The following is a 72,089-nucleotide window of genomic DNA, read 5'->3' as shown; positions in this document are numbered from 1 at the left end:
CAGAGTGAGATGCGGCAGAAGTGCCGATTCAACCTCAAGTCATAGAATTAAAGGAGTTGAAGTTTAAGTGTCTACACATGTACATATTGTCACTTCCTTTTAACCTGTTTATACTACTGCATGAGAAATTTCTGCAATTTGATTGGCTTATAGCAGTGGTATTTCAGCTTAATTTGAAATAACTACATGTGAAAATTACAAACCTTTTGAGGGCAGTAGTACAAACAAATAATAGCATGATTTGTGCGTGATATTTGGCATAAATACCACTTGTGATATTTCAAAATTGTCTCAAAGTTCACTCGCCTAACGGCTCGTGAAATTACGTATAACAATTTCGAAATATCACTCGTGGTATTTATGCCAAATATCACGTACAAATCATGCTATTACCTGTACTAATCATTTTAAGTTTCAAATAATTTATCATTTTACCTTTCAAGTATTTATATTGGGGAATGTTTTCACTAAGGGAATCATATTTATTCAGTCTATGATAAGAGGTAAAATTGGGGGGAAATATTCCAAAAAAAATTTAAAAGTATAAAACACAAAAAACACGTAAACTTAGTATCGTAATGATAGGAATAATAATAATAACAATGATAATAATAGGTTTGGGTTGTGACAAACCAGGAGTCAAAAGGAGCCGCCTCTTACTGAACAGGGGTTGAATGAAAACAACTAATTTGTGAGGTTGAGGTTAGGCAAACAACTTGAACTTCTGTATGATCAATGTTTTCGATTTTTCTTGTTTTAGGAATAGGGTGTTCACATACTAAGTTCAATCAGAGTAGAGGACCGGAAGGAGAAGTAGGCGCTGGTTCCCAGATTAAGGAACTAAAACAAACACTATTGTTCCAAACGTTTTGTCAGAAATTAACACAAGTTGAGTTTCTCAATCTTGCTTCCGGTCCTCAACTCGCTAGTATGGATTCTATTCATTTCGGTGTTGGACATTTTGACTTTATTCAGGGGCAGCCTCCTCCTCAGGCGCTTCGTTTTTTGCATGGCAGAGGCGAGCGCGAAACGAGTGACTGGTGATGACCGACAAGGGACCATGGGAAGGGTACAAACGGCAGGCGAAGCGCCTGCCAGATCTTGTGTCGTTTTCTTGGCAAAAAAGTCGTTTTCTTGGCACGGCCCATTTTTGGTCTTTTTAAGTCTTGGAAGCGAGCAATTTTAGTAGCATATTGTTGTAAACATTGTAAACTTTGAGTAGACAGGTGAATGGCTCAAAATTTCAAAACCTGAGGTAGAAATAACCGACAGGCTGCAAAGGATCGAAAAGTCGGATTCTGCTGGATTCGTACGAATCGAAGACCTCTAACAAAATATTTGATGACTTGACGGTATCGGGTAAGTCTTATATTTTAGTTTTCACTTGTCGTTTATTGCAGAATTCGGATTAGTAAAGTACAGCGCCGGCGACTATGTTTCTATTTTTCGCTCTTTTAGGCCAAATTCACCAAACAACGAGCAAGTAGCTAGATTCTGCAAGGTCAGGAGTTGATTATCAAGACCACATTATGTCCTTACACCAAGATTTAAGTCTGCGACGTTACTGACTACGAAACCAGGGACAGATGGATATATTTCAGTTGATGCTTTGGACAAAATAAATTAAAATGCATAACTTGTTGAAGCTTAAAATTACCTTACGCTGTGGCTATATGGCCAGTAACCGGTTAAGGTTTTCAAAACACTAAATGGCCGGCAGTAAATATCAGTAAATTTTACAAAATCGAAAGATTCTAGCTAATCTCAACTATCATATGCCGATTTAAGCAAGTCAAGCGATCCTGAAATGCTTTATAGATCTCAAGTCTAGTGTTTGGTTTGCGCTGGGCTCAGAAGACGAAACCGTGTTTTGTGACACTTGAAACTTTTTTCAGCTCGACTGCCGGTCAAAGTTTTCAAAACACTAAATGGCCAGCAGTCATATATTCTCAGTAAATTTCGCAGTCCACTCAATGGCAAAGAACGAATACTGAAAACTCAATATTATTTCTATACATCAATGCTAAATTAAGATTACCTTGTACAACAAAGCTTTTTTGTTTCATCATAACGCCGACAAGATAATGTTGGAGTGTATTTCAGCTCCAGAAGGGAACTAACGCGTAGAGACTTTTCCCGCCGGTTTTCCACAGAGGCCGAACGAAAGGTGAAGATGTTATGACGTCAAACGTCGCCTGTCATGCCACGCTTTGGGCAGAAAATGGTAACGAATGTCCAAAGACTCGAGACCAACAAAAACGCGGTAAAAACATGACATAGAAATCCCACAAAACCAGCTGGTTTGATCAGGATCACGACTTATGGTAGTTCAGAACGGCTGAACTTTTTCGATTTGTGAAATTTACTGAGAATATGGGACTGCCGGCCATTTAGCGTTTTGAAAGGCTTGACCGGTTACCGGCCATATAGCCACAGCGATTACCTAACTCTCCGTATATATAAGATCCCTAGATTCTCAAGAGATAAGTAATGAACTTTATTTTCCGATCAGGGAAGGAGTTGAAGAGAAGGAAGGTGCCAGCATTGATCAATCCATCATTTTGGACTACCTCTCTCCATCTTGATGAGGGAAATGAAAATCTCAAGCTATAAAGGCAGACTTTTCTAGCTTAATTTTTTTTTAGTATTTGAAATGCCAGGTTAGCTTTCGTGCGAAAACTTGATATCTTCACATGTGAAAATAACATGTTATCTTCAAATGTGAAAATATGACCTTTGCTATGGCTACATAATAAATCGCCCCTTTCACACCCAAAAACTATTAAAGTGGAATGGTTTGGTATTTCATTGGTGTTTATATCATAAATAGAACATTACATGGCTGCTTGGAGATACGAAATTTTTCTTTTCGTGTTGAAAAAATATTTCACTCATTCGCTGCGCTCACTCATGAAATATTTTTCAACACTTGAAGGGAAATTTTGTATCTCCACGCAGCCATGTAATATCCTCTATATATTGTACAATATTTAATGCTAACATATATTTATCGATTTTCTCTTTTGTAGGAGATTTTGTTATTGCTAACATTAGTTTTAACTTTATTTCATTTTCTTTAGGGGTGTAAAAAAATAAAATATTCATATTCCTTGCGATTTGATTTGATTTTGATTATTGCCTTTCGATTTCGATTATTTCGATTCGATTACATAAATGTTTCGTAATTCTTATAACATAACGCGTAATGTAAACAGCATGCAACCCTAAATCCTCAATATAAGAATAGTAACAGAGACAGGAGGATTCACAGTCGCTTGGTTCGTCGCCATGTTTGAGAACCTGACAAAGAGTGTGTTGCATATGGTTAATTGCCTTATTTGGAAATTCTCAAGGGGAGGTTGAAGGACAGCATTTTTGCTAGGCAACTCAAAATAGCGCACGAACTGCTATCGTCTTTGCTCGTCAATCAAAAACGCACATTAAAGAGTTCTGGATTCTTATTTTAGAATATAATAACTCACTGAGGGCACCCTGGAAAAGGTGTGCAAAAACCGAACCAAAATCGAAATGCGGAAGCAAAGAATCCTGAATTGAACTGAATGGTCATAATCACGATTAATCGAGAATTTGATTAATTGTTACACTACTAATTTTATTTAGCTAGATGTCCGGCATGATGGCACCCCTGTTGCAAGACTAAAAATGTTTGAATAAAGGTTAAATAAAGTATATAGTTCAGTTAAAACACAATGATTCAGTGACCACACCACTACATCTCATTCAAACTCCAGGTCTGTGGTCTTAATGTAACTTTATTGGGACACATAAATGTAAAAGAAGGGGTAAAGGCTTAACCCTTTTTTAACAGAAGTCAGTTCAATGACAACATGCCCGTTCAATAATCTCAGTAGTCCATGTACAGCAATTTTTTGTGAGGGGAATGGGCAACTGTACACATGCTTTTGTTGCAGTATTAGTTAAAAAAAAAAACACACATCAACCCAATTTCCATTGTCAAAAATAAAGGAATTATAGGAGCAAAGTATTTTATTAGTTTGGGCAAGACAGGTAGATTGAGTTTAAGTTGGATTAGGGGTGCAGGTTTTCTCTTTTGCTGACCATAGCTTAATGACCTGACCACATCTCAGTTCAATAATCACAGCAGAAGTTCATAAAACATCAATTCCATGTCCAGTGACACTAATTTAAGGAATACTTATAGGAGCAATATTTTTTATTTCTCTGGGTGAGGTGGAAGCAATGAAAGGGGTGAGGATTTTGCATGGCTGAGCTTCTGGTCCATACTTTAAGCAGCTGGCATTTTTCATTGCTTGACACTGTTAATAGACCTGACATCAGCCTACTAATAGTGTAGTGTAGTGTTTTTTACCGCATATTCTTCCAGTTTGTCCAGGGGCCTGTTTTTACTGTTCTTTCCATTAAATGCTTGTATCTTGATTATAATTTTGTAGTTAAAATTTCTAGGAAGGGGGTTGGGGGTCAGTGGTTATGCAGAACCATCTATACTTATCTTAACATTTTTTGCATTTCAAGGTAATTCTGTGTCCATTGATAATTATTAGATGATCTTGTATTCCTCTGCAACTCCAAAGCAGGTCAAAAACTACCCCTTCAGAAGACTTTTGAGGGGAATTTTATGCTACCACAGGTTTTCCAAGAAAGGAACCATGTATAAGCAATCACAGGAACAGCAATGTTGAATCTGGGTAGAATGATCCCAAGAACTTCATAATACTCAGTCTTTCCTACCACCAGTTGGCATTAGGACAATGCAATCATTATTCTCTAAAATGGCATTCACAGCATCTTGTTTGCCATGAAATTTGAAATATTCAAACACAATTATTTTTTTAAAAAAGTGTCTAGGGCAACGTCTCCTGCCTGGCCAAATGGTAGTTACGATGGTATCTCATCAACTACATCACCCTCTTCAATCAGAGTAACAAAATTGTCTATCAAATTAAAACCAAAGTTACCAATAATTTATTTATTAAGACACAAATGATGTGTTATAAAAGAGCATGACAAAACCAAATTGGTCTACTGTGTAATATCACAAAAACAAATAGAAAACAATACAGACAATAAGTATTTGCTGCACATTCGACACAGCTTCATCATAAAATGAGGTGTATTGATAAAAAGTAAGTAGAATTTATTTACACCGGGCTGTGCATTCAGTGACAAGTCTAGTACCCAGTGAGGTAATCGAACAATAAAAAATACAAGTAAAAAAAACCTGGAGCTAGTTTTGTGGCTGTTTTTCCTGTACATGAGCTTACATTGTCGAGCAAATGATACACAATGCGAAACCCTGAGACAAAAATTTAACAGATTTAAAAAATATTTTATCATCTATTTCATAACATAACTTTGAGGCTAGACTGGTTTGTTGTCTTTTCGAGTACTCAAGACATAACGTGCAGCAAATAGTATTTTACAGCTTTACAAAATAATTGGCTTCATTTGACTGTTGCAACAATTCTCAGCTCGCCATTTTTCACTTCGACTGAAGAGATCGTTTCATCACTGGGGACCTTAACAGAAACGATTACTTACTTACTAACTTTCCTGACCGCCTGTTACCTTGGCGTGCGGCAGTTTCATTAAATTAAAGGCAGTACTGTCCCGTCCTCGGCTAGTAGTTTTTCGATATAAAGTTCGGTGGTAAATATTATGTAGTTCGGTAGTAAATATTATGATGCTTGAGTCCAATGCATGTGTGTGGGGTGAAAACAGCTTCCTCTTCACACACACGACGTGGATAGGCAATGATTTGCTCAAAATTCGCAAATGAAGAGGGCTGAACTTATTTAAAAAAACTGCATACTGGTCCGCCATTACTCTTGCCGCCATCTTGAAAACAAGATCTGCCAGACGTCTCGCCCGTTGTCTCCTTCCCGCCGTCCTTTGCGCGCACATTTTCATCAAAAGAGAGACGTCTGGGTACGAGGCAGATTCAGGGGTATATATCATATAAATAAATTTGTTTTTAGGTCGGTTCAGAAATCAAAAGTTCCACCATATCTCAAATATTTTTTGTTACGGGACAAAGGATGGTGTTTACAAGCTCTCAGAACAGCTGGACACACTTTAGTTTTTACTAGCAAACCTTTGCTGGTCAGTTAAGTCCTTTGCTAAAAGATTTTTGCACCGACCTCTTTGGTGTTGGGATCAATCAAAAATGGAAGCTGGACGCGCGGTAATTGCAGGAAACATCATAAGTGTAGTTTCAGTCTTTTACAACTAAAGGTTTAACTGAGGTTAAGAAACACCTCTTCAAGCTTGCTCAAGAAACACGGAAACAAGTTCAAAAGATAGAAATAGGTAGATGTATTCAGCTGTGGGATAGGAAAACAAGCGTTTCCTGTTGACGAAGTTCGTTTACTTAAACCTGGAGTTGGTTCTCACTTTCGCTTCCAAACTTGAATCATAATCAGATTTCGTATCTCATTAAAATCTAACCTAAGGCCACGCGTCCTAACACCTTTCGAGTTCTTTGTTCTCTGTTGAACCAGTTTTAGCCAAATTTCACTTACTTTTCTGATCTCAAACTACAATTTCTTTCGACACAATCTTAGGAAAATTTAGTTTCTTTCAAACTATCGTTTTTGTTCCCTGTAGAGGAATTTGGGTATAGAGATATTTCTAGTTTTGCAAATTTCTTCCACGCGTAGTGGGAATCAACTCAATTTCAGTTCTTTTTGTTCTCTAAACTCTGTCACTTACTAACACCTTTTCCTTGCATATGAATGCCATGTAAAATTGTAAAAAATCAGTTAACTTAATAGTTCAATATAAATGGAACCTCTTGCAACTAGTTTCACAGTTACGCCTTGAGATCTGAGATACCTAGCTAAGAGGAGTTAATAACCTCAACGGAAAGATTAAAACCATCGTCAACTTCCAAACTCTGGTTGTGTCACCTCTCTTAAAGTAATCCTAAAGTCTGTAGAAGTCCCCCTCAAGACACATATATAGTTCAATTCACCGGTAAAAAGTCTTATCTTGATCCAGGATTTCCCTTCGTAATTTAAATACAAAATATAGATTTAGTGACATAATGACGTCTCTGACTAACTTTTTCCATAACTACCATGTAACACCTTCCTCAAATAAGCGCCGCACCCTCTCAACAATAGTGCGAAGCGCATTCATTGGTATTGTTAGACATTTTTAACGCTGAAAATTATTATTGTTGTTATCATTCATTAATTTATTTCTCAAAAGGGGAAAAGATGTCAAAGCTACTGAGGCTAACTTTTTTCTAAGTTTTTTTTTTTCTTGTTTCGTAATTTCAATGTCATTTTAATCTCTTGTTTAACTACACAAGGAAAGGGAGGCTGCAAACGAATAAAGACAAGATGCATTTTATGTCTTTATTAATATTTGTCTCCGAAGTCTAATAGAGAAGGTCACACGTTGATTTTCGCCTCTAGCGAAGCTAAGGAAACCTGAGATTACTGGCCCCAATTTTACAAGCTGATAATAACAAACATCTTTTTGGAGTGTTGTATTTAAGAGGCAAAATAACAAATAGAGCTCGGGCTAGAGCTGAATCAAATGTCTTCGAGGCGGACCTCTTAAATCAATCAATCAGTCGATCAATCAATCAAACTGTTTAATGGAAAATGCATCGTCTATGATCTTGAGCCAAGAAGCATGTTGGAATGATACGACCTACAGGAAACACATGCAAATTAGCAATTAGTTCATGCGTCAGCGTGCGTATGTCGAGATATTGAGCACGCGAGAAGTTTGGAGAGCACGAAAGAGGCGTAAGAGTTGCACGAGGCGCAGTCGAGTGCAACTCTAGCCTCTTGAGCGCTCTCCAAACTTCCCAAGTAATCAATATCTCGACATACGCACGGCTGCAGCATGAACTAATTGTTTTATAACATTATCAAAGCGATCAATGCAGCAGTTAATTTAAAATTTTATTATTGTAGGGCGCGCTCAAGGCAGTACGCGTCAATGGGCTATTGCATTTAATATCCGCACCCCCCCGGTTGAGGAACCATGGAATTTTCCAGGGGTAAGTTATAAAAATTGAGGATTTCTTTAGGGGTAGAGTAAAAAAATATGGAATTCTTTGGGGATGAAGCCTTAATTTTCACAAAATTCTTCAAGGGTAAACCCATATTCTTCAGGGGTATGACCCAATTCTTCAGGGGTAAACCCATATTTTACAGAAGTCTTCAGGGGTGGATGCAATTTTAGCCAATGTTAAGGGGTAAGAAGAAAAGGTAAGTCCTCAACCGGGGGGTACGGATTTTAAATGCAATAGCCTAATGTTTACGTGACTATGTTTTTTCCCCTCACAGTTAAGCTTATATTTTTATCCTGAAACTGAGAGAAAGTCTACTCTAAAATGATTGTAAAATCCATATTTAGGTGCCGGAAAACTATTAATTCCCCGAAAAATTGTTATTGAGAGAAAACAACTTTGCAAAGAATGAGCTCACGCCATAGTCCGCACAGCTCGCGGAGATGACAACAACAACAATACTCACCTCTTTTCCTTACTATCGGTTAGCAAATTCAAACGTTTCCTCTTAAATTTCCTTATAAAACACATGGCAAACGCTTCATCGTGTACTGCTGAGTTGTGGATGCAATAAGGAGACTCAGGATTGCTAAGCTCACATTAAGTACTCGAGGAATTACGAATAGTTTATTGACGTCATCAGCGTGCTCAATAGGAATATGAAGCACGCTCGCGCTATTGAATTTGATTAGGCGAAATTTCTAGCTATGTTATAAAAAATCTTGATATATATGACGAGATTCATGTTCCAAATTATTAGTGTTGTCTCGTCAATTCAAGTAGAGGCCGTTTCTCTAACTCATTATTTTATTTTTTACGACAAATGACTTTGGTTTCTCCGTCACTTTTATGAAGGCTGTTTCGTCGCTAAAGAACGTTTCCTTAAAATGTGAACATGGAGCTAAATTTTAGCCATTATCTAATATTCTGCACCAAACGTTTTTGACATCAAATCCAGGCCCTACTTTACCGTAAAAAAATTGAATTGTGTCGTGAAATGTTTAAGAAGAAAAATATTTCAGGTATGGAAGGATCGAGTAGCATTCTGTTATTTAACGCTTAAAAAGATAGTAGATTAAACTGAATTTTTAAACTGATCAACTCCAAGAAGGTCAGACAATAGAAGGAAGTGTGACGCCAGGTTACCATGATTGCAAAATTTCTGGATCTCAACAATCTTTCTTGACAGAGGAGCTACCGTTTTATTCTTGAGAGCAATTATGCACTGTCATTTTTTTCATTTGTTTTCTGCCATATTTTCAGGTCCACGGTTTGTTGAGTTCTAGAAATTTTGTTACCATGGTAACGTGGCGTAAGGACTTCCTTCTGTTAACAGTCTACAAAGCGCATAGTTGTTGTTGTTTTTATTTTACATGTCTTTCGTTTGACGGCGGTCAAGACCTGGATACATTAACTACGCAGATGGAAGAATGGGCTACTGTTTCAGTTTTATTCATTTATTTACAATAACGAACAAGAAAAAAAAGTTGTTCTAATACCATTAAAGAAATAATACCTAAATATGTACATCTTTAAAGAAAAGAAAAATCAAAATACCCATCAGAATGATTTGTCACTTGGTCACAAAGATTTTCCTTTTAATGCACCATGTTTACAACCTACAGTTACGAAGGGCTAAACAATGACGAATTTATGAACTGTAGTTCAACAGCGAAGATTACGCCTTAAGTGCGGCCGTTCTCGCCCCGTTGTTAGCAGCTAATCCTCGAGTTTTTCCAGAAATTTTCTTTTTCATGTCCTCCGCCATGCCGGGTAGGCATGAAAAGTAGGATCTTCCCGATAAACATCCGCCCGTATGCCTGATGAAAAGAAATACAAAGTAAGAGTGAGGATAATCGAAGGAAGTGAAGGGAATCACCTCCAACTTGGGGGATGGGGGTGGGGTTGGAAATGGAGGGCGTTTCCTTTACTCCCACCCCAAAAGAGCTTGCTCGTATGGGTAAAACCATTGCTTGCAATATTTGTTCTGTATTCCACGACTTTGTGAAGTAGCGGGGTAGTTATCTCAACATGCAGGGACTAACTATTAATTGTGGCATCAATATCGTACCGGAAGAAGCACCAAACGAGAAAGCAAACATCGGTGAATAATCCTCATTTGCAAGGATCTTAATAGATTCTTATTTTCTGAAGAAAAAAAATACATTATAGCTATGAGTAATTAGTGGTACTCAGCTTATTCCTTTGGTAAAACCTGGATACCGTTACAATTATAGTTGGAGTAATTCGAAAAACACCTTTGTTTTTAAAGAGGATCCTAAATGTTAACTTATCTTATTTGCCCAAGTATACTGATTTATTATTATTATTATTATTATTATTATTATTATTATTATTATAGATTTTTAATAGAACCTAAGAACTTGTTTCAAATTTTGGGCTTCACAGGTTCTGTATAGAGGGGGCCTAACTGGTAAATTTTAGCCTAACAGGTTTTTAAGATACAGGTTCTGTAAGTCGCGGGCTTTTATTGTACTTCAAAAGAAGGTGCAAGATCGTTCGTGGATGACCGAACCTTAACGGCCTAAATTTATGCTAATTAACATTTATGTAAGAACCTGTTAAGACTAACGCGGAAAAAATGCAAGGTCTTAGTCGCGGGGTTTTACTGTATTTGCTGCATCCGATTTGGCCCTATCCCCCATTCCACATCCGACTAAAGGAAGCTCTAAAGCATGAAATGTGGTTAAAAGTAATTTAAGTGAGGTTAAACACAAGACAATGCTGGCCAGCGGTCTCCGTTCTAATCGTATGTGGGGCGGCCTTAGGCTTTTTCAGGGTCCCAGCATTTTTACAGCGCTCCTTTGGTGGTCAAGTCATTTTGCATGCGTTTTCTTTGCTTGTGCTTGTGTCAAAGCCCCTTTGCTCCCAGCCCTCCTCTCCCTCTGGATGGGTGTTGGTAAGTATCTAAAAAAATTTCCACTGAGGTTCTCAGTGTTTCGGTGCCTGGTGGGTGCCACTCACAGGGTTGTCTTGGTTACCTTCACGCTCGCTTGCGGCTTCCTCAGTTTACTCAGGCACCTTTCCCACACCCATCTATTGACGATTGCTTTAAAACAACAATGACAAACGAAGAAAAGGAGCCGTACCTCAGTAACGTTTTCCAGTTTGGCGTGAGCAGATGCCTCCTTCTTTGTGAGTAAAATACAGTTCCACGGAGATCACTCTTCGTACTTATTCCACCGTACAAGAATCAGGTCAAACAGGTCTTCGTGAGCGCTGAGCACGCTCTGGCTGTTCCAAATGTTTTCCACAAGATAGCGTAAATCAGGTTCCTGAAAAAAAGGACCAGATTTAGTCAAAGATCTTTCAGTCTGCACATGACAATTGATGCCTATTTCGTCATGGTTAAAAATTCTCTGGATTAAGTTAATATGAGGCAAATGTCTACGAAAAAAGAAATCTTAAAGCAGAGTTACGTAAAATGTTAGAGAAAAAGCTAGGGCCAACAGGATGTGTAGAGAAGTGTTCTTCCGAGCAGCTGCTACATGACCCAATGTGTAAGTTAGAAAGACAGTTATGAAAAAAAGCACAAAAATTTTCTTAGAGCCTGATTACGTTATCCGGAATGGCCCCATCTGCAAGGCTGGGTTGTTTTGTAAAGTGGCCACGTCGGCTTTGTTCTCATATAATCTTATAAATTTTGATGATTTTTGCTACGTTAAATAGAGTTCTCGTTCTCAAAGCGGCAAACCGCGCCAGTCTGTGTAAAATTCAGGCCTTGAGTGTCTTAAAAATGGCAAAGACCGTTTACGAAGGGAAAATTCGCTCCATTGATCGTTACAGGTAACTGGCCGCCTTACCCAAAATGCTCTTACTGGAGTGAAATTATGATCCAAACCGACTACATAAGCCTCCAATTCAACATTTACTAGCCAGGCTAAAAGGTGAGGCTTACAGTTATACTAGAAAAACAAAAACGCCCGAGAGGAAGGAAGTGATTTGTTTTCACTGCGAAGGACTTGAAAATGCAGATAAGTTTAGTTGTCTCGGTCTCTCTTATACCGAAACATCTTGCAGATTACTGAATCTGCATGTTTACCAACCTGGAGTAGGTAGGCGATTCTAGAACCATCTTCATAGCTTTCTTCTGAACGCCTCAGCTCTTTCAACATTGCTCTGTACTGCAGGAAGTCATGCCGTAATCTACATCTTCCAACAACCCGGTGAGGCCAAAGAAGAAACAAAGGTCATGGTATGTAAATCCTCTTGAATTCATGAATCAAATCAAAAAAAAAAGAAAAAGAAAAGAAAAGAAAAGAAACGTGTTTAACAAAGAAACAACTATAGGAGTCACAACAAGATTGGGAACAAGTCTAACAATGGTACTCCGCAAGGTGCACAGGCTAAGACTGGCGTCACAAGAGAACTTACAAACAGCTCGGCACTGACCTGAATGGGCCTCCCTGCGACCAGACGTTTCTCTCTTGAATGTCTTTTAACATTTACGAAGTCGTTCGCGCCGCTTGTCAGTCGCGACTAGGGACTTTTAGATCTAACGACGCGACAGCAAAGGGAATGTCGCTCCACGTTCTTTCAGTCTTAAGCGCGATTATTCCTACTTACAGTGGAACCCCGTTAATGTGACCACCGTTGGGCCATAAAATCCTGGTCGTAATAACGAGGTGGTCGCATTGACGGGGTCTTCACAATAATAAAATGACTCAATGGTTTTTACGTTTGGTTTGAAAGAATATGGCCGTAATAACGAGGTGGTCTTATAAACGGGGTGGTCGTAAGGCGGGGTTCCATCGTACTTACTTTGTCAAAAGTACGCGAACCCTCCTGAATTTGAATTCCAGGAGACCATATTCGAGTTCAGAAAGCGAAATATAATTTCGTCATTGCCTGTTTACGTTTTCCATAAAACACGAAACTAGGTATTTTCACGTCGTAGTCGCGCAAACACGGCAAAGAAAGGTACAAAAAAGCGTGATGCACGTACAAAGTTGTTGTTTTGGTTACTAAGACGATGTTACACGAGACGATTCGCAACGACGGTTCTTAGCGCAACACAGCGTTGCAACATTGTTGCGACATTGTTTCGAATAGTTATAACATTGCACCGCTGTGTTGCGCTAAAAATCGTCGTTGTGAATTGTCTCAAGTAACATCACCTTTAAACCTATCGTTTTTTTAGATGTTCTAGTTGCTGTCAAAAGCGACGCGAACGACTTCTTATGCTAAAACGCTAAAAGCCATGCAAGAGAGAAACCTCTGCTTGCAGGGTAGAATGGGCCGGTTTTCTGGATGGAGTTTAGTCAGTTTCAATGTGACCATCACTAATTTTTTTGGTACGATAGAGAGATTTGGAATCACGTTAACATCACTACAGCAAACTTCACATTCAGATTGACCATTGCTGAAATTAGGACAAAAGGTAAAAATAAATTCAGCTGGTCGAGCCTTGAAAAGCACTTTTTTGTATTAAAGGGGAACACTAAGCCAAGTGCTTTTGCTGTTTGGCCTAAACGTGACTTTAAATCTCTGATATCCAGAGTGAGGAATGTAAAAAAAAGCGATATATATTAATGAAACATTTCAAAATCGAAACAAATAAACAATAAACTCAGTAGGTAAACAATCAGATTTGACGACATTTATTTGAAATTTCCCGGACGATAACTCTTTATCAACGGTTAACATTTAATGGTTGAAAAAAAAAAAAAAAAAAAAAAAAAAAAACAATATAATAAAATTAATCTTAAGCCTGACTCACCAAGAACTGGATGAAAGTTGGAATTCTGTTGATGGCAATTATGAGTTGCAACTTGGACAGAAGTAGATATTTTTTCGTAACGCTGACGGATCTTGTGGAACCTTAAAACGAGAAAGAAGATAAAAGGTTTAGCTACCATACATCGCAAAAGGGCAGATGAGGATCCAGTTAGGAATTTAACAGATGTAACGACTATTATTTAGGCGTGGTTGAGGTCAAGAAATTCATAACAGTCTCACTAAAGAAAAAAGGCATGTCTTGGCCTGCTCTGCTCAATAAAAGTACATCAAGAAGAAATAGCCTGAAATTCGGTATACCGGCAGATAACAAATGAGCTTATTATTTTACTGAATTCTTAGCAACCTTTTTCACCGAGTGTATGAGCAACTTATTTTACGAGTCAAGCGTTGTAATTTTCTGCTGCATACTGGTTCATGAATTCGCACTTCTTTTCTACCCTCCAGAAACTATACTGCCATCATAGAAAGCAAATAGCCTGTATAACAGTCAATTTCAAATGAATCCCAAATTTCGCTAGCAAACAACATTCTTGTTCTAGACTCCCTTAAAATTTCCATCACGTGATGCGGGGAATAAAACGTTAGTGAGTAATATTACCGCAAGCAGTATTAGTAGTCTGTTTACGGCACATTGTTATGCGAATGAGGTTAGTCGCTATACAAACCCTTCTAATTTTGGAATGATATGACAGCGAAGGGAATGATTATGACAAAGGAGAAGGTGGCGAACCAATTTTGGGCGAATTGTCTTACCCTAATAAGTCGAGTGCAGTGCTTAGGGTTAAATCAGTCGAGTGCAGTGCTTAGGGTTAAATCAGTCAAGTGCAGTGCTTAGGGCTAGATCAGTCGAGTGCAGTGCTTAGGATTAGGTCAGTCGAGTGCAGTGCTTAGGGTTAAATCAGTCGAGCGCAGTGCTTAGGGCTAAATCAGTCGAGTGCAGTGCTTAGGGCTAAATCAGTCGAGGGCAGTGTTTAGGGCTAAATCAGTCGAGGACAGTGCTAACTTATTCTCGCTTGAAGTCACAGTTGAGTGGATATGGTAATGAAACAGGTTAAAGTTCGAGAGACCACAGTGACGTCACCCACCGATTTGCTGATTCAGCAGAAACTGTTTCTATTTTTAGACGATGACGCCATTATTTTGACTAGAACAGGTATAAAAGACGGATATCAACCATGAAAAATCATTTGAGATCATTGTGTTCTTGTGTAAAGATCGATCATGTGCAAAGCAACGTATCCACGAGCTTGTCCTACATGCCGAAAGACAATCAAGAACAGGGGAAATTTCTTTCGTCATAAGAAACGTTGTGGGACTTCAGAGCATCGCGTTCAATGTCTACACTGTCATAAGACATACTCAAGAAAAGACGATTTGAAGAAACATGTTCGTAAGGTCCATTCCGAAGCAGGAAAGCGAAAAGCAGAAGAGTCGGCTGAACTATTACGCCTTGAGTTATTGCATTCAGACAAAGTTCCAACACTAGTCAGTGATGAAAGTCAGCAGGGTGGCGCTGTGAGTACTCGAAGTATGAAAAAAGACCCCGAGAGTGTAAAGGAGGACCTAAAACCTATGAAAGACGAAACACGGGCAGTTAAAAGAAAATTAGAAGACGACATGGACATGTCTTACCAGTTGGATGATGGCAGTGACGACTTTTTGGTAGAGAGAGCCAATCGTTTAGAGCTGTCTGAGAATCCTTTGTTCAAAGCCAATCTCACGTTTCTACCATACAAACGGCAGGGTTTGAAGGGTGCAGTCAAGAAAGAACAATTTTCCGTCACGTTTGATCAGTTACGTAAACCCACAGAAGAGGAATCATTGGGAGAGGGTTTGTCAGAGTCCCTGTTTGAAGCGGTAAGGAACACGATCCTAAACGAAAACCTGCAGGATTCAACAAAAGTTCATCTGACTTTAACCTCAAAGGAACATTCCAACGGCACTGTAAATTCGGGATATTTATCCCACGTAAAATATGGCATCCCAGTCCAAGAGTTTGTGAAACGTGGTGATTATGTACATGCTATGTTCGAGTCACTGGCAAGAAAAATGAATAGCGCTCAAAATATGAATCCAGCCATTGGGTTCAATGCCACTCTCACATTTATCACCTACCCTGACAAAGGAGGCAAAGGTAGAGCTTCTAAAAATCCAAACAGATTACCCTTTGATTTGATGCACAAAAAGAAAGACTGTATGATCAAGATCAAAAACACAGATGACTTATGTTGCGCCCGTGCAATCATAACGATGAAAGAGTACGTGGATGGCGATCCTGACAAGCAATATGATAATCTACGAAGAGGTAGACCTATTCAGTAACGCCTAGCCAAGCAACTTCACCAAGACGCGGGTGTACCAGAAGGCCCGTGTGGTTATGAGGAACTAGAAAAATTTCACGCGTTTCTAGGACCCCAAGGCTAAAAATCATCGTGGTAGATTACGTCTCTTGTGCCTGTATTTTTCAAGGCAAAGTGGATCAGTACGGCAAAGTCATTTATTTGCTTAAACACGAGAATCACTACAATGGTTTAAGAAGCATGATTGCTTTTTTGAATCGGTCGTACTTTTGCCCTGATTGCTGTAAAGGGTACGATGTAGACGACGCAGCCCATCATTCTTGTATGGGCCGTAACTGCGCAAGTTGTTAACGAACACGTTCTCAGCAAAATAAAGGGGCCTGCCCAGATTTTTCCCCAGGCAAGAAACGTACAATTCACTGCAATGACTGTCAGCGTGATTTTTATGGTCCAGATTGTTTCAAAGCCCATAAAGAACCAAAAGGCAAGAAAAAAGTCAGTCTTTGTCAGAAACTCAAAAAGTGTCTAAAATGCTGTAAAGTTTATAAGGTGAATCCAAAGCAGCAACACAAATGCTACCACGACACTTGCCGTCACTGCCATGAATTTGTTGAAATATACAATCACAAATGTTACATCCAACGTGTTGAAGAGGCAGACGATGAGGAACACGATGATGATGATGATAATGATGACGAGGAAAAGAAGCTACCACCTCTCATGGTGTTTGCTGACATCGAATGTTTGATAGAACCCACAGGGCAGGGAAAGCAGTTATTCATAGCAGATTTGATTCGATATGCTACTGAAGAAGATCCATACAATGTTTCTCATGCCTTTAGTGGCGAAACCTGCATTGAACAGTTCATTCAAGCCATGAATCAACTAACAGAAGTGGCAGACAAACAGCGCGATTTATTTATAATTTTTCACAACCTCAAGGGTTTTGATAGCAACTTTATCATCGAGGAACTTTACCGTCAGGGTATTAACGTGGAAAACCAGCTGACGACGGGCACCAAAACCCTGAAGTTCCATTACTGGTATCTGGACGCCATGATTACCTTCAAAGATTCACTTTGTTTTCTCCCAATGCCACTGGCCGAGTTGCCTGAAACATTCAGGGGTCGTCTACCGGCAAGACACTATTTTCAGCCACAAGCAATGAAGCAAAAGAAACGAAAGGAGTTTGACACTTGGTACGCGACTGAATTGGCAAGAAATGAAGAATATGTCCCCTGGGAGGAGTTAAACAAGTACTGCCATTCTGATGTAATGGTCTTGAAAGCTGCCTGTCTAAAGTTTATACAAGAATTTAAAGAGGAAGCAGGGTTTAATCCTATAGAAAAATGTGCCACCATTGCTTCTGCATGCAATTTATTCTGGAGAAGAGATCTTATCCCCAAGGATACCATTGCCATAGAACCATTGAATGGCTGGTGTGGTGCTAATGTGAATCAAAGTACAGCAGCACTAGAATGGTTATGTTTTGAAGATTTTAAACTAGGAGGAAATAAACTACGCCATGTCCTCAACGGGGGAGAGCAAAAGGTGATCACACAAGGCGAGGCTCTCTTTGTCGATGGCTATGACGAAACAACCAAAACGGTCTATGAATTTCATGGTTGCTTTTATCATGGGTGTGTTAAATGTTTCCCAAACCATCGCTACAGGAAACACAATTGTCATCCAGATCGTACCATCTCAGAAATCTATCAAGCCACCTGTAAAAAGACACAGAAGTTACGTCAAGCAGGGTATACGGTGATTGAGAAATGGGAGCATGATTTTGAGATTGACAAGAAGACAAACCCCACTCTCATGGCATTTTTGAAGACCTTTCAGCTGTCTGAGCCATTGAACCCTAGAGATTGCTTCTTTGGTGGTAGAACCAATGGAGTGCGTTTACATTGTGTTGCAGCAGCAGGAGAAGAAATTCGCTATGTAGACATCAATTCGCTTTACCCGTACGTCGAAAAAACAAAAACGTATCCAGTGGGTCACCCCGAGATTTTGGTCAATCCAACAAATCAAGATATTGGCAGCTATTTTGGCATAGTAAAAGTCAAGATTCTCCCACCACCCCATTTGTATCATCCAGTACTCCCCGTCCACATTGGTGGCAAACTCAACAATGGTTGACTCGTACATCGGTTTGCACCCACACTGCGGAGGAACGCTATATAACGGGCACTTGGTGCACACCTGAGTTGCAGAAAGCTGTGGACCATGGTAACAAGATCCTAAAAATTAACGAGGTGTGGCATTTTTCTGAAAATCAGCGCAAAGATGGCTTGTTTGCAGACTATGTAAATAAATGGCTCAAAAATAAGACTGAAGCATCGGGTTGGCCCAAGAATTGTAGCACAGAGGCAGCAAAGTCAGAGTACATCAATGCTTACTATGACCGTGAAGGGGTTCAACTAGAGCCTGCAAATGTGGCCAAAAACGGGGGACGAAAACAAGTGGCAAAACTTATGCTCAACAGGTAATTAGAATTAGAATGAAAAGATAGGAGAAAGATCTTCAAAGAATCATTGTTTGATTTGTTTCCCTCTTTGTATTTTCAGCTTTTGGGGCAAATTCGGCGAGAAACCCAACAAGACTCAAACCTTTACCGTCACAATAGAAGATGCTGGTAACAACATTCACGACATACGAATTTGCACTGATGATATAGTAGAAATTGATGTCAGTAAAGCTGTAGAAGAGGTCATTCCAGGCAATAAAACCAACATTTTTATCGCGAGTTTCACCACGTCATGGGCTCGCTTAGAGTTGTACAAGTATTTGGAACAGTTGAAGGATCAAGTTCTATATTTTGATACAGACAGCATCATTTATCTTTGGCGTAACGGTTTACCTGCAGTGGAGACAGGTACGTTTTTGGGTCAGATGAAAGACGAAACCGCTGGCGTACCCATACAGGATTTTACGACAGGGGGTCCAAAAAATTACACTTACATGCTACAAAATGGTGAAACAGAATGAAAAATACGCGGTTTTACTCAGGGTGAGCAGGGCAGGGCTCTGTTGAATTTTGATTCCATGAAAAGTCACATTTTAGCTGCGATCAAAAACCTTGGGAATGTACCACAACCTATTGCGGTACCTGTAAGCGTGAATATGGACACCAATAGGACCACCAGGAAAATCTGTCTAACCCCTAAAGTCAAGAATTATCGCCTTGTCTTTGAAAAGCGGGTGATTCAAACAAAGGATTGTAGCAGCAAACCTTATGGTTATGATTGGATAGGCCAACACACTTGAACTAGACCTCCTAAGGCTTTTTAAGTTAGCATTTTTGCCTAGAGATTTGTACGCTAGGTTATTGATTTAATAAAACGTGTGCAAGGATTATTTCCGTGTGATTGATTTACCTGACTACTTATGTCTTAAACAGAGCTAGATTGCCCTAACCCCACTCCATTGCCCTAAAAACACTCTCTTCCCCTAGCCCCTCCCCTCCCACTCTAACAGAGATTGCGAGGGTCTGGATCCTAGTGAGATGGAGTTGCTGACTCAGCGTTTTTCAGGCATAAAAAGGCTGAATGATTTTAGCGAACGTGTTAAACAGCAGTCACAATGCAGACAGTATCTATGCAAGATTTGGAACAATTTTCATACTGGCAAGACAAACGTCTGACTAGTTCTCATTGCTATGACCTTTACAACCCAGTGATTTCTGTGGAGTTAACAGAATTAGCGGATCGTGTGGTAGCTAATAACGATTCGGTGGTGGAAATTCAATTGGATTTGTGTATTCAACAACAACGTGTCCCTGCTTGGCATGAAAGTTTGTTGATGTCTACAAGCGATGCTTTATTACGAGCACTTCAACGTTGGATTACACGTCATGGGTACCCTATGAAATCACACTGTTATGTTTCATTGCAAGAAGTCGAACCGTTACCTCTGCCTTTAACAAGATGTCTTGGGGTGTTGACAAATATTTCCATGTTTGCATTCTTTCCTTGGACGTGTAACTTAGCACGCACCATGTTAGCCCTCTTTGATTGGTTAAGCTATAGCTAGTTGATGACACAATTACAAGCACCGTGTATGGAATTTAAATTAGTTATCATACTGATCCACGAGAACAATAGCGAATGACGTCATCATGTATTTAACGGACACAACACTAGATTGACGTCATTCGATTAATCCAGGACAACAACAGCCGTTGACGTCATTGGGTGTAAATACAAAAGACTTGTCCAAACCTGCCCAGTGAACGTGATGGTAATAAACAATACATGACCCAAGTATACAGAAAAGCTCTGGGGATCACTTTTGAGTATAAGTGCGAGGCAGTTTTCCCTTTTCAACTCACTACGTCTTTGTGCTAATAACGACGCTGCAAAAGATAACGTATCCTAGACCTTGTCCTACTTGTAGGAAGAGTTTTAACAAAGGCCAATTCTTTCAACATAAAAAGAGATGCGGTACAACAGAAAATCGAGTGAAATGCCGGGAGTGTTACTTAACTTTTGGATACAAACACGTTATGTTACGACATGTAAGACAGTAACATTCGAACAACCCATTGCATTTTCCATGTATGATTTGCGATAAGGTATTGACATCTGCTCAAAGCTTGACCCTACACATGAAGACCGCTCATGGTGATGAAAAACCTTGCTTTGACTGCTGGTACTGCAATGCCACGTTTACAAGACAAAATGCAAGACAAGATCACATGAGTCGTGTGCATGGACGTACTTGTAGAGAGCGAGAGGTAAATTTGTATCTTCATTTGAAACATTTAAGTCACGAGAAGAAATTCAAGAACGAGTGGCAATTTGCGGAATCCAGACCCATTGAACACGGCGAGCATAACGTCTGCCTTTGTGGTCAAACATACATAGAATCTTACTTCTTTGTAGAAAACAAATGGAACGGGAATCGCACCTTCGTGGGCTCAGATTGTGTAACAAACGTGGATCCCAAAGCAGCAGCTGTGATTTACTATTTCAAGCATATTTTAGAAAACACAGTGTAAGGGACATACAAGGGGCAAGATGAGAGGGGGATTACAGCGATTCGCAGTTCGCACAAACACTACGTTAGTACAGCGCCTGCACGTAGTGGAACATTTACACCCACAAGTAACAAGAAACCCAGGGAGCGAATGGGAAGAAGTGGTTGTCTACCCTGAAGCAGAGACTTTGATTGTAGGTAAAACATATTCTCTGAAGTTGAAGGCCAATTTACTACAAAGTTGGGTATATTTTGACTGCAAGTCTGCGAGCTCTTGCTGGAGTTGAGCCACAGTAGGTTTCTTGGGTTTTTTAGGGACCTTGAGCTGCTGACGATCACCTTCCCGTTGCTTCCTCATAGTTTGATAACTGTCTTGATCTTGAGAGAGTTTCTTCTCTTCTTCTTGAATCATTTGATCCAAAATGACACTTTGCACTTGATCACAGGCAGCATTGACGATAGCTTGAGCTTCGGGGGAACTCATTTTTGGGTATGGTTTTATAGATTTCATTCTTTGCGGAAACGTACCATTCTTGAGATGTTTTTTGAACCCTTTGAGGGTATGCTCTCGATACTTGATTCTAGCTTTGATCGTCATCAGTTTTTGTCGATAACCCTTCAACCTGGTCTTGGCAGGCATGGTTTTTTCGGTGGGTTCATTACCAGTCTTGGTAGAAAGTGCTTCTACAGAACCACCCATAACAGACATGTTACCTCTAGGCAACGTACAACTGATAATGATAGACACAAATCAATTCTATTTATAGCCTGAGGTGAGGTATAAGAGAAAGGGGTGTGCTATTCTATCTATCATTTTTCACAAATCATCATGTGGATAGGAGGGTATGACGATTAGACTCCCGCAGAACAGCGTGAATGGGACAGAGATATAGAAGAAATGCGTGCTGAACGTGAGCAAAGACAGGGCGTAATGAAGACTGAGAACGAGGATAATCTCTCCTGGTTACAAATGGCGATTGACTATCCATTGTTTAAAGCAACCTATACCAAAATTGGAGACACAGATTTGTATGTGGTAGATCTAAAGCGACAGACTACTACAAAACAGGGGGTCCGCAACTTAGTTTTTGAAGTCGTGTATCCCCTGTATCATGGTTTGAATGCAATCATTGAGCAGAGAAAAACACCCAAGACCTCTCTCATCAAAATACAGACCTCCTCCAGAGAACATGTTGAGGTAACCTATACGTGTGAATGCACCCCTGACAAATGGTCTTATAACACCATGGACAAAATCTCAGAAGCCTTAGCTGGCCAGTTAACCATGAAACAAAACTTGGATCGAGAACTAGTGATGAACTTTTCATTCTATGAGGAGTAAAAAGATTGCAGTAAAACTCTGCAAGTTAATTTCGTAACATGTTGAAAAAGTCTGCAAGTTAATTTCGTAACGTGTTGAAAAAGCCTGCAACTTAATTTTGTAACGTGCGGAAAAAGTCCGCAAATAAAATTGGAATGAAATGTGTATTACAGTTGTTTAGTTCTAAGCAATCTGCACTGGAGTCTATGAGTTTTCATCGACCACAGGCACCCCACAGGCAACCACAGGCACCCACAGGCACCCCACACACACTCCACAGGCACCCTATAGGCACCCCACAGGCACCCTACAGGCACCCTCAGGCACCTCACAGGCACCCTACATTTAACTGAATGAATCGAAAAGGTATAAATAGGATGAGACTTTGTGGAAAAGCGACTAGCTGTGATAAGACGCCGAAGAGTCAGCATGCCTTATCGAAACAGACGAAATTGTCCAATCTGTTGTAAGAGTGGTCTACTGTCTTTAAGTCACCACCTAGCCCAAGTCCATCAGTTATCCAGTGAAGAACGAAAACCGTGGCTAAAATCTGCGATCTTTTCCTCAGCAAAATCCACTGGATTACCTTACATGGCTCCTTACCCCTTTTGGGGAATGCCACCTCCTCCTTGGAGCCACACCCCTCAACCATTACAACCCGTTAGACAAGCTCTAAAGACTGAACCGAAACAGCGAAAAGTAACCAAGCCACAAACAACTAACTGTTTAGAGACGAGCCCTTACCCAGACTTTAAGTTTAACCACATGTTTTCGATGCTCGTGGTGGGGCCAAGTCAGTGTGGAAAAACGTCTTTCGTGGAGCAACTGTTAAAAAAAGAATTGTATTAAGTACCCCAGTAAGAAACAGAGACGTATTTTCTGGTTTTACAATCAATGGCAACCACGGTATGCGTCCTTGCAATCTACACTAAGTGATGAGATTGTGTTTACCCAAGGCTTACCTGCACTGAGTGAAGATCTAAGAGAAATCAATCCAAAGTTTCACAATGTGTTGGTGTTTGATGACCTAATGAGCAAGGCAACTGACAGTCCCGTGTTATCAACACTGTTTACACAAGGCCGTCATCGCAATGCTAGCGCGATATTATTACTGCAAAATATGTTTCCGAAAGGTAAATTCAACACAGATATTAGCAGAAACGCACAGTACCTAACACTTTTTAGTAGTCCCAGTGATCGTAAGCAAATCGACATGGTGGCGGAGCGGATTTTTGCGAAAGACAGGTCAAACTTTATGAAAGTCTATGCGAAAGAAACCGAAAAGCCTTATGGGTATCTTTTGGTGGAAAATCAACCCAAGACTCCAACAGAGAAACAAGTTGTGGCCGAGGTGTTTGAAAACTGCCGCTGTTATCCTAACATAACCACTTGTACTAAAACAGTATCGGAGGCAGATAAACCTGAACTGGTATCTCGAAAACGTTCCATAGATCCACCGTTAGTGAAAAACAAACACCGAAAACAATCTGAACAGAAGCAGAAAAAATTAGGGACAATCAAAGCGAATCCTGTGAAAAAAAACGTCAAGAGCAAATGGCGAAAACAACCTCAAAAGAAGACAGTGAAACAGAACATCAATAAACCTACGTCCGTTGTATCACCGACCAGAGAAAATTTCAGGGAGAACCCGATTAACTGCGAGGAGGTCCCGTTTAACTCTGATGAAGAACAGTTTAGCTCTGATGAGGAACAGTTTACTTTTAATGCAAACCAACTAAACACCAGGGCTAGACGACATGTCTATGCTAGAGGATGTAGCTTTGGACCAAAGATTGTTTATGAATAAAAAACATTCGCACTTTTTTGCCTGTTACATTAGACAGAGAAACGTTTTATAGCTTTCAAAAGCAACTTTTCACTGAAGCTGTACTACAATCCGTAGGTTAGAAAAGTAACTGTCAATGACTTGTGTAATAAAAAGATTTTCAAAAATACCTACGTTTTCTAGTACGCTATAGTCTTTACGATTTAAACACACGGCATTTATTAGCGGTCTATTTCTAGCTTTTTGAAATACACACTTCATTTACAATGTTACATTGCTAGCGGCTATTTCCACGGCTACGTTCTCGTGGACAAAACCTTTCATATGACTATAGACAGCGAAAAATGGACTGTGGAATTACAACAGGTAATTTACAATCCAGCGAACGTGACTGCGGTCTCCTACAGTTTAGACTTCACAGAGTGTAAAGCTCCGCTAGTCTTTGTGAATTAAAACACAGCAGTAGATTTATTTCTTTCTTTCCATGGTCAGCTTCTAAATAGACGCTTTTTTACTACATTGCTAGCGACTCTTTCCATAGCTATGTCTAAGTACTCTGAACAAGCAACAATTATTTTTCATTATAGCTATAGACAGTGTTCACGGACTATTGAATTTGAGCTTGTAGTTTTACAGCTCATTGGCCTACACATTGAAACGGCAGAGACGAACAGTTAAACAGCAAAATCGTTTAGCGGACTAGTCAATTTCTATGAAATCCATTTGCTAGAAACAGCAAACAGTCACCACAATACAGCGATCGAAAATAAATCATTCTAAGACAATTCTTTTCGTTTAGCCGTAGAGCTGATTAGTATTCAACTTTAGACTTGTAATTAACGGATTACCAGTGCGTGAAACTCTGTGATTTTAAATAGAACCTCCAACCGTACAACACAACAATGCGATGGACAAACAAGTGATAAATATAAGCCGTGGAAAAACAAGCGAAATGAAAAACAATTCTTACATTAAATCTCAGCAGCATTGGGGGGCACTTGGGTCACCATTGTTAAGTAAATGCATAACAATGACGTCATCAGAAGAGGTCGGAGACCTCCGACCACTTCCGCTGTCTAGGCCTCAGACCCCCAATGCTGTTGAGATTTAATGTATTCTACCTCTAATCGTTTTTAGTCGTGTTTCTCTCGTATGGTGGTCGTATTTAGTCGTTTTTCTTCGTATTACTTCGTCATTTCGCAATGCTTAGAAACATAGCGGTCACGTAGCGTTTGCAATGAAAATAATTCAGCGAATAGTTTGTGTCGATTTTTAACAATTGTTTTTTGAAAAACAAGGTATTTTTGAAAATCTTTTTATTACACAAGTCATTGACAGTTACTTTTCTAACCTACGGATTGTAGTACAGCTTCAGTGAAAAAGTTGCTTTTGAAAGCTATAGAACGTTTCTCTGTCTAATGTAACAGGCAAAAAAGTGCGAATGTTTTTTATTCATAAACAATCTTTGGTCCAAAGCTACTTCCTCTAGCATAGACATGTCGTCTAGCCCTGGTGTTTAGTTGGTTTGCATTAAAAGTAAACTGTTCCTCATCAGAGCTAAACTGTTCTTCATCAGAGTTAAACGGGACCTCCTCGCAGTTAATCGGGTTCTCCCTGAAATTTTCTCTGGTCGGTGATACAACGGACGTAGGTTTATTGATGTTCTGTTTCACTGTCTTCTTTTGAGGTTGTTTTCGCCATTTGCTCTTGACGTTTTTTTTCACAGGATTCGCTTTGATTGTCCCTAATTTTTTCTGCTTCTGTTCAGATTGTTTTCGGTGTTTGTTTTTCACTAACGGTGGATCTATGGAACGTTTTCGAGATACCAGTTCAGGTTTATCTGCCTCCGATACTGTTTTAGTACAAGTGGTTATGTTAGGATAACAGCGGCAGTTTTCAAACACCTCGGCCACAACTTGTTTCTCTGTTGGAGTCTTGGGTTGATTTTCCACCAAAAGATACCCATAAGGCTTTTCGGTTTCTTTCGCATAGACTTTCATAAAGTTTGACCTGTCTTTCGCAAAAATCCGCTCCGCCACCATGTCGATTTGCTTACGATCACTGGGACTACTAAAAAGTGTTAGGTACTGTGCGTTTCTGCTAATATCTGTGTTAAATTTACCTTTCGGAAACATATTTTGCAGTAATAATATCACGCTAGCATTGCGATGACGGCCTTGTGTAAACAGTGTTGATAACACGGGACTGTCAGTTGCCTTGCTCATTAGGTCATCAAACACCAACACATTGTGAAACTTTGGATTGATTTCTCTTAGATCTTCACTCAGTGCAGGTAAGCCTTGGGTAAACACAATCTCATCACTTAGTGTAGATTGCAAGGACGCATACCGTGGTTGCCATTGATTGTAAAACCAGAAAATACGTCTCTGTTTCTTACTGGGGTACTTAATACAATTCTTTTTTTAACAGTTGCTCCACGAAAGACGTTTTTCCACACTGACTTGGCCCCACCACGAGCATCGAAAACATGTGGTTAAACTTAAAGTCTGGGTAAGGGCTCGTCTCTAAACAGTTAGTTGTTTGTGGCTTGGTTACTTTTCGCTGTTTCGGTTCAGTCTTTAGAGCTTGTCTAACGGGTTGTAATGGTTGAGGGGTGTGGCTCCAAGGAGGAGGTGGCATTCCCCAAAAGGGGTAAGGAGCCATGTAAGGTAATCCAGTGGATTTTGCTGAGGAAAAGATCGCAGATTTTAGCCACGGTTTTCGTTCTTCACTGGATAACTGATGGACTTGGGCTAGGTGGTGACTTAAAGACAGTAGACCACTCTTACAACAGATTGGACAATTTCGTCTGTTTCGATAAGGCATGCTGACTCTTCGGCGTCTTATCACAGCTAGTCGCTTTTCCACAAAGTCTCATCCTATTTATACCTTTTCGATTCATTCAGTTAAATGTAGGGTGCCTGTGAGGTGCCTGAGGGTGCCTGTAGGGTGCCTGTGGGGTGCCTATAGGGTGCCTGTGGAGTGTGTGTGGGGTGCCTGTGGGTGCCTGTGGTTGCCTGTGGGGTGCCTGTGGTCGATGAAAACTCATAGACTCCAGTGCAGATTGCTTAGAACTAAACAACTGTAATACACATTTCATTCCAATTTTATTTGCGGACTTTTTCCGCACGTTACAAAATTAAGTTGCAGGCTTTTTCAACACGTTACGAAATTAACTTGCAGACTTTTTCAACATGTTACGAAATTAACTTGCAGAGTTTTACTGCAATCTTTTTACTCCTCATAGAATGAAAAGTTCATCACTAGTTCTCGATCCAAGTTTTGTTTCATGGTTAACTGGCCAGCTAAGGCTTCTGAGATTTTGTCCATGGTGTTATAAGACCATTTGTCAGGGGTGCATTCACACGTATAGGTTACCTCAACATGTTCTCTGGAGGAGGTCTGTATTTTGATGAGAGAGGTCTTGGGTGTTTTTCTCTGCTCAATGATTGCATTCAAACCATGATACAGGGGATACACGACTTCAAAAACTAAGTTGCGGACCCCCTGTTTTGTAGTAGTCTGTCGCTTTAGATCTACCACATACAAATCTGTGTCTCCAATTTTGGTATAGGTTGCTTTAAACAATGGATAGTCAATCGCCATTTGTAACCAGGAGAGATTATCCTCGTTCTCAGTCTTCATTACGCCCTGTCTTTGCTCACGTTCAGCACGCATTTCTTCTATATCTCTGTCCCATTCACGCTGTTCTGCGGGAGTCTAATCGTCATACCCTCCTATCCACATGATGATTTGTGAAAAATGATAGATAGAATAGCACACCCCTTTCTCTTATACCTCACCTCAGGCTATAAATAGAATTGATTTGTGTCTATCATTATCAGTTGTACGTTGCCTAGAGGTAACATGTCTGTTATGGGTGGTTCTGTAGAAGCACTTTCTACCAAGACTGGTAATGAACCCACCGAAAAAACCATGCCTGCCAAGACCAGGTTGAAGGGTTATCGACAAAAACTGATGACGATCAAAGCTAGAATCAAGTATCGAGAGCATACCCTCAAAGGGTTCAAAAAACATCTCAAGAATGGTACGTTTCCGCAAAGAATGAAATCTATAAAACCATACCCAAAAATGAGTTCCCCCGAAGCTCAAGCTATCGTCAATGCTGCCTGTGATCAAGTGCAAAGTGTCATTTTGGATCAAATGATTCAAGAAGAAGAGAAGAAACTCTCTCAAGATCAAGACAGTTATCAAACTATGAGGAAGCAACGGGAAGGTGATCGTCAGCAGCTCAAGGTCCCTAAAAAACCCAAGAAACCTACTGTGGCTCAACTCCAGCAAGAGCTCGCAGACTTGCAGTCAAAATATACCCAACTTTGTAGTAAATTGGCCTTCAACTTCAGAGAATATGTTTTACCTACAATCAAAGTCTCTGCTTCAGGGTAGACAACCACTTCTTCCCATTCGCTCCCTGGGTTTCTTGTTACTTGTGGGTGTAAATGTTCCACTACGTGCAGGCGCTGTACTAACGTAGTGTTTGTGCGAACTGCGAATCGCTGTAATCCCCCTCTCATCTTGCCCCTTGTATGTCCCTTACACTGTGTTTTCTAAAATATGCTTGAAATAGTAAATCACAGCTGCTGCTTTGGGATCCACGTTTGTTACACAATCTGAGCCCACGAAGGTGCGATTCCCGTTCCATTTGTTTTCTACAAAGAAGTAAGATTCTATGTATGTTTGACCACAAAGGCAGACGTTATGCTCGCCGTGTTCAATGGGTCTGGATTCCGCAAATTGCCACTCGTTCTTGAATTTCTTCTCGTGACTTAAATGTTTCAAATGAAGATACAAATTTACCTCTCGCTCTCTACAAGTACGTCCATGCACACGACTCATGTGATCTTGTCTTGCATTTTGTCTTGTAAACGTGGCATTGCAGTACCAGCAGTCAAAGCAAGGTTTTTCATCACCATGAGCGGTCTTCATGTGTAGGGTCAAGCTTTGAGCAGATGTCAATACCTTATCGCAAATCATACATGGAAAACGCAATGGGTTGTTCGAATGTTACTGTCTTACATGTCGTAACATAACGTGTTTGTATCCAAAAGTTAAGTAACACTCCCGGCATTTCACTCGATTTTCTGTTGTACCGCATCTCTTTTTATGTTGAAAGAATTGGCCTTTGTTAAAACTCTTCCTACAAGTAGGACAAGGTCTAGGATACGTTATCTTTTGCAGCGTCGTTATTAGCACAAAGACGTAGTGAGTTGAAAAGGGAAAACTGCCTCGCACTTATACTCAAAAGTGATCCCCAGAGCTTTTCTGTATACTTGGGTCATGTATTGTTTATTACCATCACGTTCACTGGGCAGGTTTGGACAAGTCTTTTGTATTTACACCCAATGACGTCAACGGCTGTTGTTGTCCTGGATTAATCGAATGACGTCAATCTAGTGTTGTGTCCGTTAAATACATGATGACGTCATTCGCTATTGTTCTCGTGGATCAGTATGATAACTAATTTAAATTCCATACACGGTGCTTGTAATTGTGTCATCAACTAGCTATAGCTTAACCAATCAAAGAGGGCTAACATGGTGCGTGCTAAGTTACACGTCCAAGGAAAGAATGCAAACATGGAAATATTTGTCAACACCCCAAGACATCTTGTTAAAGGCAGAGGTAACGGTTCGACTTCTTGCAATGAAACATAACAGTGTGATTTCATAGGGTACCCATGACGTGTAATCCAACGTTGAAGTGCTCGTAATAAAGCATCGCTTGTAGACATCAACAAACTTTCATGCCAAGCAGGGACACGTTGTTGTTGAATACACAAATCCAATTGAATTTCCACCACCGAATCGTTATTAGCTACCACACGATCCGCTAATTCTGTTAACTCCACAGAAATCACTGGGTTGTAAAGGTCATAGCAATGAGAACTAGTCAGACGTTTGTCTTGCCAGTATGAAAATTGTTCCAAATCTTGCATAGATACTGTCTGCATTGTGACTGCTGTTTAACACGTTCGCTAAAATCATTCAGCCTTTTTATGCCTAAAAAACGCTGAGTCAGCAACTCCATCTCACTAGGATCCAGACCCTCGCAATCTCTGTTAGAGTGGGAGGGGAGGGGCTAGGGGAAGAGAGTGTTTTTAGGGCAATGGAGTGGGGTTAGGGCAATCTAGCTCTGTTTAAGACATAAGTAGTCAGGTAAATCAATCACACGGAAATAATCCTTACACACGTTTTATTAAACCAATAACCTAGCGTACAAATCTCTAGGCAAAAATGCTAACTTAAAAAGCCTTAGGAGGTCTAGTTCAAGTGTGTTGGCCTATCCAATCATAACCATAAGGTTTGCTGCTACAATCCTTTGTTTGAATCACCCGCTTTTCAAAGACAAGGCGATAATTCTTGACTTTAGGGGTTAGACAGATTTTCTTGGTGGTCCTATTGGTGTCCATATTCACGCTTACAGGTACCGCAATAGGTTGTGGTGCATTCCCAAGGTTTTTGATCGCAGCTAAAATGTGACTTTTCATGGAATCAAAATTCAACAGAGCCCTGCCCTGCTCATCCTGAGTAAAACCGTTTTGTAGCATGTAAGTGTAATTTTTTGGACCCCCTGTCGCAAACTCCTGTATGGGTACGCCAGCGGTTTCGTCTTTCATCTGACCCAAAAACGGACCTGTCTCCACTGCAGGTAAACCGTTACGCCTAAGATAAATGATGCTGTCTGTATCAAAATATAGAACTTGATCCTTCAACTGTTGCAAATACTTGTACAACTCTAAGCGAGCCCATGACGTGGTGAAACTCGCGATAAAAATGTTGGTTTTATTGCTTGGAATGACCTCTTCTACAGCTTTACTGACATCAATTTCTACTATATCATCAGTGCAAATTCGTATGTCGTGAATGTTGTTACCAGCATCTTCTATTATTGCATATAGCTCTGCAGGACTTGTGACGGTAAAGGTTTGAGTCTTGTTGGGTTTCTCGCCGAATTTGCCCCAGAAGCTGAAAATACAAAGAGGGAAACAAATCAAACAATGATTCTTTGAAGATCTTTGTCCTATCTTTTCATTCTAATTCTAATTACCTGTTGAGCATAAGTTTCGCCACTTGTTTTCGTCCCCCGTTTTTGGCCACATTTGCAGGCTCTAGTTGAACCCCTTCACGGTCATAGTAAGCATTGATGTACTCTGACTTTGCTGCCTCTGTGCTACAATTCTTGGGCCAACCCGATGCTTCAGTCTTATTTTTGAGCCATTTATTTACATAGTCTGCAAACAAGCCCTCTTTGGGCTGATTTTCAGGAAAATGCCACACCTCGTGAATTTTTAGGATCTTGTAACCATGGTCCACAGCTTTCTGCAACTCAGGTGTGCACCAAGTGCTCGTTATACAACGTTCTTCCGCAGTGTGGGTGCAAACCGATGTACGAGTCAACCATTGTTTTTTCGATTCTTCCTTTACACATTGTGTACATAGGGGAAACATGAGTTTGCCACCAATGTGGACGGGGAGTACTGGATGTTACAAATGGGGTGGTGGGAGAATCTTGACTTTTGCTATGCCAAAGTAGCTGCCAATATCTTGATTTGTTGGATTGATCAAAATCTCGGGGTGACCCACTTGATACGTTTTTGTTTTGTTGACGTACGGGTAAAGCGAATTGATGTCTACATAGCGAATTTCTTCTCCTGCTGCTGCAACACAATGTAAACGCACTCCATTGGTTCTACCACCAAAGAAGCAATCTCTAGGGTTCAATGGCACAGACAGCTGAAAGGTCTTCAAAAATGCCATGAGAGTGGGGTTTGTCTTCTTGTCAATCTCAAAATCATGCTCCCATTTCTCAATCACCGTATACCCTACTTGACGTAACTTCTGTGTCTTTTTACAGGTGGCTTCATAGATTTCTGAGATGGTACGATCTGGATGACAATTGTGTTTCCTGTAGCGATGGTTTGGGAAACATTTAACACACCCATGATAAAAGCAACCATGAAATTCATAGACCGTTTTGGTTGTTTCGTCATAGCCATCGACAAAGAGAGCCTCGCCTTGTGTGATCACCTTTTGCTCTCCCCCGTTGAGGACATGGCGTAGTTTATTTCCTCCTAGTTTAAAATCTTCAAAACATAACCATTCTAGTGCTGCTGTACTTTGATTCACATTAGCACCACACCAGCCATTCAATGGTTCTATGGCAATGGTATCCTTGGGGATAAGATCTCTTCTCCAGAATAAATTGCATGCAGAAGCAATGGTGGCACATTTTTCTATAGGATTAAACCCTGCTTCCTCTTTAAATTCTTGTATAAACTTTAGACAGGCAGCTTTCAAGACCATTACATCAGAATGGCAGTACTTGTTTAACTCCTCCCAGGGGACATATTCTTCATTTCTTGCCAATTCAGTCGCGTACCAAGTGTCAAACTCCTTTCGTTTCTTTTGCTTCATTGCTTGTGGCTGAAAATAGTGTCTTGCCGGTAGACGACCCCTGAATGTTTCAGGCAACTCGGCCAGTGGCATTGGGAGAAAACAAAGTGAATCTTTGAAGGTAATCATGGCGTCCAGATACCAGTAATGGAACTTCAGGGTTTTGGCGCCCGTCGTCAGCTGGTTTTCCACCTTAATATCCTGACGGTAAAGTTCCTCGATGATAAAGTTGCTATCAAAACCCTTGAGGTTGTGAAAAATTATAAATAAATCGCGCTGTTTGTCTGCCACTTCTGTTAGTTGATTCATGGCTTGAATGAACTGTTCAATGCAGGTTTCGCCACTAAAGGCATGAGAAACATTGTATGGATCTTCTTCAGTAGCATATCGAATCAAATCTGCTATGAATAACTGCTTTCCCTGCCCTGTGGGTTCTATCAAACATTCGATGTCAGCAAACACCATGAGAGGTGGTAGCTTCTTTTCCTCGTCATCATCATCATCATCATCATCGTGTTCCTCATCGTCTGCCTCTTCAACACGTTGGATGTAACATTTGTGATTGTATATTTCAACAAATTCATGGCAGTGACGGCAAGTGTCGTGGTAGCATTTGTGTTGCTGCTTTGGATTCACCTTATAAACTTTACAGCATTTTAGACACTTTTTGAGTTTCTGACAAAGACTGACTTTTTTCTTGCCTTTTGGTTCTTTATGGGCTTTGAAACAATCTGGACCATAAAAATCACGCTGACAGTCATTGCAGTGAATTGTACGTTTCTTGCCTGGGGAAAAATCTGGGCAGCCCCCTTTATTTTGCTGAGAACGTGTTCGTTAACAACTTGCGCAGTTACGGCCCATACAAGAATGGTGGGCTGCGTCGTCTACATCGTACCCTTTACAGCAATCAGGGCAAAAGTACGACCGATTCAAAAAAGCAATCATGCTTCTTAAACCATTGTAGTGATTCTCGTGTTTAAGCAAATAAATGACTTTGCCGTACTGATCCACTTTGCCTTGAAAAATACAGGCACAAGAGACGTAATCTACCACGATGATTTTGTAGCCTTGGGGTCCTAGAAACGCGTGAAATTTTTCTAGTTCCTCATAACCACACGGGCCTTCTGGTACACCCGCGTCTTGGTGAAGTTGCTTGGCTAGGCGTTACTGAATAGGTCTACCTCTTCGTAGATTATCATATTGCTTGTCAGGATCGCCATCCACGTACTCTTTCATCGTTATGATTGCACGGGCGCAACATAAGTCATCTGTGTTTTTGATCTTGATCATACAGTCTTTCTTTTTGTGCATCAAATCAAAGGGTAATCTGTTTGGATTTTTAGAAGCTCTACCTTTGCCTCCTTTGTAAGGGTAGGTGATAAATGTGAGAGTGGCATTGAACCCAATGGCTGGATTCATATTTTGAGCGCTATTCATTTTTCTTGCCAGTGACTCGAACATAGCATGTACATAATCACCACGTTTCACAAACTCTTGGACTGGGATGCCATATTTTACGTGGGATAAATATCCCGAATTTACAGTGCCGTTGGAATGTTCCTTTGAGGTTAAAGTCAGATGAACTTTTGTTGAATCCTGCAGGTTTTCGTTTAGGATCGTGTTCCTTACCGCTTCAAACAGGGACTCTGACAAACCCTCTCCCAATGATTCCTCTTCTGTGGGTTTACGTAACTGATCAAACGTGACGGAAAATTGTTCTTTCTTGACTGCACCCTTCAAACCCTGCCGTTTGTATGGTAGAAACGTGAGATTGGCTTTGAACAAAGGATTCTCAGACAGCTCTAAACGATTGGCTCTCTCTACCAAAAAGTCGTCACTGCCATCATCCAACTGGTAAGACATGTCCATGTCGTCTTCTAATTTTCTTTTAACTGCCCGTGTTTCGTCTTTCATAGGTTTTAGGTCCTCCTTTACACTCTCGGGGTCTTTTTTCATACTTCGAGTACTCACAGCGCCACCCTGCTGACTTTCATCACTGACTAGTGTTGGAACTTTGTCTGAATGCAATAACTCAAGGCGTAATAGTTCAGCCGACTCTTCTGCTTTTCGCTTTCCTGCTTCGGAATGGACCTTACGAACATGTTTCTTCAAATCGTCTTTTCTTGAGTATGTCTTATGACAGTGTAGACATTGAACGCGATGCTCTGAAGTCCCACAACGTTTCTTATGACGAAAGAAATTTCCCCTGTTCTTGATTGTCTTTCGGCATGTAGGACAAGCTCGTGGATACGTTGCTTTGCACATGATCGATCTTTACACAAGAACACAATGATCTCAAATGATTTTTCATGGTTGATATCCGTCTTTTATACCTGTTCTAGTCAAAATAATGGCGTCATCGTCTAAAAATAGAAACAATTTCTGCTGAATCAGCAAATCGGTGGGTGACGTCACTGTGGTCTCTCGAACTTTAACCTGTTTCATTACCATATCCACTCAACTGTGACTTCAAGCGAGAATAAGTTAGCACTGTCCTCGACTGATTTAGCCCTAAACACTGCCCTCGACTGATTTAGCCCTAAGCACTGCACTCGACTGATTTAGCCCTAAGCACTGCGCTCGACTGATTTAATCCTAAGCACTGCACTCGACTGATCTAGCCCTAAGCACTGCACTTGACTGATTTAACCCTAAGCACTGCACTCGACTGATTTAACCCTAAGCACTGCGCTCGACTGATTTAACCCTAAGCACTGCACTCGACTGATTTAACCCTAAGCACTGCACTCGACTGATTTAACCCTAAACACTGCACTCGACTTATTAGGGTAAGACAATTCGCCCAAAATTGGTTCGCCACCTTCTCCTTTGTCATAATCATTCCCTTCGCTGTCATAGTAACGGATGTTGCGATTAGGGTGGCCGCTAGGGTGTCCGCTGTTGACTTTCATCATTCCAAAATTAGAAGGGTTTGTATGGCGACTAACCTCATTTGCATAACAATGTGCCGTAAACAGACTACTAATACTGCTACCGCACCTTGTTGATTCGAGCTGCCTTGTGGTTGAAAAGAGGTGTTTTGCAATACTGAAGAAACAAAGTTAAAATTCTGTTCCGTAACCGTGAAAAATAAAATAAGCCCGTGTAAGGTAGCTTTATGAATAGCCTGCAAACAAGCTCTTCATTTGGGGGAGTCGCGCTTCACTCGCCATAAATGGAGTCCTTGCTAGCAGGCTCCTCTCGGGAGGACAATTGACAACAGTACGGGGCTTGTTAGCCTCGTCTCCAGTCGCTGACGATCACACCTTCTGGGGGGTTGTTCGGGTTAATTCATTCCCATCATAACCCTCACGCGCTTTTCGCTTGTCTCCAGCTCTCGCCCTTCTCGCTTGAGATTATTACTTTTAGGTTACGGTGTTTATCAACAATGTGAATAGCATATGAATTTGGAATTTTGTTGAATTGTATCTACAGAGAAATTAATTTACTAGTACCTATAAGGGACCATTTTGAAAATGCAGCAAAGTACCCTATCTTCGCTGGCAATTATTTCATAAGTCCAGACCTGCCTGCTCTATTTAAATCATCTAAGGAGATGCTATAAAGTATAGAAATACAAAAATACTTTGCGCTTTTGATCTTCCTTTAACGCAAACACTTTGAACTTTTGGTGTTTTGAATACACGACCGCCGTTAATTATCCAAATTAGCATGATCAAGGGATTCCAAGAAAAAAAATATTGTCACCTTATTTTTACCTTATTTGTTGGAAATATTGCCGAGAAAAACAGAAATTTAGTTGTTGCATAAAGGAGCAGTGTTTACTAGAGGCTTTGGCTGGCAAGTACCTTGTTCTTACTTTGCCCTAGACAGCTGAATCAGGCCTCTGCTGACGACAGTTGCACAGCTTAGGGGGAGGCACAGACAGTTACTCGGTGTCCTGGGTGGGGAAGGTGAAATTCTTGGTACCAAGGACATATGTAGGCACTCACTAAAACAATGTTTACATAAATTAAGTCAGATATATATCTAGCCGATTTTTTTTGAAAACCAACCTAACGAAATCTGCAGTCATTTGAGTGAAAATAAGGCAGGTTTTTTGGGCCCCATAAGCTCCAAATCACAGTAACGAAGGGAAAGGAAAGGAGAAAAAGAAAGAGCGAGGAGGAAGAAAGGAGAAGGAGAGAAAAAAGCAATGGCTGCACTCATGGTTTTTATAAAGGCTACTTTGGCCAAAAAAATTAAACTGTCGGACGCAAAAAGGTCTATTTGGCGGTAAAGCTTTGAAAAATCCAGTTCAAATTGACCCAAGATTGATGCCATTAAAGAATTCGAGCGAGTGAAATAGTAAAACCGATTTAATTGCTTGATCCGTAGTTCTAGAAAGCCATTCTTTCCCTAAAATTAGTTGGGAACGATATTTTGGGGTCGACACGAAGAGAAATGGTGATTATTTCGGGGTCGGAAGCTGTACATGTCATTTTTGAATCTTAAACCGGCTATTACTGAAACTTCGACCGCGCGTTGCACGAAAAGGTCAACAGCTTTACTTCCACCATAATGCAAAAGAACAATATTCCTGTTTTTCATGGACAAATTGTTTTAATTCCCCTGCCGTAAGGGTGACAGTTTAACTTTCTCGCGGACAAAAGCTACCGCAAAAAAGTCTTAACAAGAAGATGCAGATATATTTCAGAAGGGATCACCTATACCTCTGGTAAGATCATTGCTATTGTATTAAGTCATTCGGTTAATGCTACGGATGTCGTTTAGACAAAGAGGTTGTTCTCTCTTAGTTTAGACAATCCTTTACGGCGGAGTTTTACGCCTTGAACGCTGACATGTATACAGGATCTTTAATAAATGCTACACTTAAATGGGGCCGCACTGTCTTGTGTCTAGAGTGAAGCGAGCTAAATTTTACTGGTTGTTTATCACACTATATTGTGATTTATCACTTTGAATTCCTGTTTCGGTTTCCATACAATAAGGCCGTTAAATGATATACTAGGTGAAAAGCAAAGAAAACGATATCTGGTATTTTAAAACTTTGAAATTCAAACTTTTGGTCAAGCATAAAACATGATTTCCTCGTGCATTCTCGCGCGCCTTAATTAACTACCCCTTTTCCTTCCTTTTGAAAGGCCTGAAACGCGTGCGGAGGTTTAATAGGCACGCAGGAAATGACGCTTACTTTGAAGTTCTTTGGGTCCTTATTATAATTTAGCGACACAGGAACATTGAATAATGTAAACATAAGGTCATGCCATGCGTGCTGCATAAAACAACAAAAGCAACAATCTTACATCCAACTATCTCTTATGCAGATGCACAAGAGAGCTGTACGCCCGTTGACTTTGTTTAAAAGCCGTTTAATGAGCTTAACGGATTCCCCTCTTTATTCAATATCAGGCGTATATAAATAGGTGTTCCATAGCCTAAAAGAGACTGAAGTAAACAACCCCTAAATACATTAATTCCATCTCAAAGAAAACCTCAGAAGGTGGTCGGACGTGGTTTGTGTGTGAATAATACTGGTCACGAACATGAACTGTCCGCTGCTGGCCCGAAAGAAAAGTAAAACGGTTAAATCATTTAAAAAGAAATTGTATGCCTCTTTACTGAAATTACGAGCTAGGCAAAAGCGATTGTAAGGTTTGAATATCTTTTAATGGAGGAATCACTGTTCAAAAATATACCAAATCATTCATTTATTCATTAATCCATCCATCTCCATTCGTTCGTTCATTCATTCATTCATTCATTCATTCATCCATCCATCCATTCATCCATCCACTGATTAGTTCGTTCGTTCGTCCACTCATTCATTCATTTACTCACTCGTTGATCAGTCCAGAATCTTAAATCAACGGCTTTTATCTGATTAACCCGACGCTGAGCATTCCACGCTAATGTCTGAAATGTCACACACAATCATCAGAGCACGGGATGTCCACTATTATTAGAAAGATATGGATAACAAAACATTGGTGAACAATCTCGAAAACCATATCCTGTGCAAAGCGAGTCTCCTGCTCTGTTATGATCGCTTATTATCCTAAAGGAACTAAGAAAAGAAATACACATTTTTTTTTTTTTTTTAATTAATTTATTTATTTTTTAATAAAATAGCAGTTGAATACATAAACTTCCGTTAACGCTGACGATTAAAGAGCAAACAGAACTTTTGCGGAAAAATTATCACGGGCACATTTATTTCAAATGCATACCTGCCTTTGGAAGAAGACATGACGGATACTTTCAAAACTATCGACTTCACTGCTGAAGCCTTGAGCACGTTTTGATGTAACGCGAGAAGGTAAGAATGAGGAAGGTCAACAACAATGGCAGCTACACACGTCAGCTGTAGCAGTACATAATATAACATTAATGTCTTTTTGGGCCAATTTCAAAGGATCATTTTATTGTGGCAACCTCCCCTCAAAAGTCCCTCTTCGGGTGTTTGTAGAAGACGATTGTTCATATCGAGTTGAAGAAAATGAAACCTTTGAACTCATCAAAATCTCATCGACTCTTTGATTTCGTTCCATCGGCGAAGCCATCGGTTGTTTCCGTTATATTAGTTTTTGTCTGCGGGATTCTCTGGGTAAAGAATGAAACAACAAACGAACGACTCATCGTCCTAGAATCTCGCCTTCACTGTTTTTCCTGCGTTAAGAGTATCTCGACTGAAAATCTTGACAAGATGACTCCTTCGCCGACAAAAGATAGCGCAAAATATCATTACAAGAATATACGCACACCTATTTTAGAAGGGATCGGCCATACGTACTCAGGTGAGGCATATTTTATCTCGTCCTACGGGTAACGTTCAGACATACATTTTAAAGTTTGTCTTTTCTCAGGGTCACCCAACGTCAATTCTCGGAAAATATCTGTTCGGAAGACAATTTGAGATCTAAAATTTTCGGAACATTTGTAGTAAAGTTTCTTGGTTGCCTGCCTCTCCTAGCATTTTCGAACATCTAAAAAATGGTATATTATATTGCCCATGCATGTTTAACGGATTTTTACCCTAAAAAGGTCACCTAGAATTTTCGGCAGCCCTTTTTCTGGCTGAAATTTTCGAAAATGTAAGTTTTGATCCCTATGATTTTCGGATCACCAGACTTGCAGCTAGGAAATCCGAACAAATAGGGGATAAAAATATGCCTATATCTACCGTTTAAATACTAAAATACCTTTAACTATGCTAAGTTTAAGTGGTTTTGAACTATATTCTCGTTGGGTGCCCCTGTTTTCTTCCTTCCGGGCAAATCTCTCGAAGAGATTTCTTCCGGTTTATTTTTATTTTTTTTTTTTTTTGGTAATGCACGTTATATAAAAACGCCTATAGAAAATATTCTGTATAAAATGACTCTGCATCGCTTTTTGACCAGTTTGTTATTACAGTCAACTCTCCCTGAGATGGACACCTTTAGGACCAGCACTAAGTGTCCGGCTTAGAGAGATGTCCGCCTTATAGAGAGTCAAATAAAGTGGGTAAAGTTAGGTAGGGACTAACACTAAGTGACCCCGATACAGAGGTGTCCGTCAGTATAGAGGTGTCTGTCAGCATCGGAGGTGTCCTTTACGAGAGAGTCGATTGTATGATCAGAAGACCTCTTATATAAGTAAAAAGCAACTGAAAGTGAGTCACGCTGTAAACGATAATTATTATAAATAGAACTTGTTTAAGTAGCAAGAAAATTCAATTTCATCCCCCTTTCAAACGCCATATTTAACAATTAATGAATGAGAGATCGAAGAGGGTGTTATCTATCCGTCGAGGCCGTGGGCCGATGCGGATAACACCCTTCGAGACCTCCATAATTCTTCATATGATACGAAAGCCAAATGCAATAATTGTTTTATTATTCAATCAAAACAAACATAGCAAAAACAAGCTTGGCTGCATTGATGTTAAGTTTATCTTCGATAGTTTACGTATAGGTTTGTCCAGCTCCACAAATATTCTTCAAATAGCAGACGTCGCCCTCCGAGTTGTCTTCTTGCTTTTTTTTTGCTGTTTTTAGTCATTATTTCGCCTACTTCCAGCTGTAGTTCTTACTCTTGAAACGAATGATGTGTCCGCCATTTTAGATTTACAACGAAAACAACTCAATCTCGTCCCCAGGTCTTCTCGGTTAACGGTGCATTAACCTGTAGAAGGCTGCATTTTTGACGTCATTTCCTCGTCAAACACAAAATTTTTCCAAATTTGGTCATCAGTAACTGCTTATGGTGAATTATGCGTGTGCTTTTAGCCAATCAGAATTAGGGAAATATTTGAATGGTATGGATAATAATCATGATTAAGGGACAAGAAATACAAAAAAATATATTCGCGCGGAGGAAAATTAAATGAAAAATATTCATACAAAGGCTTAAGAAATTCATACAAGGGAAATTTCATGCGGCTCAAAAATTCCCACTCCCACTTCTACAACTTTCCCAATCGTCCCGGCGTTCTTACTAGTAGTATAAAGCGAATGACCCCGTTATCTTCAAATGTTCCACTAATTAATCCAACCAGTTAGTTATTATAATTTCTAAATGATATATATATTTTTTTTACTACAGTCGCACCGTTGTCAAGGATGCAATTTACAATCATCCCTCCAAGAAAACGAAGACAAGTTTTAAACGACACTTCAGTTAGCTTCACAATACATGACGTGCGAAGAGAAATCATGAGAGAGTTTGAACAACTTATGCCCCTCAAGTACTGTAAGTCAAGTGAAAAGATCTGTCCTGCAGGACCCCCCGGACTCCCTGGTCCCACCGGGGCGAAAGGACCACGAGGCAGGAGGGGACAAAAGGGAAAGAAAGGGCCTCAAGGTCCGATGGGACCACCTGGAAAATCTGGGAAAACAGGAATGACGGGTCCTGCGGGACCGAGAGGAGAAAAGGGAGACAAAGGAGAACCCGGAACAAAAGGCATGCCGGGACCACCTGGTAGGCCTGGGAAATCGATATCTGCACCACAAGTAATGTTGTCACCAGCAGAACAGACAAGGAATGAAGGAGGAGATACGACTTTTTATTGCACAGTTGGAGGAAATCCTTCCCCTGCGGTCGAATGGCGATTCATAGGTACAAAGCTTGTGTCAGGTGCAAAGTATTTTATTAAAGTGGGAGAGTTAGTCGTTAGAAAACTGAACTATAGCGATTCTGGGCAGTACACGTGTCATGCCAGGAACATTCTTGGATCATCTGAGGTCACTGGTAACTTGTCTGTTCGAGGTAAGAGGTATATAAAACATTTGAGGTTTGTTGCAATATCACGCTACTTGATTGTCTAATTTATAATGTGCTTCAAAGGGGTGGATTGAGAGGCACCATTGTTTAACCTTGCAATTTTATCATTACCTTCTCTTTAATTTCATTCATGTATAAAATTTCCTTATTGTTTCCTTGTTCATCGCACAGAATTAGGTGACATGCACCGGAGACTTTTTCTTGTTTGTTTGCGCGAATAAGACCAACGCTTGAAGGGTAAGACCGACGAGATAGTGATGATGATGATGATGATGATGAGTACTTACGGTTTTGTTTCTAGAAACTCCGGGCAAAATAACTATACAAACCAAGTGTTCGAATCCCAGATGTTGACTAAAGTATACTTAGGTTTTACTTTAAACCATCAGCAGACGTCTAGCTTCGATTTCAGAACTAGATTGAAGAGACCACCTAACGTGAAGAAGTCTGTAATAACTCAGGACTCAAAGCTTACCGTGGACTTTTCTTATTCAAATGAGAAGCCTCTTTTGCTGAAAATCCGCGCGTTCCTTTCGTTGTTATATGTTGGTTCAAGGTTTCAAGGTTTGTTTCTGGTGGAAAGTGCATTTAGCTTATCCAGCTAGTTTAAAGGCACAGCATTCAAAAAATAATTAGAAACGACTAATCAATTTTTTTTTACTTAACAGTACAGTCAGAACCCGTTAATACGGACACTGAGGGGACCATAGAAAGTGTCCGTATTAAGCGGGTTGAATTTAGAGAAAATGTTAAGGGCTTTTTTATCAAACTGTCCATAATAATGAGGTGTCCGTAAAGCGGGGTTTGACTGTAACAGGATTAAAAAACTCAGATAGCGCCGGCGGAGGGTAGCCTGTAGGGTTTGCCATTTAACTCGGGACGCGACCCGAGAACAAATCCTGCAAGGTTACAAACGGCATTCAAATCCGACGCAGCCGGATTGCGAGTCCCTGACGCGGTGATCACTCGACTACGTATACGCTGCCAATTATTATTCATATACAGTCAAACCCCGCTTTATGGACACCCGCTTAATACGGACACCTCATTATTATAGACGGTTTGCTTTGTCCCTGGGGAAAGAAAGCCCTTACATTTTCTCTAAATTTAACCGGCTTAATACAGACACTTTCTATGGTCCCCTCAGTGTCCGTATTAACGGGGTTTGACTGTAATGTATTTCCTGAGATTCTGAGCGGGTAATAGTTTTTCCTTAGTAATCTAAAAGTGTTAGGAAGAATCCCTTAAGCATCAGTTTTCTTATTATAAAATTTCTCAAAACGTTTAGCTTTCAGTAACGGAATGGCTCAAAGGCTTCTCCTTAAATTATCTATTCCTTAATTTTTTCTTTCATATTTGCGTTTTTTTTAGGAAAGATTAAAAATTGGTTATATCGGAAGTCTTAATATAAAGCAAGGAACAAGGGATGGCGCAGTGGTGAGAGCGCTTGCTTCACACCAACGTGGCCCGAGTTCAAATCCTGGGTCGACGCCATATGTGTTTGAGTTTGTTGTTGGTTCTTTCCTTTGCTTCCGGAGGTTTTTCTCTGGATACTCCGGTTTTCCCCTCTCCTCAAAAACCAACATTTCCAAATTCCAATTCGATCAGGAATCGGGTAGACGAAGAACCACTTTGTGGATATGCTACCTCCAAATTAAGGGGTGGCGAATGGTACCTCGAAAAACGTGGGTCTCGGAAAATTTTGGCAGGATCTCGAAATCTCGAAAGCGTTTTTGATAAGACTCGAAGTCTCGTTTTTGAACGGTTTGTTTTTCACTTTTCTTGAGTCTCGGAACTTTTTACCAAAGAGTCTCGAGCTCGGATTTCTAACTAGGATCTCGGCGTCTCGGCGAGTCTCGGATTTTACCATTCGCCACCCCTAAATTATTAAAACAAAATTGAATACAGCACGTGTTAGTTACAATTATTTATAACCGCCAAAAGAAGTGACTCTCTCAAAATCAATGAAAACAAGTGGAAATCCATACTGGCTGCCTTTTTTGTAAAGTTGTAAATAGGTATTACAATACACATACAGTGAGTACTGTATACACTGTATTCTCCTTCTACCACTTATTTATTTTTTTATTTTTTGTTCTGTGTTTGTTTGTTTTTTACTTATGTAAGCAGTATAACGCATGTGAGTGGTGGATTTCCTTTTTGTTTTCTAATAAAGTTTGTTAGAATGTTTTTTAAAAAGGGTTTTAATTTTTTTAAGGTCATTAAGTCTAGGTGTGGAGTTTGTGTAAATGATGAGTGACAAGATTCCAAGAAAAGAAAAAATATATATATTGCCATTTTTTTCTTTCAATGATAATTTCCATTTTAGGTCTTCCAATCTTCACAACAATTCCACCTTCACTTGCCTCACCGGCACAAGGTACTACATTTCAAGCTAAATGTCAAGCTGTAGGATATCCTCGCCCCGTAATAACCTGGAGTAGATCGGTATTGCCTTTGCCTGCTGGTAGAACTGATGTAAACCAAGGTACACTCGCCATTAAGAACTTAAGTCTCGCTGACAGTGGTTTGTACGAGTGCGTAGCATCTAACATTATGGGAACAAAGAAGACGAGGATCAACGTGGTGGTGCAACGTCGTTTACGTTCAGGTTTGTATTAAAGGGGTTTAGAGTTGATCGGCTCTGTGATGAGACAGAACTAATCATTAAATATGAATATTAAAGAAGTCCAACTGATTACGACTTTTGAACTCACGAAATGCTACCAGAGACCTTGAAGAGGCTGGCTAAAGGCTGGCTATCCTTAGTGCAGATCTTACAAATCGAATTTTACCTTAGTGTACATTTATACTGGCTTGTTTTCTATGTTTACAGGTCTAGCAATTTTCTTTTTATTGCCTTGAAGGACACGTAAATTTGACTTAAATTTTGTTTATGAAAATTTTTACTTTTTATTCAGAAACCAACTGCTGTTAATATGTTTTATGTTTTGGTAAGGCAAATGCTATATTGAAATACATAATTACGGTCATCAGATGATTTTATAACAGTAACTGAGGATTAAAAAAACTCAGATAGCGCCGGCGGAGTGCAACCTGCAGGGTTTCCCATTTAAAGCGTTCCGGGGGATTTGAACTCGGGACGCGACCCAAGAGCAAATCCCGCAAGGTTACAAACGACATTCAAACCCGGCCCCGCCGGATTGAAAGTCATCCCTGACGCGGTGATCACTTGACTACGCTGCCAATTACTATTCGTATAATGTATTTCCTGAGACTCTGAGCGGGTAATAGTTTTTCCTTAGTAATCTAAAAGTGTTAGGAAGAATCCCCGTAGCATCTGTTTTCTTACTGTTCTCAAAACGTTTAGCTTTCAGTAACAGAATTACTCAAAGTTTTCTCCTTAAATATCTACTCCTTAATTATTTCTTTCATATTTGCTGGTTTTTGTTTTAGGAAAGATTAATAATTGGTTAAATATCGGAAGTCTTAATGTAAAGCCTCCCTTGCTGTTACTTAAAACAAAATTAAACATAGCAGGTATTAGTTACAATTATTTATAACTGCCAAGAAATGACTCTCTTAAAAACAATGTAAACAAGTGGAAATCCATGCTGGCTGCCTTTTTTTAACCAATAAATTGTTATCTTTTTTTTTTTTTTTTTTTTTTTCTGATAGCAGAGTTCCTTGCGCACGCTTCGCGCGCGAGCGGAGCACTATAACTAAGATAATTTGGTAAACTATCCATCCGAGAAATTTTGGTTATGACGTCAGCGTACGTCCGTCCGTACGGACTTTCCGGGTAGTGGAAAGTAGTCCGCACGGATTCTTGGGGTAGGGGAAAGTAGAGATTTTTTGGCGGGAAAAAGCATGGCGCAACGTCGCGCAATTAAATCGCCCAACTGGTTTTGAAAAAAGAAATTTCAAAGCAACTTAGCAAAAAGATTTTTGGACAGAGCCTTTATAACTTTTTATTACAACTTACGAAAGCTATTATGTCAACAAACAACAGCAGGATGATTTTAGCGCGTAGACGACAGGTTTTAAGCAGAGAGCAAGAGTCAACACGCGTAGAGCAAGCGAAGATGATCGCCAAAGAGAGCGCTTTAGAAGTAGAAGAAGAAGACAAAATTTTAGCAAAGAAAGTCGGCAAGTAGAAAGAGTCACGGCGACAAGAAGGAGAGAAAATTATAGTGAAAAACGCCGGCAAGCAGAACGAGACAGAGCTAGAATGAATAGACAAAGGCAACGCGAAAGGGAAATACATTTGGTTTTGAAAAAAGAAATTTCAAAGCAACTTAGCAAAAAGATTTTTCGAGAGAGCCTTTATAACTTTTTATTACAACTTACGAAAGCTATTATGTCAACAAACAACAGCAGAGAGATTTTAGCGTGTAGACGACAGGTTCTAAGCCCCTAAGCAGAGAGCAAGAGTCAACACGCGTAGAGCAAGCGAAGACGAAAACAATGACATGATGACGGAAAGTGTTGTGTTAATGTCACTATGGCCCCGCGCTATTAACATTTTGATTTCAAACTGATCTCGGACGCGAACATTCAGCTAGTCATTGGAAAATACATGCAGGGAAGACAGAGGCTTTTCACTTTTCTCACCATAGTCACGCGTTGATTCCGCTCTACGACCGTCCAATCTTTATGCTCTGATTGGTCAAAATTTGACAGGTGAGTGCATGCAGAAATTTATACAGCATCTTGAAACTTGTTTACTTTGACAGCTGAAGCTGACAGAGTTTTTTGTCAACTTGTGATGTTTTTTACCGTCTTTTTCCACTGGATGCATAAAATGAAATACAGCTGCTATCAACACTCTTTTGTTATTCATGGCTGGTTTGTTTATTGAATGTTTGGTTGAGAAGTGCAACGCTTGTCAAAGTTGGAAATCCGATTTCGGATGACATCGTTTTCGTTTTTTCACCTTGCTGGATGCGGTTTGAAAAGTCCCTCAAGCGATTCTGGCCTTACTTGATAGCTTTCAGGAGCTGCATCTCGAATGGTAAGCCTGGGTAATTATCGTATACAGTGTATGTGTTTGTTTTTTTTTATATCTAATTTCATGAAGTCGAGCGCAGTTTATGAGGCTAGTTTATGCACGTTTGTACTAAGATCTGAGGCAAAGATCTGATCTAGTATATATGAGGTTTGATATAAGCTTACAGAGCTTTAAAAAGCCTTTAGTCGATATTTTCTCTCCGCAAATAGAAAGAAAAAACGTTCTGAGGAGTATTTAGTCATAATTTTGGCTTTAGAAAGAAAGCTTTGAGCGATTTTCTTGCCTCGAGTTCATCTTTGAGAACAGTAAACACCAGGAAGCCGGCTAACAGCTTTAAGCTTTAGCTTAAAGACTCAGGATTTTTAGAGACGCTTTAATACTTGTCTTCGTGAATGAAAATTGTTGTCTCTGTAAATGTTTCACCAAATTACATTTCTTTTATTGCTTGTTAGTAGTCTCAAGCAATTTTAATCGCTTTGCAGTTTGTTTTCAGTCGTTCATAAACATCGCATGCACGAATACTCAAAACGTCGCGCGTATCAAACGCTTTTTAAGATTACACATCGTTATGAAACCATTAAATAAAAAAAAACAAACACAATAACTTCTTTATTATGTTGAAGCGTAACTCTTTTAATGTTCACTGAAAATTTTGCGCTTGTCAAAAGTGAGAACCGGCTGGCTGTATAGGTGATTTTGGAAATTTTTTGAATGGTTTTGCTAAAAGCCCACGCGTGCTTCGTACGGTTCTGAATATTGAATGAGTGCAATTTGTCTTGAAAAATTTTGAAATACTGCATTTTGTCTAAGGTCTGTATGATAAAAACAGCGCCTCATGTTTCACCTCAGATGTGATGTATAAAAGGTATGAAATGTTGGTTTACACGCACCCAGAGTTGTTGGCAAGATTTTGTTAAGTAAACTTGTCGAACACAAAAAATTCGGCCTGATTTGTTTTCCAATAATTCGTTTTCCAGGCCTAATCTACCGTGATCAAGAGCCATTATGGCTCTTAAATGTGATCGAAGATGATTGCTATGTTTTGGGGGTCATGTCGCAGCTCTTGCAAGCAGGATTCTGATTGGTCCATGGGAAAATGATTAAATTTTAATGTCATTACTTTGTTTTTGCTTTTCAGTTAAAGGAAGGTTTCAGGGGATGAATTAGGTGCGAGAAGTACTAGTGCTGCTTGGAGCGACGGGATAGGAGGTTTTACAGGGATATGAGGGATATGTGGGGTGGAGGAAGGGTGTAAGGATTTCATGGAGTGTAGGAAGTGCAAGGGTGAGAGATGTAATGTACCAGTTATGTAGGAAGTGCAAGGATGTAGGAAGCGTGAAAGGTGAAGGGCTGCAAGCGGTGATACTTTAGTGAGGGTTAGGTTTAGGGTTAGGTGGCAAGGGCGGCCAGGGTGGCGGTGGCCGGAGTGGCAAAGGTGGCCAGGGTGGTGGAGGTGGCAAGGGTGGCCAGAGTGGCCAGGGTGGCGGCGGTGGCGAGTGTGGCCAAGGTGTATATTGTTTACTAACCATTAAATGGCCAATGTGATTCTGTTAATCCTCTTAAATATTTTTTAAAGCTAAGCAGCATGCAAGATCGACTGTCCAAGCCATCGAGACTGAATTGGTGCAACAGCGTCATAGATTTCTGTCAAAGAGATGTTGTATTTAGATATTAAATCGTTGATATCCGGGATGGTAGAGAGATTAATTTTCGAAAAGCATTCTCTGATATCATTGTGTAGCTTTGCTAAGTCCAGTTTCTTTTTTGATCTGAAAGTGACCAATACATTACTAAGCGGAGGTCTTGGACAGTCGATCTTGCATGCTGCTTAGCTTTAAAAAAATATTTAAGAGGATTAACAGAATCACATTGGCCATTTAATGACTAGTAAACAATATACACCTTGGCCACCCTCGCGACCACCGCAAACCGCGCCACTCTGCCCACCCTCCCCACCCTCGCCGCCACCGCCACCCTGGCCACCTCCGACACCCTGGCCACCTCCACCACCCTCGCCACCTCCACCACCCTGGCCACCTCTGCCACCTTTGCCACTCTGGCCACCCTCGGCACCACGATCTCTTCTCTTTTCTCTCAAGCGATATGCGTACGGTCCGATGTACAAAAACGGATATACTTCTTCGATGTAAGTCGATGTTAGTGATCTAGTGTCGGTCTAGTGATGTTAGTTGCAGTGAGTGAGACGCGACCGCTGAAACAGTGAAACAGTGATCTCTGATTGGCTGCCACCCCCGCCACCGAACATTTACAAGAACCAATCAGATACAACCTTGTAAGAGCTGCGATATTAGTTGCAGTGAGTGAGACGCGACCGCTGAAACAGTGAAATAGTGATCTGTGATTGGCTGCCACCCCCGCCACCGAACATTTACAAGAACCAATCAGATACAACCTTGTAAGAGCTGCGAGCCTACCGAAAATTTTCGTGCAACCCGATATCTCTAGTTTATCTGAACTTTTTTTTTGTTTTGTTGACAGCTTGTCTCTATATTTGACGAAAACAATAAAAAATATCGTCCCGTTCGTAGGAGAAAAGCTTCAGCGCATCTCAAATTTTCTTTAATCGTCTGCAATACCATTGAGATGTAGTTAGAGCGACGCACAGAGTTAAATTGTCTAAACTAAACCAAACTGGTTCGATATGGACAGAGTTTTTAAGCCAAGAAAACTTTTCTTTTTTTTAGTTTGTTATCAGTAGTATTTTTATACACTGCGAACCGGCCGGATGAAAATGATTCAATTCATTCAATTTTTTGAACTATTATAGAAGGGACGTCTGTTCACAGGCTAGCGTGTGCATAAGATAAGAGTGTTCATGCATATGACGCCAGGAATCCCCATGAAAAACCTACATGGGGAGGCTCCGCTTGAAAGGGGTACCTTTTTTAGGCTTCAGTTATTCAAAAGAGTAGAGATTTCACTAGCTGAAGTATATGAAAGGGTAGGAAAATGCGTCATTTCGGTCAGTAAAAAGGCCCAAAAGGACTAGGCTCACGATCACGTTGTTTATCTCTCCTAGCAAGAAAACATACTTTGCATAGCAAGATCTTATAAGGCTTTCACCTTTATTGTTACCCCGGAATCGTTGTAAACATTTCCGGTCAGTTGATTTGTTTTATACACATTGAAATAACAACAGCCTCTGTATAAATATCTACATATGGCATTAGAAGATTGATCACCAAATACGCGATTACAATTAATTGCATAAATGATGATAAAAACAATAAAAAAACTAAATGTAAAAGCAAGGATATTGTTACCCAAAAGCTGGCTATTGAAGTACCGAATTCTTCCATAAGGCTCTTGTAAGGAAATCAAAACGCTTGGGGACATCCAGTTGTTCTCTCTCCCTCATAAAAATATTCATATCTTATACAGTAAAATAGCTGCATAAGCTTCTTGATCTTGCTTAGCTAAACTGGCTCTTGTATTTTGGGTATTAAAGTGGCAAATTGTTGCCAGGGGATTCTTAATGAACAGGTTCTTATACACAGGTGTTTACTGTAAAAAAGTGTGGAAAGTGGCCCCGCCTGTCATATCGATCGCTGGGTATAATAAGGTCCAAATTTTACTATCTCAGTCTTGTGTATTCATATCGTTGAAAAGTCAACTTAATTAATACTGATGTCAGCCATCAATTGTCAACAGGCCATTTTTAATGCTGGTGGTTATTTGTTTAGCTTTAGAACACTCCGTTATTGTGGGAAACAGCATAAATTACTTGAGGATTGTAAGAAGCTGGCTGTCTCTTGTGGCACGAAGCGTGAATTCTGCCTGGAAGCGCTGTTGGCATGCATCTATGGACGGCTGGGCTGCAAGAACATTTCACTCACGATGTGATGGCAAGGGACCGACTGTAACAATAATAAGGGTTGGGAAATATATTTTCGGAGGATACACCAGCATTTCATGGGGTAAGTTAACAATAGTTTGCACTTTTGACACAAAGCGATCGAACCTCAGAGCCGTAGCTAACAGAGGGGAGGGGGGGGGGGGGGGACCTGGACCTTTTGAGCCAGACAGATCAAGCCTGTGGATGAATTTGTTTTCCTTAGACTCTGTTATTTTGATTATAGTGACTTGCAATTGTTTGCCGTTTCCATGACTCGAGGTCGATTTTTCTGAGACATATTCCATGACAAGTGCTGAAAATAGCGTTTCGGAGCCTCCGAATTTGAAAATTTTCTGAGGCAGGATACCCCCAGACCCCCTGACAAGGCCCTTGCCTTCGGCACTCGCAATTATAACCCCTCCCCGTTACAAAAACCTAGCTACGGCCCTGAACCCACTACATCAACTACTTTGATAAGAAAGACTGTACAACTAGAGTCAAAGAATGTTTAAACAAAAACTACAAACGATGTTATAGCAAAGAAAAAAAGAAAAAAAAAAGTGTGTAATCGGCGTTTAAGTGAAATTACTATTAACAGTACGCCCGCTTTGTTCAATTAAAGATAACGCATGCGATAAAGATATTTTCTGGAATGAAAAATTGAAGCTATTTCCGTTGATAGACTTGATAGGTTTGCTCTAACCGTTAATTGTTTTGTTTTGTCTGTTTGTTTGTTTGTTTGTTTTTTGCATTTTTTATTGTTAATTTTGGTTTTAAAATGTTTGCACTTTTCCTACAACTACAAAGTAAAATAAATAACACATATCAGACTCTCATTCGTTTCAAATGAGAGAACCTGCTTCAAGGTTTGTCTTCAGTGTCAATGCACTTGACTGGTGGTTTTAATTTCTAAAGTGAGTATCAGAACAAACGGCGCTAATTACATGCCAGTTGGTTCCATCTTTAATTTCTCTCTGATAGATTCCAGCAGTGGGCACCAGTACGACTCCAAAGCATTTTTGTTTTCACTGGTGAACAAACCAGGATGGGCACCTCATAAACTGCCTCAGACAGGGATAGCAAGTTCAAGAAGAGCACACTCTATATACTGTGTATCATCGGCTGGGCCTTCATTCGGAGGAGGAATTGACACTTACATTTCTAACTACGCGTCATCCAATAGCAACTCTCACGCCGACCTTGGATGGACTTACAGCCTACCGAGCGGGTACAACTACGGTAGCACCTTCGCTGAAACATTCCTGGCAGGAACAAACGCCTTCACACCAGACGAAATAGAAACTTTTTACGAAACAAACAAGAAATGATAATTAATAATGGGCCAAATACACTTTCAACTGATATAAGTATTCCAATAGCGTTAAACATAAAGTTAAAAGTCGCTAAAACGAATTCATCACATACTGTCCTGTATGTTCTAAAAGCGGACAAAAGAGATGAAAGTACCCCATACGGCAGTTCAATTCAGCGGTAAAAAATTAGTTATCTTGATTCAGATTTTTCTTTTAAAACTTACATACAAAATTTATATTTAGTGATATATTGACGTCTCTGACAAACTTTTCTTATAGTTACCGTATTTACTTGAAATAACACCATCCCCAAATAAGCGCCGCACCCATTCAAACAACAAGTGCGAAGTGTATTTTATATTTTGTAATTTATTGCTATTGTTTTACAAAAGGTTTCCAGAAAATCTGTTTGAAGAGTGAATGCATAACTGCGGCTTTTCGGGTGGTTGCACTAGGCAATTTTCCGGACCACTCAAATTTCTTAAAAGTCCTTAAAGCCCTGTTTTCCAGGTCAAACCGTTATCCTTTAATATAAGTTTCATGCTCCTGAAGCAGTTTCTTAGTAAGTGAAACCGATTTGTGCTAAACGCAAATCCGGGACGAAATTTACCAGTCCTGAATTTTGCTTACCATCACGCCCAAACGCGGAACGACAGGTTACCTATGTAAATGGTAAACAACCAGTTTCTCTAGTTTTAAGACCCTTATTTCGAAAGTTACTGTTGGTAACAGTCATTTAAAATCAAGTTTCAATAATTTTGAAGATAACATAACGTCAGTTAACCAAAAAATGGACTCTCTGCCTGGATCCGCGCTTAATATATTCTTAAGATTTTAATTTGAATGAATTAAAGCTGTTGGGAATTTCGAGAAACGGACTCCCTGATCGTTCTGTTATTCGCCGTAGAACTGACCTTCCATTCTCCCGCCACCGCGGCCACTTTTTCCAGATTACGCGCTTTAAATTTCGCCTGCCTTACACTTACGCGTCATCCCTACTATCTGAGAGGGGACGGTGCGGCTACACGTAGGCTAAACGGCTGGAACAGTGACAATCACTTCCTGACCAGTTTCGCTTGATGAGTAGTATCCATCGAGTTATTTACGATTTCAGAACCAAAAAGGCGCATGGAACATCTTACAATGGTCGAGCATTGCCTCACAATTTTTTCCACAAAAGAGTCCAATTTGTTCACCTCGTTTGTAAACGACAACAGATTAATCTCCCAAGCGCTTGCTAAGTTTCCCTATTCCTCCCCATAACTCTCACGTTAAGAAAATTAGAAAGAATCACAAAGAGGCGAACTGTTTCGCTTACGATCCCTTGGTCGGCAGAGGCAGTTTGATCACAAACTGCGCTGGGCGGAGTTTCAATTTACTGATGCACAATTTCTCCTTACATACGCACACTCACTACTGCGTGAGCGTCTGGGAATCTACCTACCATCAAACCTCAACCTATAGCACATCACGAAAGACCCTCAGAGAGATGCAGATCACGTCTCTACAGACCTTGAAAGATATACACGTGTGAAGGAGAGTTCTTTATAAATAAGTTAAAAATGATGATGCTGACTATTAAAACACCATACTTTTTAACTGAAAGAGCCCGTCAGTTAATAACTAAGCGCTAAATACTCATGATCATTAAACTCAACGTTTATTTTTTTTGTTTTGTTTTGTTTTGGTTTTTTTGCAAAAGGAACGGTAACTGTTGTAATTGTTTATCAGTCGGCGTTAACTTGGCTTGCTTCTATGTCGTCATCTCTCACCTCATAACGAGGACTTCCACAGCTCAGGCTTAAAAGAAAAAAATGGCTACGCCCCTGAACATGAGCGTTCCCGCTTTGATCGGACAGGAAAACTAAGGATGCTGCATAACTAATGTTATACAATGTGGGATATTTCAAGTAATAAAACTTAAACTTTTGCCAGAGTGTACAAAATATTGTTCAATCCCTGACACCTGCACTGAAGCGTGACGATGTCTTCAATATTAGAGACCACTGCTATGCTGAAACCCCGAGCACGAGTTACACGAAGTGGTAAGAGAGAGGAATGGGTCAACAACCAGGGCATCTTTACGTCAACTATAATGACATTATTAAAGCTGTCAATTGTTTTCATGGTTAACATTTATCGATTTATATCCAAAGGGGGATTGACCTTATAAGCAAACTTTGCTAGAAAGGGTTTTTTCGTTCTTTCTTTCTTTCATTCTCTTTTTTTAAGCAAGGGAAGATAAAGGAACGTAATCTATATAATGGTACCGTAAAATTCTGAAAATAAGCCCCTCTATGTATAAGCCCCTCCAAATACAAGCCCCCCAAACCGGTAACACAAAAAAACCATTCGTCAAATCGCCCCTCCAAATATAAGCTCCCCGGGGGATTGTTCTTGGAAAATTTCCCTCAAATACAAAGTAAAACAAAGCAAAAACGGTAAATTTACTTCCAACTATAAGGCTAGCCCAATCGATTTTGAAACGCACGTTTCTCTCCGCAGATAAGCCCCTCCGAATATAAGCCCCTCCATAAACAAGCACCTCAAAAGGGGCCTTTGAAAAAAATAAGCCCCGGGGCTTATTTTCGGAATTTTACGGTATTTGTTTACCATTTACAACTGAAGTAAATGGTACTGGTTGGTTATAATTGGTTCTCAGACTCGTACCCAGTTGCTATTTATGTGTGTTTGTCGGCTGAGAGAACTTTCAGGAAGGTTAACGCGCGCTGGGTGTCATGGGAAGGGACGAAGGGAAAATATCGATGGAAGTAATCGAATTTCTGAAGTTTTTCCGACAGAATGATAAAAGGGGAGTTCTTTGATAACGGTTTTAGGCTTTCGAGGCCTTTTCGCATTAAATCAAACTAATCTGTGCTTAAACGTGAATCCACAACGCAATTACCAGGTCAGTCCTGAATTTTGCTTACTATTTGCCCAAACTCCAAAACTGCGACTGGCTACAATAAAAATTGAGGATTCAACAGTTTACCCTGCTAGCACAGTCGCTTTGATCTTTCCAAGAGAAGCCGCTTATCTAGGAAAGATCGAAACGACTCTGCTAGAAGGGTATCAACAGTTTTGAAGATAACATGATTTGAGGTCTCCACCATTTTCACATTACCCTTAATACACCTCGTTTACCCACAGAAATCTTGCATAATCAATGATTTCAATTTATCTTGGGACGAATATGAAAACCCAAGGGAGATTAGATGAAAATTGAAGAAAGTGAAAAAAAAATCCTTTCAGTTAATTATAACAAACAAAATGGGCTGGTTTTTGACTGAACTCAAGCTTTTATTCTTAGGTTCTGATTTGATGAGTTGATTTGTAGATTTAATTGGAGAAGCGGGTCACTGGTCTTTCTATTATTCACTGCAGAACTGACGTTTATAAAGTAAGCCTTGCTTAAGGGTTAGGGTGTAGAAGGCCTAAACGTAATAAACGACCCTAGCCCTAAATGTAATAAAGTCCTAAATGTAATAACATTTTGTCCTATATGTAATAAATTCTTAAGTTGCAAATTACAGTAATTACTCAAATAAGCGCTGCCCTCAAATAAGCGCCACTTCCATGTAAACAGGCCCTAAAAAGACTACTGCACAGCTGATAACAACGTTTATAAATAACTAAGATAGTACGCACACGCTCTGATTGGCCGAGAGATGCGTTTGCATGAGAGTATGTAAACATGTGTGGAGTCGAGATGTTTTGCTCTTCGCGCGCTAATCACACAAGCACGAATTTTAAAATGTTTTTGAGTTGAAAACTCGACAAATTTACTTTATTTACCCACTCCCTCGTCAGATGAAACTTGAAAAATCTTTGCAAACATGCTGTGCCAATGTTTTTTCGCTTAAGCTAACATTTTAAGCGAGAAAAACCCTTTTTTGGAAAGGATCTTTATTGCAAAACAAGAACTGATTACACGTACATTAAGCTTCGTGTACAAGACTTCGCGACTGGTAAGAATTTCTCTTTTAATCAGTAACCTAAACAAAGAGTTTTTCTTTTTTCTCCGGAAAGTTGTTTTATAAAAGCAATAGAAAACTGTTTTCCTGTGTTTGCATAGGCTGATATTAACACGCGAGGGGTTGGGAGAATTCTTGCAGTTGTCAAACCCGAGACGAAGTCGAGGGTTTGCATATCTGTCTCGGCGCTCATTTGAGGGCGGCACTTATTCGAGCAATTACTGTAATTGACAACTTAAGAGTTTATTACATTTAGGACAAAATATTATTACATTTAGGACTTTATTACATTTAGGGTCGTTTATTACAGTTAGGCCTTCTACACAGGGCAGGGTCATTTTACCCTTCTCTTCTCTCTTCTATCTCTCCCCCCCTCCCCTCCCCCCACTCCCTGAAGTGCCTGATGCTCAGTCTCACTAACGCCTTAAATACGCGCAAAGTCAAAATAAGTGCCACACCAACACAGAGAGTCAGTTCCGTGGCATAATTTGGTTTTTGTTGGAAACTGGCGGTCTTTCATTTTGATGAATTTTTAACCATAGCGGTATTCACTTTACACTAAGTGTTTGTGACGTTAATGTAACTCGAGGAGGTGAGATGGAGGTGGGTCAACAGCCAGCAGCAAAGCTTTAACGTCAATTGTATGTAAAAGAATATTCATGTTTTTCCTTGGCCAAATTTTACAGGATCAAGTTCTACTGACAACTTTCCCACAATCTTTCGTCTTCAAGTGAAGCTTTGTTAAAGGAAACGATTGTGAAGCTGCAGAAATGAAGTCTTTAAAAAACTCCCCAAAATCTCATCGACTCCTTGATTTTGTTCCCTCAATTAGGCCATCTTTCCTTTCTGTGATATTAGTTTTCGTTTGCGGGTGTCTCTGGGTGAAGAATGAAACAACCAACGAGCGACTGATCGCACTGCAATCTCGTATTGATTACTTGCCCTGCTTGTTTAATAGAATGACTCGTTCGTCGACAAAAGCTACGCCAAAAGATCTTTACAAGAAGATGCGGACACATTTTTCAGGAGGGATCGCCCATACCCCAGGTAAAATGCTCAGGCCTTATGTCTTGAATGAAGTAAGCAAATATTAAGTAAACGTTACTTATAGGTATCTAAGTTGAATGATTTTGCATTGTTTTTTGTTTCTTATTATTTTAGCATAAGGCCATTCATGTTTAAAAAAAGAATACTGTACATGATGTTAGTTTTCTTAGAGCCTTTGTTTACAGTCAAACCTCTTTAATACTGACACCAAAGGGACAGAAGCAAGTGTCCGCTTTACAGAGGTGTCCGTATTATAGAGGTAGGGAATGTATGATATTTGGCATTTCTGGGACCAAACAAACTGTCCGTAATAGAGAGGTGTCCGTTGTATAGAGGTGTCCGTAAGGAGAGGTTAGACTGTATAGAAATTGCTTTGCTTCTTTTTTCCCAGCGATTAAATTTTCCCCTTCTTCTCCCCTTTCAAGAGCTTGCCATGCAGGTAAGGTCTAACAGGAAATTAGGTTTACTTTAACAGAAGCAAAGTTAACCCTTTGGGTTATATTACAAGACATGAATTTGGACTGATGACAAGACAAAAGGTCATTAAATGCGTGATACTATGAACTGAAAGGAACTAATAATAACTTAGGATATTCATGTAGGATGAGGTTACAAATCGTTGTTTTCTAGATCAACAAATCCAAACATGCAAACAAAAACAGCATGCCTAGTAAGAGAGGTAGCAACGAAGCACTAAAATTCCCGAGAAATTCCACTGAAGAAACAGGAGGAGAATGAAAAGCATCGATAGTCGCTCGGCAGACTAAGGGACTGGTGCTGGTGTCTCTCTCCGATAAATAGTTCAATCAATAGAAACGGTCAAATAAAATGAAGACTCGGAAATAAAAATAATAGGGAAAGAAAAGAAACGGTCATTAACCACCCTGTCTGTGCTGAACTGGCCTAATGAGCACTAACCCATTGGTATAACGACAGAACCCCATAATGCGAAAAACTTGCTATATTAATTGTTATAATTTCTATCACAACATTATTGCTGCAGTCGTACCGTTGTCAAAAATGGTATTTACAACAACCATCCGACCAAGAAACCGAAGGCAAGTACTAAACGACACTTCAAATAGTATCACAGTACATGACGTGAGAGAAGAAATCGCAAAACAGCTTGAGCAACTTATGCCACTCAAGTACTGTAAGTCAGGTGAAAAGCTATGCCCCGCAGGTCCCCCCGGATTTCCTGGTCCAACAGGGGCAATGGGACCACGTGGCAGGAGGGGACTAAAGGGAAAGAAAGGGCCTCAAGGTTCCATGGGACCACCTGGAAAATCCGGAAAAACAGGAATGACGGGTCCTGCGGGACCGAGAGGAGAAAAGGGAGGCAAGGGAGAGCCTGGGCCAAAAGGCATGCCGGGACCACCTGGAAGGCCTGGGAAATCGATATCTGCACCACAAGTAATGTTGTCACCGGAAGAACAGACCAGGGATGAAGGAGGAAATACGACTTTTTACTGCACAGTTGGCGGAAATCCTCCCCCTGCGGTCGAATGGCGTTTCATGGATAGAAAGCTTAGGCCAGGTGCAAAGTATTTGATTAAAGTGGAAGAGTTAATAGTGAAGAATCTGAACTACAGTGATGCCGGGCAGTACACGTGTCGGGCCAGGAACATTCTTGGATCTTCTGGGGCCACTGGTAACTTGTCTATTAGAGGTAAGAGCTTCTTAGACATAACAATTGACGCCTGTAAAGGGCAAGGATTATATCACACTCAAAGTTGAGATTTTACTGGTCACCTTATTTATTGTTGCTTTAATTCAGTATTTTGTTTTGTGTGTGTTGCTTTTTTTTGTTTGTTTACCTTTTTGTCTCGCTGTCAACTTCTACAAACAGTATGCCGCTAAAATTAATACTTATAAGTATCTGCAATTATTTACTTATTAAAATATGACAACTTATGAAATTAGCACCACCTTTTAGAACTGATACTTCTTCGTCCCAAACCTCGCAGTGGTTTCTATTCAGAATTTCGTTGTTATAAATCGCTTGTTTATCGTTTTCTGTCAGGTCTTCCAATTTTCACAAACGTTCCACCATCACTCGCTACACCAGTAGAGCGCACTAATTTTCAAGTAGTTTGTCAAGCTGAAGGTTTCCCTCGTCCTGTCATCAACTGGAGTAGACTGAGAATGCCTTTGCCAGCTGGAAGGACTGAAGTAAATCAAGGGACACTAATCATTAAGAATTTGATTCCTGCTGACAGCGGTTTGTACGAGTGCATTGCAACGAACACAATGGGGACAAAGAAGGCCACAATCAACGTGGCAGTTCAACAACTAAAGCTAGGTATGTGTGCGTGTGTTTTTTGTTATTGTTGTTTTTGCTTTTTTTTTTCAGGGGCACCCAACGAGAGCATAGTTTAAAATCGCTTAAATATAGCACTGTTGAACCCAGTTTTAGCATTTAAAAGGTAGATATAGGCATGTTTTTATCCCCTAAAAATTTTTCATCTGTTCGGATTTCCTAGCTGAAAGTCTTGTGATCCGAAAATTATAGGGATCAAAACTTATCTTTTCGAAAATTTCAGTCAAAAAAAAGGCTCCCGAAAATTCAAGGTGACTTTTTTAGGGTAAAAATCCGTTAAACATGAACAATTATACCATTTTTTAGATGTTCGAAAATCCTAGGTCGGAAGGCCACGCAAGCAAGAAATTTTACAATAAATGTTCCGAAAATTCTAGATCTCAAATCGTCTTCCGAACAGATATTTTCCAAAAATTGACGTTGGGTGTCCCTGTTTTTCCTTATGAGAGAGTCCTTCTGGTAACTGCAGTACCCCTAGATGTTCTCATTTATGTGTGAGCTTTTAAGCCGAACTTTCTGACTCTGATCTATTCATTAACCTGAAATAATATATTTTTCTATCTTATTTCACCGGTGAACAAATAAATTAAATCAAAATAAAATCCACTTAAGTTTTTTTATGCTGCTTTGCAGACTGTTTTGAAAAGAAAATCGATCCTTTTCTTGGATTGTAAGTCTTTGCGCTTAGAAAGAATGTATGGGTATGTGTGTTTTTTAATTGAAGTGATTTTTTTTAATCGAAATGAACAGGAGCTTATGAAATGAAATGACTTGTAAATATTGCTTTGACTGATTTTTTTTTTTTCTTCTTCAGCGAAATTAACTGTAAATGGGTTTTAATAGTTAGTATAAAATTAATGACAAATGAGAGTATTTGTTGTTGGGAAAGAAAATTCCCAGCTATGAGAAAAGTGTGATGGAATGAGGGCCTGCCTGTCAATTTATCTCTGTTATATCTCTCTCGTTCTTGTATAGTATTTATGATGTTAAAAAGCCAACATAATTCATATTGACGTTAGCGGTCGTTTGTTATCATGCCTTACCCCATGAAAAGGCATCCGGATTCCGGAATCTGACAAATTTTTGCTTGTCACATCCGAAATCCAGGAACTGATTTTTGCTTTTGGATTCTGGATTCGTGTACATTGAAATACAGAAAACAGCTCAAGGAATCCGGAATCCATCTAACGACTGGATTTCGGAATCCAAGTTCCACTGACATCGTCCGGAACCCAGTACCGGGAATCTAGAATTAATCCAAGACTGTCTTGTATTCCCTTACATGGTGCGAAGATTTAATGCTGGTCGATATTTGTTCAAATTTAGAAGACTCCGTTATCGTGGGAAACAGCAGCAATTATCTGAGGACTTTAAGAGGCTGGCTATCCTCTGTAGCACGAAGTGCGAATTCTGCCTGGAAACTTTGCTGGCGTGCATCTGTTGACGGATGGGCTGCAAGAACATTTCACTCACGATGTGATGGCAAGGGACCGACTGTAACCATAATAAGAGTCGGGAGATATATCTTTGGAGGATATACCAGTGTATCATGGGGTAAGCCAACATGATTGCAAAAAGACATAATTTTACTACTTGCGGTTACCAGCGGTTACCAACGTGGGTCAGTGTTTCGTCTTGAGGGCTTTGCACAGGTTACCCAACCACTCGTCTGTCTTCACATTCTGTTTTCCAAGCTTTAATTGTTTTTTTGTCTGTGACGGTATTTAAAATGGAAATTATTAGTAAGTCTGTGTTAACATGGTTAAAATAGTAGCAATTGGTTTTTTTTTGTTTGTTTGTTTGTTGTTGTTTTTTTGCGCAATATCAGAAATACAGTAAGTATTAGCAGTTTTACATCAGGCTTGTAATTTTTTTATATCCTGCAGCATGGATGCAAATTCAGAGTAGCTGACTGATGGTGAACAATTTGATTTGACATTTTGTTCACCTTTAGTCAGCTACTTAATTTGATTCCATGCTGCAAGATACGTGCGACTTAATGTTTGCAATGGACGATAGCTTTGTATCTGTACAAACTGTTTATCCCATTCCCATTTTGCTCAAAAATCTTGGACAATATGTGTGATCGAATTCAGGGATTCTTTTTATTTCTCGGGACATGAGCAACCTCCTTTATGATTATGACTCTGTACTTTACAATGTGAGTGAATAAATATTCTGCTAAGGACTCCGTCTATTTGGTTTTTGCTTGATCGTAACGGTCTGCGCTTTTCATTACACATGGACGAATCTGTAGTAAGAGAAATCCAGAAACACAAGCGCAGTATGATTGTTCTTTTTCTTTTAAATCTTCTTCTTGTAGCGAGTCTCAGATCTCAGTTTAGTTTAGTGTATCTCTGTCAGTTTGTATTTTCTGCGTCAGTCCTTCATTTCTTGGTAAGATGAATAAGTAGATTAATCGCTCTGTGGTCTAAACAGGGGCACCCAACGAGAACATAGTTCAAAACCACTTAAACATAGCTTGTTAAACGTATTTTAGTATTTAAACGGTAGATATAGGCATATTTTTATCCCCTAAAAATTTTTCATCTGTTCGGATTTCCTAGCTGAAAGTCTAGTGATCCGAAAATTATTGGGATCAAAACTTACCTTTTCAAAAGTTTTAGCCAGAAAAAAGACTCCCGAAAATTCTAGGTGACCTTTTTAGGGTAAAAATCCGTTAAAAATAGGCAATTATACCAATTTTTAGATGTCCGAAAATCCTAGGAGAGGCAGGCAAACAAGAAATTTTACAACAAATGTTCCGAAAATTCTAGATCTCAAATCGTCTTCCGAACAGATATTTTTCGGAAAATTGTTGTTGGGTGCCCCTGTCTAAAGGCGTTTATATTCCCTCCTTGCATTTCTTTTCTGAGAACAACCATGAACCTTGACCAGTTTTTTCTCGTCCATTGGCAAATAAAGACCTGTCGTGAATGCTAACGCAGAAACTTCACGATTTCACAGTTTCAAGGGTTTATTCCAAATAGGTAAAGTTCACTGCCAAAGGTACACACGAAATCTAAACCCAACTAACTAAAAAAATTCAGATAACATGCTTAAAAACAAGGTATTGAAATTGATCCCTTAATGATATACATTCCGATCACTACCACGATAATTAAGTGTCCATCTTAATTGTCACGCAATGTTATAATCTCCCACAGACCTCTTTTTCTTAACGATCATGGGATCCTATACGTCTGAAAATAATTGCAGTGGTCAATGAAGGCCCAAAAGTACTGGACACATGTACAACATTAATGGGCTTGCCTGACTTAGCTTCTTATGGCTCCCCTTTTTTTGCGGAACCTATGTTTCGGATGTGCGTTGTGTAACACTTCAACTTACTGCGTGTTAACCTTATGACTGAGTTGCGTAATTTATGCTCTGCGCGGGGAATTTCCATTACTCCATAGACTCTTACAATATATTTTTACATACGCATTGTTTTGGCTACCCGGAGTTTGTCTTTCTCTTAAAAAGCAGATTCCCTATTATACTATTTCGTTTTCTTGAAGCAAACGTTTGCTGGAACCAAAGTTCTTATGCGATGAATGTTCCGTTAACCTTTATAATTTTTTTGCGAAGGTAACAACACTTTTCCTTAAATGAAAACGCACTTCCCTTTTATCAAATTCATAGGCATTGCAGCTTAACCTGCTCAAAGACTCTGCATTGTTGTGCATCGTAAAGGATTAGTTAAACTATTCTCCCCTCCTCTCCATTCACTTTTAACAAGAAGAAAACGAAAAGCTTCAAAAAAGTGAAACTGGTATATCGTAAAAGCCTGCAAAGCATTATCTTCCTAGATTTTTGAGAAGGTACCGAACAAACTAAAATCGTCGTTTTTATCCCCAAAAGCTGGGTAGCAGTTATTCTTTCCTCTTTCACTTTCCATAAAAGTAACAAACACATTTTGCGCATTTTTTGTTTGAACGTTTAATTTCAACTAACGTGGGTTCCACGTGCTAAAAGCTCAAAATGTTTAACGCTTAATTTTGACATGTTCCATGCACCGAACGGATTTTGGCGGATTTTTAGTATGTTGCTAGATAGGCCACCCTTACTTAAAAGGCGTTGAAAACAATTCTGTTGCAATTAGTTTGATGTTGAGCCTCAAAAATGCCTAGACTGACTAGACTATCAGGCCAAATGTGATGAACGGATTATTTTAAAAAAGTTTTGGCCTTTAGATACAATTTCTGTACCAAACGTTTGTACTTTTAAGGCCTGTTAAAGGGCGATAATTAGTTTTACTATAATGTGCCCTTCCACATTCTAAATTTTCTTGCTAACATTATATAATTATGTACACGTAGTTTAAACAACCTCCTGCTAATTTATTGTACAAATAAAGTATTATCTATAGAATGGAGTAAAAAAAATACGAATAAAATACAAACACTTTTAAGGCAATGGAGCCTGCTACATCAACTATTTGTACTTTGATAAGAAAAACTGAATTAAAAAGTTCATGAGTCAGTTCAAACGAGAACTTCAAACCTGGTGGCAATTTAGTGTGTAAACTGCGTTTGAGTGAATTTACCATTTATTTTAATTGTACATCCGTCGGTTAATTTGTTCAGTTAAAATATGATGAATATAAATATTTTCTGGAATAAAGAGTGTTTTTTTGTAGATCAATTAATTCAACTTCTTTCCGACAGATTTTTGCTCAAACAGCCGTCGTTTGATTAGTGCTTTTTGTTTGTTTGTTTGTTTTTTGCGCATTTTTTGTTTCTTTGTTTTTTTTGTTGTTGTTGTTAATTTGGTTTTAAAGTGTTTGTACTTGCCCTACAAATACAAATGGAACATGTCAGACTCAAACTCGTTTCAAATTAGAAAGCATGTTTCTTCAGAGTCAATGCACTTGACTGGTGAAATAATTTCTAAAGTGAGTATCAGAACAAACGGCGCTAATTACACTTGGTTCCATCTTTAATTTCTCTCTGATAGATTCCAGCAGTGGGTGGCAGTACGACTCCAAAGCATTTTTGTTTTCACTGGTGAACAAACCAGGATGGGCACCTGTTAAACTGCCTCAGACAGGGATATATGGTTCGGAAAGAGCACATTCTATATACTGTGTCCCATCGCGTGGACCTTCATTTGGAGGAGGACATGACGTTCACATTTCCAACTACGCGTCATCCAATAGCGATTCTTTCAGCAACCTTGGCTATACTTACAGCCCACCGAGCGGGTACAGCCGGGGCAGCACCTTCGCCCGAACATTCCTGGCAGGATCGTACAAGTTCACACCAGACGAAGTAGAAACGTTTTACGAAACAAACTAGAAATAATAATTAATAATGGGTCACATGCACTTTGATATTAGTATTCCATCAGTCTCAAACATTACGTTAATAGTCGCTAAAACGAATTCATGACGTACTGTCCTGTATGTACTAAACGAGGAAAAAAGATGAAACAGCCCATAAGGCACTTGTAGAAACACATTTTTCGAACATTTTATTTTCTATTTGAATCTTTATTTATTTTGTGTTCATTTTTTTACCATGTGCTTAGGACAAAGGTCTCTTGAGCAAACAAACATGACGTCGGGTTGTTGGGTAGAGCTATAGTCGCATTGAGGACCACTTCAAACGAAGGATGACAAAAATGTCAGGGCGAGATGCGGCAGAAGTGCCGATTCAACCTCAAGTCATAGAATTAAAGGAGTTGAAGTTTAAGTGTCTACACATATTGTCCCTTCCCTTTAACCTGTTTATACTACTGCATGAGAAATTTCTGCAATTTGATTGGCTTAGAGCAGTGGTATTTCAGCTTAATTTGAAATAACTACATGTGAAAATTACAAACCGTTTGAGGGCAGTAGTATAAACAAATAATAGCATGATTTGTACGTGATATTTGGCATAAATACCACTTGTGATATTTCAAAATTGTCTCAAAGTTCACTCGCCTAACGGCTCGTGAAATCACGTATAACAATTTCGAAATATCACTCGTGGCATTTATGCCAAATATCACGTACAAATCATACTATTACCTGTACTAATCATTTTAAGTTTCAAATATTTCATCATTTTACCTTTCAAGTATTTATATCGGGGAATGTTTTCACTAAGGGGATCATTTTTATTCAGTCTATGTTCCAAACGTTTTGCCAGAAATTAACACAAGTTGAGTCTCTCAATCTTGCTTCCGGTCCTCAACTCGCTAATATGGATTCTATTCATTTCGGTGTTGGACATTTTGACTTTATTCAGGGGTATATATCATATAAATAAATTTGTTTTTAGGTCGGTTCAGAAATCAAAAGTTCCACCATATCTCAAATATTTTTTGTTACGGGACAAAGGATGGTGTTTACAAGCTCTCAGAACAGCTGGGCACACTTTAGTTTTTACTAGCAAACCTTTGCTGGTCCGTTAAGTCCTTTGCTAAAAGATTTTTGCACCGATCTCTTTGGTGTTGGGATCATCCATCAAAAATGGAAGTTGGACGCACGGTAATTGCAGCAACATCATAAATGTAGTTTCAGTCTTTCACAACTAAAGGTTTAACTTAGGTTAAGAAACACCTCTTCAAGCTTACTCAAGAAACACGGAAACAAGTTCAAAAAAGATAGAAATAGGTAGATGTATTCTGCTGTGGAATAGGAAAACAAGCGTTTCCTGTTAACGAAGTTCGTTTACTTAAACCTGGAGTTGGTTCTCACTTTCGCTTCCAAGCTTGAATCATAATCAGATTTCCTATCTCATTAAAATCTAACCTAAGGCCACGCGTCCTAACACCTTTCGAGTTCTTTGTTCTCTGTTGAACCAGTTTTAGCCAAATTTCACTTACTTTTCTGATTTCAAACTACAATTTCTTTCGACATAATCTTAGGAAAATTTAGTTTCTTTCAAACTATGGTTTTGGTTCCCTGTAGAGGAATTTTGGGTATAGAGATATTTCTAGTTTTGCAAATTTCTTCCGCGCGTAGTGGGAATCAACTCAATTTCAGTTCCTTTTGTTTTCTAAACTCTGACACTTGCTAACACCTTTTCCTTGCATATGAATGCCATGCAAAACTGTAAAAAATCAATTAACTTAATAGTTCAATATAAATAGAACCTCTTGTAACTAGTTTCACAGTTACGCCTTGAGATCTGAGATACCTAAGAGGAGTTTGTAACCTCAACGGAAAGATTAAAACCATCGTCAACTTCCAAACTCTGGTTGTGTCACCTCTCTTCAAGTAATCCTAAAGTCTGTAGAAGTTCCGCTCTACACACGTATGTATATTTAATAGGACTACATGCTGTCCAATTTGGAAATAATTGGATGAAAAAAATTCCGACGACAGCCAAAATTGGACGAGGCCGTAGGCCGAGTCCAATTTGGCTGTCAGAGGAATTTTTTGAATCCAATTATTTCCAAATTGGACAAGCATGTAGTCCTCTTACTTATTAATTATATAGCTAGTGAGGAAATACAGCTTCGCAAGGAAAACTATGGGAACTGTCTCTGATAAAAAACAGACTGAAATCTTAATAATTTTTTTTATTTCAATTCATTTTTAAATACATGCTGTAGTCCAAATAGAAATGAATTTCATTATCATAATTGAATTTAATAAATATAATAAATATAACAATACTGTAAAACTTTAAGGTCAAAGAATTTAGAATTTCATTATTTTGAAACTATCCAGTTTTCAATATCAAGAAATAAAAGTGTGTAAAGAAATAACAAACACACAATAAAGATGGAAAAGATTAAGGAAAGAATGCAATTAACAAAGTGCAGAAAAAATAAAGTTAATTATTTTAGTCTGTACAAAACACGCACACATTAAAAAAGTGCAAAACTACAATAAATACAAGAAAGGTGTAAATTTAAAGTTTTTGTACAGTCAGCAATAGCTAGTCCTCATCTGAGTCTGGAAGTACAGAAGCTCTGATCCTTTTCCATGTATGTCGTGGCTCTGTGCTTTGGTGAGTTGGCACTGGCATATTAGATAGACCTGGAAAGCCAGGAAATGCACCATAGAAATTCACTGTACCTGTCAAGTTGTTGATGGTACTGAAACTGTTGCTGGAAGAACTGGCTTGAAGGGGTAGTCTATCCTTATTGGGGCTGCTGTTAGCAGGTTGTTGTTGAATATCACTTGTTTGCTTGCATCCACTGATTATATTTGACAGTTCCCTTGCCTGATTCTCGTCATCTCCTTCATATGAATTAAGGCTGAGAATATTACGGTGTCCAGTAACATCAATAATCTTGTCCCTCGGGACACCAGCATTCTTTAGCTTTTGCACACAAGTTTTTCTGCTCGAATGATTGGTAATTTTCTTACCAGTGGCAGCAGTTAAACCAGACTTGACAGCCATGTCTTTCATAAGCTGTCCAATTTGTGTTCACCCATTCGTTGTCTGCTAAACCATACTTGGCCCTTGGGTTTTGAAATAGTTGTCAAGTAGAATGGCCCACTGTCTCTCATTTCTGGTGGTCGTCTAGACAGCATTTCTTCGAAAAGCATTACAGGGCATCTTTCGCCGCCAGTCGAAAACATTTTGGGTTGTACAGCTCTGTGGGCGATCCGGAGACCTCCTTGCCTCGTTTTTGTAGGACCTTCTTTAAAAGTTATGTATTTGACAACGCTGTCAGGACTGGTTATGATGCTGAAATCTTCCACCATCATTGAATAGTGCTCTTGTCTCCCTCGGAGGCCAAAGTGTTCAGTGACATTTTTAAAGTTTACATTGACCAGAGCTTGAGCAGAATGTTTACCGAGCTGACCTGACTGCCAGAGGAATTCTTCGTCTTCTTCATTCAAAGCGTGAGATGCATTTTTTCGCTTTCCGTAACCCTTCACTCTCAATTTTCTTGCTTTCGCCTCAAGTTGTTACCTTGACTTTTCAAATTCGCGGTCTCGCAAGATGCTGTGTTTTTTGCCAGCGTTTTTTAAATGGCGGTCCAACGCGCTCTGCATCACTGCCAGACTTTCTGGTTCATATTCGCCGCCGTCTTTTTTTCGAATTTCGGCAAAGAAGCGGCAGAGAATTGCATCTAGCTCTTCTGGAGGGATATCTTCGAAACGTCTCGCTTCGTTACGCTGGAGTTTCCACTCGTTGAAAACGTTCAGCCACGTTTTTGTGCTCTTGGCGGTGTTTGAGTTTTCGTTTCTGCTTCTAAGAGTATTAATTTCCTCTTCCTGCAACCCTGGAAATCTCTCATTTGTGTTAGAACACAAGCGGCCTAAACTCATTACATGAACGCGGACGTGACTCTTGCTTGCGAGCGGTGTTGTGTTACAAACGGTTATTTACAAAGGCTTGTATGGGATCTATCGGTTTTTCTTTAAAGAGATAAAAAACGTTATGTTTTTAAATAAAATCGACGTACCTTATTGCCTTGTTGTATTCTTTGTTGTTTGCCCGCGTCTTAGGCCGTTTTGAAGCGTTTTCGGCGAGTTAGCGCTATTCTGGTGTTCCACTGCTAAAAGAAAGACAAGGCAGAACAGTGATTCCCGAAGTGTCCGTCGCTCGAGGCGAATAATTCCACTGGAAAATTACCCCCGGCCTCAATTCCTTCAGAAATTCAAAGCAGAGATGTTGCAGTTCCATGTCCATTGACTCGATTCGCAATTCCTTCCACAGATCGTTCACTAGCGATGCTTCATCTCTTGCTCGATCGGCTTCACGATTTCAAAATAGGCTCGTCCAAACTGCCGTGGACCCGTTCACCGATCGCATAGTATGTCGGGTAACTAAAATAAGCCCAATGAGGGTAGCCAGCGGGGCTGACGGGTTTGTTTGTTTGTCGACTACGGGCCGCTGTCTACCCTCGCCGGGCTTATTTTAGTTACCCGACATACTATGCGATCGGTGAACGGGTCCACGGCAGTTTGGACGAGCCTATTTTGAAATCGTGAAGCCGATCGAGCAAGAGATGAAAGCATCGCTAGTGAACGATCTGTGGAAGGAATTGCGAATCGAGTCAATGGACATGGAACTGCAACATCTCTGCTTTGAATTTCTGAAGGAATTGAGGCCGGGGGTAATTTTCCAGTGGAATTATTCGCCTCGAGCGACGGACACTTCGGGAATCACTGTTCTGCCTTGTCTTTCTTTTAGCAGTGGAACACCAAAATAGCGCTAACTCGCCGAAAACGCTTCAAAACGGCCTAAGACGCGGGCAAACAACAAAGAATACAACAAGGCAATAAGGTACGTCGATTTTATTTAAAAACATAACGTTTTTTATCTCTTTAAAGAAAAACCGATAGATCCCATACAAGCCTTTGTAAATAACCGTTTGTAACACAACACCGCTCGCAAGCAAGAGTCACGTCCGCGTTCATGTAATGAGTTTGGGCCGCCTGTGGTTAGAACTGCTAAAAATGGAAAAATTTGGCAAATTTTCTTCACTGAATTCCTTCATGTTGTCAACAACAATGGCGACCTGTCCGGCTTTCAGTGCTGACGTTTGCTCACTGCTGATTGGTTGGTTTCACAATCCATTGTTTTTTCTCGGATTTTATTGGCCGAAACAAACTGTCCTATTTTTTCCCAAATAGGACAGTTTCTGCATTCATTTTACTCAAATTCCATATTGAAAACTGTCCAAATTAAATCCCAAATTGGACAGTTCTGAGAAATTAAAGGATAATAGCCGTGCTGACAATACTGGATTAACTGACTGCTATATAATTAATAGTTTAATTCACCGGTGAAAAGTCTTATCTTGATCCAGGTTTTCCCTTAATAATTTAAATACAAAATATAGATTTAGTGATATAATGACGTCTCTGACTAACTTTTGCCATAACTACCATGTAACACGTTCCTCAAATAAGCGCCGCACCCTCTCAACAATAGTGCGAAGGGTATTCATTGGTATTGTTAGACATTTTTAAAGCTGAAAATTATTATTGTTGTTATCATTCATTGATTTATTTCTCATAGGGGGAAAAGATGTCAAAGCTACTGAAACTAACTTTTTTTAAAGTTTTTTTTGTTGTTGTTTCTTAATTTTAATGTCATTTTAATCTCTTGTTTAACTACACAAGGAAAGGGAGGCTGAAAACTAATAAAGACACGATGCATTTTATGTCTTTATCAATTTTTGTCTCCGAAGTGTACTAAAGGTCACATGTTGATTTTCGCCCACACTAATATTAATGATTTTCTAAGTTTCAAAGCGTCCAGTATCAAGGCGTTTTGTTTATAAGTTCGTATACTCTCATTTTTCTTCAAAGTCTACTCTAGAGAAGCTATAAGGAGACCTGAGATTACTGGCCCCAATTTTACAAGCTATTAATGACAAACTTCTTTTTGGAGTGTTGTATTTAAGAGGCAAAATAACAAATAGAGCTCAGGCTAGAGCTGAATCAAATGTCTTCGTGTCGGACCTCTCAGATCAATCAATCAGTCGATCAATCGATCAAACTGTTTAATGGAAAATGCATCGTCTATGATCTTGAGCCAAGAAGCATGTTGGAATGATACGACCTACAGGAAACACATGCAAACAAATCTTGATATATATGACGAGATTCATGTTCCAAATTATTAGTGTTGTCTCGTCAATTCAAGTGGAGGCCGTTTCTCTAACTCATTATTTTATTTTTCTTATGACAAATGACTTTCGTTTCTCCGTCACTTTTATGAAGGCTGTTTCGTCGCTAAAGAACGTTTTCTTGAAATGTGAACATGGAGCTGAATTTTAGCCAGTATCTAATATTCTCCACCAAACGTTTTTGACATCAAATCCAGGCCCTTCTTTGTACCGTAATGCAACCGTAAAAAAACTGAATTGTGTCCTGAAATGTTTAAGAAGAAAAATATTTCATGATCAGGTATTGAAGGATCGAGTAGCATTCTGTTATTTAACGCTTGGAAAGATAGTAGATTAAACTGAATTTTTAAACTGATCAACTCCCAGAAGGTCAGACAAGAAAAGGAAGTGTGACGTCAGGTTACCATGGTTGCAAAATTTTTTGACAGAGGAGCTACCGTTTTATTCTTGAGAGCAATTATGCACTGTTATTTTTTTCATTTGTTTTCTGCCATATTTTCAGGTCCACGGTTTGTTGAGTTCTAGAAATTTTGTTACCATGGCAACGTGGCGTAAGGACTTCCTTCTGTTAACAGTCTACAACTGCGCATATTAGTAAAGTACACTTTGTTGTTGTTGTTTTTAATTTACATTTCTTTCGTTTGACGGCGGTCAAGACCTGGATACATTAACTACGCAGATCGAAGAATGGGCTACTTTTTCAGTTTTATTACTTTATTTACAATAACGAACAAGAAAAAAAAAGTTGTTCTAATACCGTTAAAGAAATAATACCTATATATGTACATCTTTAAAGAAAAGAAAAATCAAAATACGCATCAGAATGATTTGTCACTTGGCCACGAAGATTTTCCTTTTAATGCACCATGTTTAGAACCTACATATTACAAAGGGCTAAATAATGACGAATTTATGATCTGTAGTTCAACAGCGAAGATTACGCCTTAAGTGCTGCTGTTCTCGCCCCGTTGTTAGCAGCTAATCCTCGAGTTTGTCCAGAAATTTTTTTCTTCATGTGTTCCGCCATGCCAGTACGTGCTTGTGTAGAATCTTCCCGATAAACATCCGCCCGTATGCCTGATGGAAAGAAATACGAAGTTAGAGTGAGGATAATCGAAGGAAGTGAAGGGAATCACCTCCAACTTGGGGAATGGGGGTGGGGTTGGAAATGGAGGGCGATTCCTTTACTCCCACCCCAAAAGAGCTTGCTCGTATGGGTAAAACCATTGCTCGCAATATTTGTTCTGTATTTCACATCTT

General features: G+C 39.7%; 3 protein-coding genes and 1 long non-coding RNA gene across 4 annotated transcripts in view; 3 read left to right on the top strand and 1 right to left on the bottom strand.

Annotated features, from left to right (window-relative positions):
• The window catches only part of LOC140947297 (uncharacterized), a 10,092-nt gene extending 9,994 nt beyond the window's left edge, over window positions 1–98 (top strand). Inside the window, exon 4 of the mRNA XM_073396357.1 lies at window positions 1–98. This exon is cut by the window's left edge and continues 652 nt beyond it. The gene's annotated coding sequence lies outside the window, so the exon portion shown is untranslated.
• Window positions 99–9,814: 9,716 nt separating this feature from the next.
• Window positions 9,815–12,199, bottom strand: LOC140947299 (uncharacterized). Its single transcript, XR_012166952.1, has 3 exons — window positions 12,097–12,199; window positions 11,140–11,325; window positions 9,815–9,849 (listed from the first exon to the last, which is right to left on the bottom strand). It is a non-coding gene; the product is annotated as an uncharacterized lncRNA (long non-coding RNA).
• A 28,947-nt stretch (window positions 12,200–41,146) lies between these two features.
• Window positions 41,147–51,914, top strand: LOC140947961 (uncharacterized; the record flags this gene model as incomplete). Its single annotated transcript, XM_073397187.1, has 4 exons — window positions 41,147–41,797; window positions 44,142–44,423; window positions 50,489–50,722; window positions 51,622–51,914. Coding segments are annotated over exons 1-4 (1,455 nt in total), but the record flags the coding sequence as incomplete, so codon positions are not given.
• A 6,014-nt stretch (window positions 51,915–57,928) lies between these two features.
• Window positions 57,929–65,296, top strand: LOC140948848 (uncharacterized). The gene is made up of 4 exons (XM_073398118.1): window positions 57,929–58,643; window positions 58,998–59,276; window positions 60,621–60,848; window positions 64,254–65,296. The coding sequence occupies exons 1-4, from the start codon at window positions 57,995–57,997 to the stop codon at window positions 64,592–64,594; spliced, it is 1,497 nt and encodes a 498-aa protein (XP_073254219.1). The 5' UTR covers window positions 57,929–57,994; the 3' UTR covers window positions 64,595–65,296.
• Window positions 65,297–72,089: the final 6,793 nt, after the last annotated feature.

This window comes from Porites lutea, chromosome 9 (genome assembly GCF_958299795.1).
Source record: "Porites lutea chromosome 9, jaPorLute2.1, whole genome shotgun sequence".
NCBI classification, from domain to species: Eukaryota; Metazoa; Cnidaria; class Anthozoa; order Scleractinia; family Poritidae; genus Porites; species Porites lutea.
The sequence above is the reverse complement of the archived record's forward strand: the minus strand, read 5'-3'. Positions and strand labels throughout refer to the sequence as shown.

Coding starts and splice junctions, on each gene's coding strand:
- LOC140948848 (XM_073398118.1), top strand. CDS start 57,995: ATGGTATTTACAACAACCATCCGACCAAGAAACCGAAGGCAAGTACTA. Junction 58,644..58,997: donor TGGTAACTTGTCTATTAGAG/GTAAGAGCTTCT, acceptor GTTTTCTGTCAG/GTCTTCCAATTTTCACAAAC. Junction 60,849..64,253: donor ATATACCAGTGTATCATGGG/GTAAGCCAACAT, acceptor TCTCTCTGATAG/ATTCCAGCAGTGGGTGGCAG.